This window comes from Aristolochia californica, unplaced genomic scaffold (assembly GCF_029961685.1).
Source record: "Aristolochia californica isolate CCGP_79_NKW_82.1479 unplaced genomic scaffold, dmAriCali1.0.hap1 SCAF_6, whole genome shotgun sequence".
Classification (NCBI taxonomy): Eukaryota; Viridiplantae; Streptophyta; class Magnoliopsida; order Piperales; family Aristolochiaceae; genus Aristolochia; species Aristolochia californica.
In genome coordinates, this window is record NW_027182257.1 from 31,651,229 (window position 1) to 31,723,317 (window position 72,089).

Consider the following 72,089-nt stretch of genomic DNA (forward strand, 5'->3'; position numbering starts at 1 on the left):
AACCTTCTTTTTGCCTATCCTTTAATATCAGAGATACTTTTTGGAATTATCTTTCTTAGCATTTGTGCGTTTCCATTTTAAATGTTCAATTTTTTTTAAAATCCTAACTTGTCCCCCTTTTCTCGTAAACAAAACGATCTCAACAAAATGAAATTTTTAGAGTTCTTGTATGCAAAAAATATGAAAACTAAAATAAATGTAAGTGAAGAAAATTCTTTCACACACTAAAAAATGAACTCAAAAGTTTTGTTATCCATGTTTGGGAAATTCCACTAATACAACCCCTAATAGCTTGGTGGAATTTTATAAGAAAAATTGATCCTAACATGTTTTAAATGCGGTGGTTATGCATGCACGAAACATGTTGAAGATGCAAATGTCCTAATGATCCAAACATTCCAAGGTGTAGAAAAAATGAAATTCTCAAGTTAACATGTGGTTGGATATTTACCAGAGCCAAACAAAACACTGTATGCCTATCCTTCAAAATCAGAGATACTTTTTGGAATTATCTCTCTCAGCATTTGTGTGTTTCCATATTGGATGTTCAATTTTTTTCAAATCCAAACTTGTCCCACTTTTCTCGTAAACAAAATGTTCGCAACAAAATGAAAATTTTAGATTTCATGTTCGCAATAAAATTTGAAAATTATAATTAATGTATGAGAAGAAAATTATTTCACGCACTAAAAAATGAACTCCAAAGTTTTTTTATCCATGTTTGGGAAATTCCACTACTCCAACCTGTAATAACTTGGTGGAATTTTATAAGAATGAGGCTTCTAATTGATCCTAACTTGTTTTAAATGCGGCGGGTATGTATGCTAGAAACATGTTGAACATGCAAATGGCCTAAAGATAAAAAAAAATTGAAGAAGTAGAAAAAATTAAATTCTCAAGTTAACGTGTGGTTGGATATTTTCCAGAGCCAAACAACCATATTTTTTCCTTTCCTTCAAAATCAGAGATACTTTTAATAATTATCTCTCTTAGCATTTGTGCGTTTCCATTTTGAATGTTCAATTTTTTTTCAAATCAAAACTTGTCCCACGTTTCTCGTAAACAAAACAATCACAACAAAATGAAAATTTTAGAGTTCATGTTCGCAAAAAAATTTGAAAACTTTAATTAAATTAAGTGGAGAAAATTATTTCATGCACAAAAAATGAACTCCAAAATTTTGTTATCCATGTTTGGGAAATTCCACTAGTGCAACCCCTAGTAGGTTGGTGGAATTTTTTAAGAAAGAGATTTCTAATTGATCCTAACATGTTTTAAATGTTGTGGGTATGCATGCCAGAAACATGTTGAAGTAGCAAAAGACCTAATGATCCAAAAATTTCAAGGAGTAGAAAAAACTAAATTCTCAAGTTTACGTGTGGTAGCATATTTACTAGAGCCCAACAACCCACTTTTTGCCTATTCTTCAAAATCAGAGATAATTTTTGGAATTATCTCTCTCAGCATTTGTGCGTTTCCATTTTGGATGTTCAATTTTTTTCAAATCCAAACTTGTACCACTTTTCTTGTAAAGAAAACGATCACAATAAAATGAAAATTTAAGAGTTCATGTATGCAAAAAAATTTGAAAACTATAATAAATGTATGTGAAGAAAATTATTTCACGTACTAAAAATGAACTCCAATGTTTTGTTATCCATGTTTGGGAAATTCCACTAGTACTACCCCTAAAAACTTAGTGGAATTTTATAAGAAAGATATTTCTAATTGAACCTAATACGTTTTAAATGTGGTGGGTATGCATGTCAGTAACATGTTTAAGATGCAAATGACCTAATGATCAAAAAATTTCAAGGATTCGAAAAAATTAAATTCTCAAGTTAACATGAGGTTGGATATTTACGAGAGCCAAACAACCCACTTTTTGCCTATCCTCCAAAATCAGGGATACTTTTTGGAATTATCTCTCTCAACATTTGGGCGCTTCAATTTTGGATGTTCAATTTTTTTTCAAATCCAAACTTATCCCACTTTTCTCGTCATCAAAATTATCACAACAAAATGAAAATATTGGAGTTCATGTGCGCAAAAAAAAAATTGAAAACTATAAATAATGTAAGTGAAGAAAATTATTTCACGTACTAAGAAATGAACTCGAAATTTTTTTTATCCATGTTTGGGAAATTTCACTACTACAACCCCAAATAGCTTGGTGGAATTTTATAAGAAATAGATTTCTAATTGATCCTAACTCGTTAAAAATGTGGCAGGTATGCATGCCTGAAACATGTTGAAGATGCAAATGACCTAATGATCCAAAAATTTCATAGAGTAGAAAAAATTATATTCTCAAGTTAAGGTGTGGTTGGATGTTTACCAGAGGAAAACAATACACTTTTTGCCTATCCTTCTAAATAAGAGATACTTTTTGGAATTATCTCTCTCAGTATTTCTGCGTTTCCATTTTGAATGTACAATTTTTTTTCAAATCCAAACTTGTCCCACGTTTCTCGTAAATAAAACGATCTCAACAAAATGAAAATTTCAGAGTTCATGTATGCAAAAAAAATTGAAAACTATAATAAATGTGAGTCAAGAAAATTATTTCACGCACTAAAAAATGAACTCCGAAGTTTTGGTATCCATGTTGGGGAAATTCCACTTGTACAACCCCTAATAGGATGGTGGAATTTTATAAGGAAGAGATTTCTAATTGATCCTAACTTGTTTTAAATGTGGTGGGTATGCATGCCAGAAACATGTTGAAGATGCAAATAACCTAATGATCCAAAAATTTCAAGGAGTAGAAAAAATTAAATTCTCAAGTTAGTGTGTGGTTGGATATATACCGGAGCCAAAAAACCCACTTTTTACCTATCCTTCAAAATCAGTGGTAATTTTTGGAATTGTCTCTCTCTGCATTTGTTCGTATCCATTTTGGATTTTCAATTTTTTTTCAAATCCAAACTTGTCCCACTTTTCTTGTAAACAAAACGATCACAAAAAAATGAAAATTTTAGAGTTCATGTTCACAAAACAATTTGAAAACTGTATTAAATGTTAGTGTAGAAAATTATTTCACGCAATAATAAGTGAACTCTAAAGTTTTGTTATCCATGTTTTGGAAATTCTATTACTACAACCCCTAATAGCTTGGTGGAATTTTATAAGAAAGAGATTTCTAATTGATCCTAAGATGTTTTAAATGTGGTTGGTATGCATGCCAGAGACATGTTGAAGATGCAAATGACCTAATGATCCAAAAATTTCAAGGAGTACAAAGAAATTAAATTCTCAAGTTAACGTGTGGTTGGATATTTACTAGAGCCTAACAACCCACTTTTTGCCTATCCTTCAAAATCGGAGATACTTTTTAGAATTATCTCTCTCAGCATTTGTGCGTTTCCATTTTGGAAGTTCAATTTTTTTTCAAAACCAAACTTGTCCCACTTTTTTCGTAAAAAAACGATTACAACAAAATGAAAATTTTAGAGTTCATGTACGCAAAAAATTTGAAAATTATAATTAATGTAAGTGAAGAAAATTTTATCACGCTCAAAAAAATGAACTCCAAAGTTTTGTTATCCATGTTTGGGAAATTCCACTAGTACAACCCCTAACAGCATGGTGGAATTTTATAAGAAAGAAATTTCTAATTGGTCCTAACATGTTTTAAATGTGGTGGGTATGCATCCAGAAACACGTTGAAGAAGCAAATGACCTAATGAACCAAAAATTTCAAAGAGTAGAAACAATTAAATTCTCAACTTAACGTGTGGTTGGATATTTACGAGAGCCAAAAAACCTTCTTTTTGCCTATCCTTTAATATCAGAGATACTTTTTGGAATTATCTTTCTTAGCATTTGTGCGTTTCCATTTTAAATGTTCAATTTTTTTTAAAATCCTAACTTGTCCCCCTTTTCTCGTAAACAAAACGATCTCAACAAAATGAAATTTTTAGAGTTCTTGTATGCAAAAAATATGAAAACTAAAATAAATGTAAGTGAAGAAAATTCTTTCACACACTAAAAAATGAACTCAAAAGTTTTGTTATCCATGTTTGGGAAATTCCACTAATACAACCCCTAATAGCTTGGTGGAATTTTATAAGAAAAATTGATCCTAACATGTTTTAAATGCGGTGGTTATGCATGCACGAAACATGTTGAAGATGCAAATGTCCTAATGATCCAAACATTCCAAGGTGTAGAAAAAATGAAATTCTCAAGTTAACATGTGGTTGGATATTTACCAGAGCCAAACAAAACACTGTATGCCTATCCTTCAAAATCAGAGATACTTTTTGGAATTATCTCTCTCAGCATTTGTGTGTTTCCATATTGGATGTTCAATTTTTTTCAAATCCAAACTTGTCCCACTTTTCTCGTAAACAAAATGTTCGCAACAAAATGAAAATTTTAGATTTCATGTTCGCAATAAAATTTGAAAATTATAATTAATGTATGAGAAGAAAATTATTTCACGCACTAAAAAATGAACTCCAAAGTTTTTTTATCCATGTTTGGGAAATTCCACTACTCCAACCTGTAATAACTTGGTGGAATTTTATAAGAATGAGGCTTCTAATTGATCCTAACTTGTTTTAAATGCGGCGGGTATGTATGCTAGAAACATGTTGAACATGCAAATGGCCTAAAGATAAAAAAAAATTGAAGAAGTAGAAAAAATTAAATTCTCAAGTTAACGTGTGGTTGGATATTTTCCAGAGCCAAACAACCATATTTTTTCCTTTCCTTCAAAATCAGAGATACTTTTAATAATTATCTCTCTTAGCATTTGTGCGTTTCCATTTTGAATGTTCAATTTTTTTTCAAATCAAAACTTGTCCCACGTTTCTCGTAAACAAAACAATCACAACAAAATGAAAATTTTAGAGTTCATGTTCGCAAAAAAATTTGAAAACTTTAATTAAATTAAGTGGAGAAAATTATTTCATGCACAAAAAATGAACTCCAAAATTTTGTTATCCATGTTTGGGAAATTCCACTAGTGCAACCCCTAGTAGGTTGGTGGAATTTTTTAAGAAAGAGATTTCTAATTGATCCTAACATGTTTTAAATGTTGTGGGTATGCATGCCAGAAACATGTTGAAGTAGCAAAAGACCTAATGATCCAAAAATTTCAAGGAGTAGAAAAAACTAAATTCTCAAGTTTACGTGTGGTAGCATATTTACTAGAGCCCAACAACCCACTTTTTGCCTATTCTTCAAAATCAGAGATAATTTTTGGAATTATCTCTCTCAGCATTTGTGCGTTTCCATTTTGGATGTTCAATTTTTTTCAAATCCAAACTTGTACCACTTTTCTTGTAAAGAAAACGATCACAATAAAATGAAAATTTAAGAGTTCATGTATGCAAAAAAATTTGAAAACTATAATAAATGTATGTGAAGAAAATTATTTCACGTACTAAAAATGAACTCCAATGTTTTGTTATCCATGTTTGGGAAATTCCACTAGTACTACCCCTAAAAACTTAGTGGAATTTTATAAGAAAGATATTTCTAATTGAACCTAATACGTTTTAAATGTGGTGGGTATGCATGTCAGTAACATGTTTAAGATGCAAATGACCTAATGATCAAAAAATTTCAAGGATTCGAAAAAATTAAATTCTCAAGTTAACATGAGGTTGGATATTTACGAGAGCCAAACAACCCACTTTTTGCCTATCCTCCAAAATCAGGGATACTTTTTGGAATTATCTCTCTCAACATTTGGGCGCTTCAATTTTGGATGTTCAATTTTTTTTCAAATCCAAACTTATCCCACTTTTCTCGTCATCAAAATTATCACAACAAAATGAAAATATTGGAGTTCATGTGCGCAAAAAAAAAATTGAAAACTATAAATAATGTAAGTGAAGAAAATTATTTCACGTACTAAGAAATGAACTCGAAATTTTTTTTATCCATGTTTGGGAAATTTCACTACTACAACCCCAAATAGCTTGGTGGAATTTTATAAGAAATAGATTTCTAATTGATCCTAACTCGTTAAAAATGTGGCAGGTATGCATGCCTGAAACATGTTGAAGATGCAAATGACCTAATGATCCAAAAATTTCATAGAGTAGAAAAAATTATATTCTCAAGTTAAGGTGTGGTTGGATGTTTACCAGAGGAAAACAATCCACTTTTTGCCTATCCTTCTAAATAAGAGATACTTTTTGGAATTATCTCTCTCAGTATTTCTGCGTTTCCATTTTGAATGTACAATTTTTTTTCAAATCCAAACTTGTCCCACGTTTCTCGTAAATAAAACGATCTCAACAAAATGAAAATTTCAGAGTTCATGTATGCAAAAAAAATTGAAAACTATAATAAATGTGAGTCAAGAAAATTATTTCACGCACTAAAAAATGAACTCCGAAGTTTTGGTATCCATGTTGGGGAAATTCCACTTGTACAACCCCTAATAGGATGGTGGAATTTTATAAGGAAGAGATTTCTAATTGATCCTAACTTGTTTTAAATGTGGTGGGTATGCATGCCAGAAACATGTTGAAGATGCAAATAACCTAATGATCCAAAAATTTCAAGGAGTAGAAAAAATTAAATTCTCAAGTTAGTGTGTGGTTGGATATATACCGGAGCCAAAAAACCCACTTTTTACCTATCCTTCAAAATCAGTGGTAATTTTTGGAATTGTCTCTCTCTGCATTTGTTCGTATCCATTTTGGATTTTCAATTTTTTTTCAAATCCAAACTTGTCCCACTTTTCTTGTAAACAAAACGATCACAAAAAAATGAAAATTTTAGAGTTCATGTTCACAAAACAATTTGAAAACTGTATTAAATGTTAGTGTAGAAAATTATTTCACGCAATAATAAGTGAACTCTAAAGTTTTGTTATCCATGTTTTGGAAATTCTATTACTACAACCCCTAATAGCTTGGTGGAATTTTATAAGAAAGAGATTTCTAATTGATCCTAAGATGTTTTAAATGTGGTTGGTATGCATGCCAGAGACATGTTGAAGATGCAAATGACCTAATGATCCAAAAATTTCAAGGAGTACAAAGAAATTAAATTCTCAAGTTAACGTGTGGTTGGATATTTACTAGAGCCTAACAACCCACTTTTTGCCTATCCTTCAAAATCGGAGATACTTTTTAGAATTATCTCTCTCAGCATTTGTGCGTTTCCATTTTGGAAGTTCAATTTTTTTTCAAAACCAAACTTGTCCCACTTTTTTCGTAAAAAAACGATTACAACAAAATGAAAATTTTAGAGTTCATGTACGCAAAAAATTTGAAAATTATAATTAATGTAAGTGAAGAAAATTTTATCACGCTCAAAAAAATGAACTCCAAAGTTTTGTTATCCATGTTTGGGAAATTCCACTAGTACAACCCCTAACAGCATGGTGGAATTTTATAAGAAAGAAATTTCTAATTGGTCCTAACATGTTTTAAATGTGGTGGGTATGCATCCAGAAACACGTTGAAGAAGCAAATGACCTAATGAACCAAAAATTTCAAAGAGTAGAAACAATTAAATTCTCAACTTAACGTGTGGTTGGATATTTACGAGAGCCAAAAAACCTTCTTTTTGCCTATCCTTTAATATCAGAGATACTTTTTGGAATTATCTTTCTTAGCATTTGTGCGTTTCCATTTTAAATGTTCAATTTTTTTTAAAATCCTAACTTGTCCCCCTTTTCTCGTAAACAAAACGATCTCAACAAAATGAAATTTTTAGAGTTCTTGTATGCAAAAAATATGAAAACTAAAATAAATGTAAGTGAAGAAAATTCTTTCACACACTAAAAAATGAACTCAAAAGTTTTGTTATCCATGTTTGGGAAATTCCACTAATACAACCCCTAATAGCTTGGTGGAATTTTATAAGAAAAATTGATCCTAACATGTTTTAAATGCGGTGGTTATGCATGCACGAAACATGTTGAAGATGCAAATGTCCTAATGATCCAAACATTCCAAGGTGTAGAAAAAATGAAATTCTCAAGTTAACATGTGGTTGGATATTTACCAGAGCCAAACAAAACACTGTATGCCTATCCTTCAAAATCAGAGATACTTTTTGGAATTATCTCTCTCAGCATTTGTGTGTTTCCATATTGGATGTTCAATTTTTTTCAAATCCAAACTTGTCCCACTTTTCTCGTAAACAAAATGTTCGCAACAAAATGAAAATTTTAGATTTCATGTTCGCAATAAAATTTGAAAATTATAATTAATGTATGAGAAGAAAATTATTTCACGCACTAAAAAATGAACTCCAAAGTTTTTTTATCCATGTTTGGGAAATTCCACTACTCCAACCTGTAATAACTTGGTGGAATTTTATAAGAATGAGGCTTCTAATTGATCCTAACTTGTTTTAAATGCGGCGGGTATGTATGCTAGAAACATGTTGAACATGCAAATGGCCTAAAGATAAAAAAAAATTGAAGAAGTAGAAAAAATTAAATTCTCAAGTTAACGTGTGGTTGGATATTTTCCAGAGCCAAACAACCATATTTTTTCCTTTCCTTCAAAATCAGAGATACTTTTAATAATTATCTCTCTTAGCATTTGTGCGTTTCCATTTTGAATGTTCAATTTTTTTTCAAATCAAAACTTGTCCCACGTTTCTCGTAAACAAAACAATCACAACAAAATGAAAATTTTAGAGTTCATGTTCGCAAAAAAATTTGAAAACTTTAATTAAATTAAGTGGAGAAAATTATTTCATGCACAAAAAATGAACTCCAAAATTTTGTTATCCATGTTTGGGAAATTCCACTAGTGCAACCCCTAGTAGGTTGGTGGAATTTTTTAAGAAAGAGATTTCTAATTGATCCTAACATGTTTTAAATGTTGTGGGTATGCATGCCAGAAACATGTTGAAGTAGCAAAAGACCTAATGATCCAAAAATTTCAAGGAGTAGAAAAAACTAAATTCTCAAGTTTACGTGTGGTAGCATATTTACTAGAGCCCAACAACCCACTTTTTGCCTATTCTTCAAAATCAGAGATAATTTTTGGAATTATCTCTCTCAGCATTTGTGCGTTTCCATTTTGGATGTTCAATTTTTTTCAAATCCAAACTTGTACCACTTTTCTTGTAAAGAAAACGATCACAATAAAATGAAAATTTAAGAGTTCATGTATGCAAAAAAATTTGAAAACTATAATAAATGTATGTGAAGAAAATTATTTCACGTACTAAAAATGAACTCCAATGTTTTGTTATCCATGTTTGGGAAATTCCACTAGTACTACCCCTAAAAACTTAGTGGAATTTTATAAGAAAGATATTTCTAATTGAACCTAATACGTTTTAAATGTGGTGGGTATGCATGTCAGTAACATGTTTAAGATGCAAATGACCTAATGATCAAAAAATTTCAAGGATTCGAAAAAATTAAATTCTCAAGTTAACATGAGGTTGGATATTTACGAGAGCCAAACAACCCACTTTTTGCCTATCCTCCAAAATCAGGGATACTTTTTGGAATTATCTCTCTCAACATTTGGGCGCTTCAATTTTGGATGTTCAATTTTTTTTCAAATCCAAACTTATCCCACTTTTCTCGTCATCAAAATTATCACAACAAAATGAAAATATTGGAGTTCATGTGCGCAAAAAAAAAATTGAAAACTATAAATAATGTAAGTGAAGAAAATTATTTCACGTACTAAGAAATGAACTCGAAATTTTTTTTATCCATGTTTGGGAAATTTCACTACTACAACCCCAAATAGCTTGGTGGAATTTTATAAGAAATAGATTTCTAATTGATCCTAACTCGTTAAAAATGTGGCAGGTATGCATGCCTGAAACATGTTGAAGATGCAAATGACCTAATGATCCAAAAATTTCATAGAGTAGAAAAAATTATATTCTCAAGTTAAGGTGTGGTTGGATGTTTACCAGAGGAAAACAATCCACTTTTTGCCTATCCTTCTAAATAAGAGATACTTTTTGGAATTATCTCTCTCAGTATTTCTGCGTTTCCATTTTGAATGTACAATTTTTTTTCAAATCCAAACTTGTCCCACGTTTCTCGTAAATAAAACGATCTCAACAAAATGAAAATTTCAGAGTTCATGTATGCAAAAAAAATTGAAAACTATAATAAATGTGAGTCAAGAAAATTATTTCACGCACTAAAAAATGAACTCCGAAGTTTTGGTATCCATGTTGGGGAAATTCCACTTGTACAACCCCTAATAGGATGGTGGAATTTTATAAGGAAGAGATTTCTAATTGATCCTAACTTGTTTTAAATGTGGTGGGTATGCATGCCAGAAACATGTTGAAGATGCAAATAACCTAATGATCCAAAAATTTCAAGGAGTAGAAAAAATTAAATTCTCAAGTTAGTGTGTGGTTGGATATATACCGGAGCCAAAAAACCCACTTTTTACCTATCCTTCAAAATCAGTGGTAATTTTTGGAATTGTCTCTCTCTGCATTTGTTCGTATCCATTTTGGATTTTCAATTTTTTTTCAAATCCAAACTTGTCCCACTTTTCTTGTAAACAAAACGATCACAAAAAAATGAAAATTTTAGAGTTCATGTTCACAAAACAATTTGAAAACTGTATTAAATGTTAGTGTAGAAAATTATTTCACGCAATAATAAGTGAACTCTAAAGTTTTGTTATCCATGTTTTGGAAATTCTATTACTACAACCCCTAATAGCTTGGTGGAATTTTATAAGAAAGAGATTTCTAATTGATCCTAAGATGTTTTAAATGTGGTTGGTATGCATGCCAGAGACATGTTGAAGATGCAAATGACCTAATGATCCAAAAATTTCAAGGAGTACAAAGAAATTAAATTCTCAAGTTAACGTGTGGTTGGATATTTACTAGAGCCTAACAACCCACTTTTTGCCTATCCTTCAAAATCGGAGATACTTTTTAGAATTATCTCTCTCAGCATTTGTGCGTTTCCATTTTGGAAGTTCAATTTTTTTTCAAAACCAAACTTGTCCCACTTTTTTCGTAAAAAAACGATTACAACAAAATGAAAATTTTAGAGTTCATGTACGCAAAAAATTTGAAAATTATAATTAATGTAAGTGAAGAAAATTTTATCACGCTCAAAAAAATGAACTCCAAAGTTTTGTTATCCATGTTTGGGAAATTCCACTAGTACAACCCCTAACAGCATGGTGGAATTTTATAAGAAAGAAATTTCTAATTGGTCCTAACATGTTTTAAATGTGGTGGGTATGCATCCAGAAACACGTTGAAGAAGCAAATGACCTAATGAACCAAAAATTTCAAAGAGTAGAAACAATTAAATTCTCAACTTAACGTGTGGTTGGATATTTACGAGAGCCAAAAAACCTTCTTTTTGCCTATCCTTTAATATCAGAGATACTTTTTGGAATTATCTTTCTTAGCATTTGTGCGTTTCCATTTTAAATGTTCAATTTTTTTTAAAATCCTAACTTGTCCCCCTTTTCTCGTAAACAAAACGATCTCAACAAAATGAAATTTTTAGAGTTCTTGTATGCAAAAAATATGAAAACTAAAATAAATGTAAGTGAAGAAAATTCTTTCACACACTAAAAAATGAACTCAAAAGTTTTGTTATCCATGTTTGGGAAATTCCACTAATACAACCCCTAATAGCTTGGTGGAATTTTATAAGAAAAATTGATCCTAACATGTTTTAAATGCGGTGGTTATGCATGCACGAAACATGTTGAAGATGCAAATGTCCTAATGATCCAAACATTCCAAGGTGTAGAAAAAATGAAATTCTCAAGTTAACATGTGGTTGGATATTTACCAGAGCCAAACAAAACACTGTATGCCTATCCTTCAAAATCAGAGATACTTTTTGGAATTATCTCTCTCAGCATTTGTGTGTTTCCATATTGGATGTTCAATTTTTTTCAAATCCAAACTTGTCCCACTTTTCTCGTAAACAAAATGTTCGCAACAAAATGAAAATTTTAGATTTCATGTTCGCAATAAAATTTGAAAATTATAATTAATGTATGAGAAGAAAATTATTTCACGCACTAAAAAATGAACTCCAAAGTTTTTTTATCCATGTTTGGGAAATTCCACTACTCCAACCTGTAATAACTAGGTGGAATTTTATAAGAATGAGGCTTCTAATTGATCCTAACTTGTTTTAAATGCGGCGGGTATGTATGCTAGAAACATGTTGAACATGCAAATGGCCTAAAGATAAAAAAAAATTGAAGAAGTAGAAAAAATTAAATTCTCAAGTTAACGTGTGGTTGGATATTTTCCAGAGCCAAACAACCATATTTTTTCCTTTCCTTCAAAATCAGAGATACTTTTAATAATTATCTCTCTTAGCATTTGTGCGTTTCCATTTTGAATGTTCAATTTTTTTTCAAATCCAAACTTGTGCCACTTTTCACGTAAACAAAACGATATCAACAAATTGAAAATTTTAGAGTTCATGTAGGCAAAAAAATATGAAAATTATAATAAATGTAAGGGAAGAAAATTATTTCACGCACTTAAAAATGAACTCCAAAGTTTTGTTATCCAAACAACCATCTTTTTGCCTATCCTTCAAAATCAGAGATACTTTTTGGAATTATCTCTCTCTGCATTTGTACGTTTCCATTTTGAATGTCCAATTTTTTTCAAATCCAAACTTGTCCCACTTTTCTCGTAAACAAAACGATCACAACAAAATGAAAATTTTAAAGTTCATTTATGCAAAAAATTTGGAAAACTGTATTAAATGTAAGTGTAGAAAATTATTTAACGCACTAATAAGTGAACTCAAAAGTTTTGCTATCCATGTTTGGCAAATTCCACTAGTACAACCCTTAATAGTTTGGTGGAATTTTATAAGAAAGAGATTTCTAATTGATCCTAACATGTTTTAAATAGAGTGGGTATGCAACGCAGAAATATGTTGAAGTTGCAAATGACCTAATGATAAAAAAAATTCAAGGAATAGAAAAAATTAAATTCTCATGTTAACGTGTTGTTGGATATTTACCAGAGCCAAACGACCCAATTTTTCCCTATCATTCGAAATCAGAGATACTTTTTGGAATTATCTTTCTCAGCATTTGTGCGTTTCCATTTTAGATGATCAATTTTTTTTCAAATCCAAACATTTGCCACTTTTCTTGTAAACAAAAGGATCGCAAAATAATGTAAATTTTCGAGTTCATGTATGCAAAAAAAATTGAAAACTATAATAAATGTAAGTAAAGAAAATTTTTCACGCACTAGAAAATGAACTCCAAAGTTTTGTTATCCATGTTTGGGAAATTCCACTTGTACAACCCCTAATAGCTTGGTGTAATTTTATAAGAAAGAGATTTCTAATTGATCCTAATATGTTTTGAATGTGGTGGATATGCGTGGCAGAAACATGTTGAAGATGGAAATGACCAAATGATCCAAAAATTTCAAGGAGTAGAAAAAATTAAATTATCAAGTTAACGTGTGGTTGGAAAGATACCAGAGCCAAAAAACCCACATTTTGCCTATCCTTAAATATCAGAGATAATTTTTGGAATTATCTCTCTTAGCATTTGTGCGTTTCAATTTTGGATTTTCAATTTTTTTTCAAATCCAAACTTATCCCACTTTTCTCGTAAACAAAATGATCACAACAAAATGAAAATTTTAGAGTACATGTAGGCAAAAAAATTTGAAAACTATAATTAATGTAAGTGCAGAAAATTATTTCACGCATTAAAAAATGAACTCCATAGTTTTGTTATCCATGTTTGGGAAATTCCAGTAGTACAACCCCGTTTGGCTTGGTGGAATTTTATAAGAAAGAGATTTCTATTTGATCCTAACTTGTTTTAAATGTGGTTGGTATGCATGCCAGAAACATGTTGAAGATGCAAATGACCTAATGATCAAAAAATTTAAAGGAGTAGAAAAACTTACATCCTCAAGTTAACGTGTGGTTGGATATTTACCAGAGCCAAACAACCCACTTTTTGCCTATCCTACAAAATCAAAGATACTTTTTGGAATTATCTCTCTCAACATTTTCGCATTTAAATTTTGGATATTCAATTTTTTTCAAATCCAAACTACTTCCACTTTTCTCGTAAACAAAACGATCAGAACAAAATGAAAATTTTGGAGTTCATGTACGCAAAAAAAATTAGAAAACTATAAATAATGTAAGTAAAGAAAATTATTTCATGCACTAAAAACGAACTCAAAATATTTGTTATCCATGTTTGGGAAATTTCACTAGCACAACCCCTAATAGTTTTTTGGAATTTTATAAGAAAGCAATTTCTAATTGAACCTAACTTGTTTTAAATGTGGTGGGTATGCATGCCAGAAACATGTTAAAGATGCAAATGACCTAATGATCCAAAAATTTCGAGTAGAAAAATAAAATTCTCAAGTTAACGTGTGGTTGGTTGCTTACTAGAGCCAAACAACCCACTTTTTGCCTATCCTTCTAAATCAGAGATACTTTTCGGAATTATCTCTCTCAACGTTTGAACGTTTTCATTTTGGATGTTCAATTTTTTGTCAAATCCAAAGTTGTTCAACTTTTCTCTTTAACAAAACGACCACAACAAAATAAAAATTTTACAGTTCATGTATTCAAAAAAATTTAAAACTATATTAAAAGTAAGTGAAGAAAATTATTTCACGCACTAAAAAATGAATTCCAAAGTTTTGCTCTCCTTGTTTGGGAAATTCCACTAGTACAACCCCTAATAGCTTGGTGGAATTTTATAACAAAGAGATTTCTAATTGATCCTAACATGTTTTAAATGTGGTGGGTAAACATCCAAAAAACATGTAGAAGATACAAATGCCCTAATGATCCAAAAATTTCTAGGAGTAGAAAAAATTAAATTCTCAAGTTAACTTGTGGTTGGATATTTACCAGAGCCAAACAACCCACTTTTTGCCTATCCTTCAAAATCGGAGATACTTTTTGGAATTATCTCTCTCAACATTTGTGCATTTCAATTTTGGATGTTCAATTTTTTTTCAAATCCAAACTTGTCCCACTTTTCTCATAAACAAAATGACCACAACAAAATAAAAATTTTATAGTTCATGTACGCAAAAAAAATTGAAAACTATAATTAATGTAAGTGCAGAAAATTATTTCACGCACTAAAAAATGAACTCAAAAGTTTTATTATCCATGTTTGGGAAATTCCACTAGTACAACCCCGATTAGCTTGGTGGAATTTTATAAGAAATTTTTTTTTAATTGTTCCTAACTTGTTTTAAATGTGGTGGGTATGCATTACAGAAACATGTTGAAGATGCAAATGACCTAATGATCCAAACATTTCAAGGAGTAGAAAAATAAAATTCTCAAGTTAACGAGTGGTTGGATGTTTACTAGAGCCAAACAACCCACTTTTTGCCTATCCTTCTAAATCAGAGATACTTTTTGGAATTATGACTCTCAGCATTTGTGCGTTTCCATTTTGAATGTTCAATTTTTTTTCAAATCCAAACTTGTCAAACTTTTCTCGTAAACAAAACGTTCTCAGCAAAATGAAAATTTTAGAGTTTATGTATGCAAAAAAATTTGAAAACTATAATAAATTTAAGTGAAGAAAATTATTCCACGCACTAAAAAACTAACTCCAAAGTTTTGTTATCCATATTTGGGAAATTCCACTAGTACAACCCCAAATAGCTTGGTGGAATTTTATAAGAAAGAGTTGTCTAATTGATCCTAACTTGTTTTAAATCTGGCGGGTATGGATCCCTGAAACTAGTTGAAGATGCAAATGACCTAATGATCAAAAATTTCTAGGAATAGAAAAAAATAAATTCTCAAGTTAACGTGTGGTGTGATATTTAGCAGAGCCAAACAACCTTTTTTTTGCCAATCCTTCAAAATCAGAGATACTTTTTGAAATTATCTTTCTCAGCATTTGTGCGTTTCCATTTTGGATGTTCAATTTATTTTCAAATCCAAACTTGTCCCACGTTTCTAGTATTCTAAATGATCACAAAAAATTTAAATTTAAGAGTTTATGTTCGCAAAAAAAATTTGAAAACTTTAATTAATGTAAGTGGAGAAAATTATTTCACGCACAAAAAATGAACTCCAACGTTTTGTTATCCAAGTTTGGGAAATTCCACTAGTACAAACCCTAATAGCTTGGTGGAATTTAATAAGAAAGAGATTTCTAATTGATCCTAAATTCTTTTAAATGTGGTGGGCATGCATGCCTGGAACAAGTTGAAGATGCAAATGACCTAATGATCAAAAATTTCAAGGAGTAGAAAAAAATAAATTCTCAAGTTAACGTATGATGTGATGTTAAGGAGAGCCAAACAACCCACTTTTTGCCTATCCTTTAAAATCAAAGATAGTTTTTGGAATTATTTTTATTAGCATTTGTGCGTTTCCAGTTTGGATTGTCAATTTTTTTTCAAATCCAAACTTGTCCGAATTGTCTGATAAACAAAACGATCACAAAAAAAAGAAAATTTTAGAGTTCATGTATGCAAAAAAAAATTGAATACTATAATAAATGTAAGTGAAGAAAATTACCAAGCACTAAAAAATGAACTCCAAAGTTTTGTTATCCATGTTTGGGAAATTCCACTAGTACAACCCCTAATAGCTTGGTGGAATTTTATAAGAAAGAGATTTCTAATTGATCCTAACATGTTTTAAATGTGGTGGGTATGCGTGCCAGAAACATGTTGAAGATGCAAAAGACCTAATGATCCAAAAATTCGAAGGAGTAGAAAAAAATTAAATTCACATGTTAACGTGTGGTTTGATATTTACCAAAGCCAAACAACCCATTTTTTGCCTATCCTTCAAAATCAGAGATACTGTTTGGAATTATCTCTCTCAGCATTTGTTCATTTCCATTTTGGATGTTCAATTTTTTTTTCAAATCCAAACTTGTCCCACTTTTCTCTTAAACAAAAAGATCACAACAAAATGAAAATTTAAGAGTTCATGTTCTCAAAAAAATTTGAAAACTATAATTAATGTAAGTGAAGAAAATTTTTTCACGCACTAAAAAATGAACTCCAAGTTTTTTTATCTATGTTTGGGATATTCCACAAGTACAACCCCTAATATCTTGGTGGAATTTTATAACAAAGAGATTTCTAATATATCCTAACATGTTTTAAATGTGGTGGGTACACATACAAAAAGCATGTTGAAGATACAAATGACCTAATGATCCAAAAACTTCTAGGAGTAGAAAAAATTAAAATCTCAAGTTAACGTGTGGTTGGATATTTACCAGAGCCAAACAACCCCCTTTTTACCATTCTTTCAAAATCGGAGATACTTTTTGGAATTATCTCTGTCAGCATTTGTTCGTTTCAATTTTGGATGTTCAAATTTTTTTTGAAATTCAAACTTGTCTCACTTTCCTCATAAACAAAACGATCACAAAAAAAATGAAAATTTTAGAGTTCATGTATGCAAAAAATTTTGAATACTACAATAAATGTAAGTGAAGAAAATTATTTCATGCTCTAAAAAATGAACTCCAAAGTTTTGTTATCCATGTTTGGGAAATTCCACTAGTACAACCCCTAATAGCTTAGTGGAATTTTATAAGAAAGAAATTTCTAATTGATCCTAACATGTTTTAAATGTTGTGGCTAAGCAGCATGGAAACATATTGAAGATGCAAATGACCTAATGATCCAAAAATTTCTAGGAGTAGAAAAAACTAAATTCTCAAGTTTGGTGTGTGGTTGGATATTTAAAAGAGCCAAACAACCAACTTTATGCCTATCCTACAAAATTAGAGATACTTTTTGGAATTATCTCTCTCAGCATTTGTATGTTTCCATTTTGGATGTTCAATTTTTTTTCAAATCCAAACTAGTCCCACTTTTCTTGTAAACAAAATGATCATAACAAAATGAAAATTTTAGAGTTCATCTATGCAAAAAAAATTGAAAACTATATTAAATGTAAGTGAACAAAATTATTTCACGCACTAATAAATGATCTCCAAAGTTTTGTTATCCATGTTTGGATAATCCCACTAGTTCAACCCCAAATAGCTTGGTGGAATTTTATAAGAAAGAGATTTCTTATTGATCCTAACATGTTTTAAATGTGGTTGGTATGCATGCCAGAAACATGTTGAAGATGCGAATGACCTAATCATCTAAAAATTTCAAGAAGTAGAAAAAATTAAATTCTCAAGTAAACGTGTAGTTATTTACTAGTGCCAAACAACCCACTTTTTTCCTATCCTTCAAAATCAGAGATACTTTTTGGAATTATCTCTCTCAGCACTTGTGCGTTTCCATTTTCAATATTCAATTTTTTTCCAAATCCAAACTTGTCCCATTTTTCTCGTAAACAAAACGATCACAACAAAAAGAAAATTTTAGAGTTCATGTATGCAAAAAAAATTGAAAACTATAATAAATGTAAGTGAAGAAAATTATTTCACGCACTAATAAATTAACTCCATAGTTTTGTTATCCATGTTTGGGAAATTCCACTAGTACAACCCCTAATAGCTTGGTGGAATTTTAGAAGAAATATATTTCTAATTGATTCTAACATGTTTTAAATGTGGTGAGTATGCAATTCAGAAACATGTTGAAGATGCAAATGACCTAATGATGAAAAAATTTCGAGTAGAAAAAATTAAATTCTCAAGTTAACGTGTGGTTGGATATTTACCAAAGCCAAACAACCCACTTTTTGCCTATCTTTCAAAATTAGAGATACTTTTAGGAATTATCTTTCTTAACATTTTTGCCTTTCCATTTTGGATGTTCAATTTTTTTGCAAATCCAAACTTGTCCCACTTTTCTCGTAAACAAAATGAAAATTTTAGAGTTCATGTTCGCAAAAATGTTTGAAAACTGTAATTAATGTAAGTGATGAAAATTATTTCACGCACTAAAAAATGAAATTTAAAGTTTTGTTATCCATGTTTGGGAAATTCCACAAGTACAACCCCTAATTGCTTCGTGTAATTTTATAAGAAAGAGATTTCTAATTGATCGTAACATGTTTTAAATGTGGTGGGTTTGCATGCCAGAAAAATGTTGAAGATGCAAATGACCTAATGAACAAAAAATTTCAAGAAGTAGAAAAAATTAAATACTCAAGTTAACGTGTAGTCGAATATTTACCAAACAACCCACTTTTTGCCCATCCTTCAAAATCAGAGATACTTTTTTGTAATAATCTCTCTCAGCATTTGTGCGTTTCCATTTTGGAAGTTCGATTTTTTTTCAAATCCAAACTTGTCCTACTTTTCTCCTCAACAAAACGATCACAACAAAATGAAAATTTTAGAGTTCATGTATGCAAAAAAATTTAAAAACTATATTTAATGTAAATGAAGAAAATTATTTGATGCACTAAAAAAATGAACTCCAAAGTTCTGTTATCCTTGTTTGGGAAATTCCACCAGTACAACCCTGAATAGCTTGGTGGAATTTTATCAGAAAGAGATTTCTAATTGATCCTAATTTGTTTTAAATGTGGCAGGTATGCATGCTAGAAACATGTTGAATATGCAAATGACCTAATGATCCAAAAATTTCTAGCAGAAGAAAAAATCAAAATTCTCCAGTTAACGTGTGGTTATTTACGAGTGCCAAACAACCCACTTTTTACCTATCCTTCAAAATCAGAGATACTTTTTGGAATTATCTCTCTCACATTTGTGCATTTCCATTTTCGATGTTCAATTTTTTTGAAATCCGAACTTGTCACACTTTTCACATAAACAAAACGATCACAACAAAAGAAAATTTTAGAGTTCATGTATGAAAAAAATTGAAAACTATAATAAATGTAAGTGAAGAAAATTATTTCATGCTCTAAAAAATGAAATCCAAAGTTTTGTTATCCATGTTTGGGAAATTCCACTAGTACAACCCCTAATAGCTTGGTGGAATTTTATAAGAAAGAGATTTCTAATTGATCATAACATGTTTTAAATGTGGTGGGTATGCATGCCAGAAACATGTTGAAGATGCAAATGACCTAATGATCAAAAAATTTGAAGGAGTATAAAAAATTAAATTCTCAAGTTAACAAGTGGTTGGATATTTAGCAGAGCAAAAGAACCCACCTTTGCCTATCCTTCAATATCAGAGATACTTTTTGGAATTATCTCTCTCAGCATTTGTGGGTTTCAATTTTGGATGTTCAATTTTTTTTCAAATCCAAACTTGTTCCACTTTTATCGTAAACAAAACGATCACAACAAGCTGAAAATTTTAGACTACATGTACGTAAAAAAATATGTAAACTACAAATAATGTAAGTGAAGAAAATTATTTCACGCACTAAAACATGAGCTCCAAAGTTTTGTTATCCAAGTTTTGGAAATTCCACTAGTACAATGCCTAATAGCTTGGTGGAATTTTTTAAGAAAGAGATTTCTAATTGATACTAACTTGTTTTGAATGTGGCAGGTATGCAGGGCAGAAAGATGTTGATGATGCAAATGACCTAATGATCCAAAAATTTCAAGGAGTAGAAAAAATTAAATTCTCAAGTTAACGTGTGGTTGGATGTTTACCAGAGCCAAACAACCCACTTTATGCCTATCCATCTAAATCAGAGATACTTTTTGGAATTATTTCTCTCAGCTTTTGTGCGGTTTCATTTTGAATGTTCAATTTTTTTTTAAATCCAAACTTGTCCCACGTTTCTTGTAAGCAAAATGATCTCAAAAAATTGAAAATTTTAGAGTACATGTATGCAAAAAAATTTCAAAACTATAATAAATGTAAGTGAAAAAAATTATTACACACACTAAAAAATGAAGTCCAAAGTTTGGTTATCAATGTTTGGGAAATTTCATTTGTACAACCCCTAATAGCTTGGTGGAATTTTAAAAGAAAGGGATTTCTAATTGATCCTAACTTGTTTTAAATGTGGTGGATATGCATGCCAGATACATGTTGAAGATGCAAATGCCCTAATGATCCAAAAATTTCAAGGAGTTGAAAAAATTAAATTCTCAAGTTAAAGTGTGGTTGGATATTTACCAGAGCCAAAAAACCCACTTTTTTCCTTTCCTTCAAAATCAGAGATTCTTTTTGGAATTTATCTCTCTCAGCTTTTGTGCGTTTCCATTTTGGATCTTAATTTTTTTTTTCAAATCCAAACTTGTCCCACATTTCTCGTACGCAAAATGAAAATTTTAGAGTTCATGTTCGAACAAAAAGTTTGAAAACTATAATTAATGTAAGAGTAGAAAATTATTTCACACACTAAAAAATGAACTCCAACGTTTTGTTAACCAAGTTTTGGAAATTCCACGAGTACAACCCCAAATGGCTTGGTGAAATTTTATTAGAAAGAGATTTCTAATTGATCCTAACTTGTTTTAAATGTGGCGGGTATGCATGCCTGAAACAGGTTGAAGATGCAAATGACCTAATGATCGAAAATATTCAAGGAGTAGAAAAAAAAATTCTCAAGTTAACGTTTGGTTGGATATTTACTAGAGCCAAACAACCCACTTTTTTCCTATCCTTCAAAATCAAAGATACTTTTGGAATTATCTTTCTCAGCATTTGTGCGTGTCCATTTTGGATGTTCATTTTTTTCTCAAATTCAAACTTGCCCACTTTTCTCGTTCGCAAAACGATCATAACAAAATGAAAATTTTAGAGTTCATGTTCACAAAAAAATTTGAAAACAATAATTAATGTATGTGAAGTGCACTAAAAAATGAACTCCAAAGTTTTGTTATCCAAGTTTGGGAAATTCCACTAGTACAACCCCTATTAGCTTGGTGGAATTTTATAAGAAAGAGATTTCTAATTGTTCCTAACTTGGTTTAAATGTGGCGGGTATGCATGCGAAAAACATGTTGAAGATGCAAATGACCTAATGGTTGAAAATTTTCAAGGAGTACAAAAAATTAAATTCTCAAGTTAACGTGTGGTTGGATATTTACCAGAGCCAAACAACCCACTTTTTGCCTATCCTTCAAAATCATAGATACTTTTAGGAATTATCTCTCTTAGCATTTGTGCATTTCCATTTTGGATGTTCAATTATTTTTCAAATAAAAACTTGTCCCACTTTTTCTTAAACAAAACGATCTCAACAAAATGAAAATTTTATTGTTCATGTATGCAAAAAAATTGAAAACTATAATAAATGTATGTGAAGAAATTTTTTTCACTCACTAAAAAATGAACTCCAAAGTTTTGTTATCCATGTTAGGGAAATTCCACTAGTACAACCCCTAATATCTTGGTGGAATTTTATAATAAAGAGATTTCTAATTGATCCTAACATGTTTTAAATATGGTGGGTATGCATGTCTGAAACATGTTGAAGATGCAAATGACCTAATGATCCAAAAATTTCGAGTAGAAAAATTTAAATTCTCAAGTTAACGTGTGGTTGGATATTTACCAGAGCCAAACAACCAACTTTTCACCTATCCTTCAAAATCAGAGATACTTTTTGGAATTATCTCTCGCAGCATTTGTGCATTTCCATTTTGGATGTTCAATTTTTTTTCAAATCCTAACTCATCCCTCTTTTCTCGTAAACAAAACGATCACAACAAAATGAAAAATTTAGAGTTCATGTATGCAAAAAAAATTGAAAACTAAAATAAAAATAAGTGAAGAAAAATATTTCAAGGACTAAAAAATGAACTCCAAAATTTCGTTCTCCATGTTTGGGAATTTCCACTAGTACAACCCCTAATAGCTTGGTGGAATTTTATAAGAAAGAGATTTGTAATTGATCCTAACATGTTTTATATGTTGTGGGTATGCATGCCAGAAACATGTTGAAGATTCAAATGACCTAATGATAAAAAAATTTCAAGAAGAAGAAAAAATTAAATTCTCAAGTTAACGTTTGGTTGGAAATTTACTAGAGCCAAACAGCCCACTTTTTGCCTATCCTTCAAAATCAAAGAAACTTTTGGAATTATCTTTCTCAGCATTTGTGCATGTCCATTTTGGATGTTCATTTTTTTCTCAAATCCAAACTTGCCCACTTTTCTCGTTCGCAAAACGATCATAACAAAATGAAAATTTTAGAGTTCATGTTCACAAAAAAATTTGAAAACTATAATTAATGTATGTGAAGTGCACTAAAAAATGAATTCCAAAGTTTTGTTATCCAAGTTTGGGAAATTCCACTAGTACAACCCCTATTAGCTTGGTGGAATTTTATAAGAAAAAGATTTCTAATTGTTCCTAACTTGGTTTAAATGAGGCGGGTATGCATGCGAGAAACATGTTGAAGATGCAAATGACCTAATGGTTGAAAATTTTCAAGGAGTACAAAAAATTAAATTCTCAAGTTAACGTGTGGTTGGATATTTACCAGAGCCAAACAACCCACTTTTTGCCTATCCTTCAAAATCATAGATACTTTTTGGAATTATCTCTCTTAGCATTTGTGCATTTCCATTTTGGATGTTCAATTCTTTTTCAAATAAAAACTTGTCCCACTTTTTCTTAAACAAAACGATCTCAACAAAATGAAAATTTTAGTGTTCATGTATGGAAAAAAAATTGAAAACTATAATAAATGTAAGTGAAGAAATTTTTTTCACTCACTAAAAAATGAACTCCAAAGTTTTGTTATCCATGTTTGGGAAATTCCACTAGTACAGCCCCTAATATCTTTGTGGAATTTTATAATAAAGAGATTTCTAATTGATCCTAACATGTTTTAAATATGGTGGGTATGCATGTCTGAAACATGTTGAAGATGCAAATGACATAATGATCCAAAAATTTCGAGTAGAAAAATTTAAATTCTCAAGTTAACGTGTGGTTGGATATTTACCGGAGCCAAACAACCAACTTTTCACCTATCCTTCAAAATCAGAGATACTTTTTGGAATTATCTCTCGCAGCATTTGTGCATTTCCATTTTGGATGTTCAATTTTTTTCCAAATCCTAACTCATCCCTCTTTTCTCGTAAACAAAACGATCACAACAAAATGAAAAATTTAGAGTTCATGTATGCAAAAAAAATTGAAAACTAAAATAAAAATAAGTGAAGAAAAATATTTCAAGGACTAAAAAATGAACTCCAAAATTTCGTTCTCCATGTTTGGGAATTTCCACTAGTACAACCCCTAATAGCTTGGTGGAATTTTATAAGAAAGAGATTTGTAATTGATACTAACATGTTTTATATGTGATGCGTATGCATGCCAGAAACATGTTGAAGATTCAAATGACCTAATGATAAAAAAATTTCAAGAAGAAGAAAAAATTAAATTCTCAAGTTAACGTGTGGTCGGATATTTACTAGTGCCAAACAACCCACGTTTTGCCTATCCTTCAAAATCAGAGATAGTTTTTGGAATTATCTCTCTCAGCATTTGTGCGTTTCCATTTTGGATGTTCAATTATTTTTCAAATCCAAACTTGTCCAACTTTTCTCGTAAACAAAACAATCACAACAAAATGAAAAATTTAGAGTTCAAGTTCACAAAAAAAATTGAAAAATTTAATTAATTTAATTGGAGAAAATTATTTTACATACAAAAAGTGAATTCCAAAGTTTTGTTATCCAAGTTTGGGAAATTCCAATAGTGCAACCCCTAGTAGCTTGGTGGAATTTTATAAGAAAGAGTTTTCTAATTGATCCTAACATGTTTTAAATGTTGTGGGTATCCATGCCAGAAACATGTTGAAGTTGCAAAAGAGTTAATGATCCAAAATTTTCAAGGGGTAGAAAAAATTAAATTCTCAAGTTAACGTGTGGTTGGATATTTACTAGAGCCAAAGAACCCACTTTTGCCTATCCTTCAAAACCAGAGATACTTTTTGGAATTATCTCTCTCAGCATGTGTGTTTCCTTTTTGGATGTTCAATTTTTTCCAATCGAAACTTGACCCGCTATTCTTGTAAACAAAACTATTCAACAAAATGAAAATTTTAGACTTCATTTATGCAGAAAAATTTGAAAAATATAATAAAGGTATAAGAAGAAAATTACTTCACGTATTTAAAAATGAACTCTAATGTTTTTTTAACCATGTTTGGGAAATTCCACTAGTACAACCCCAAATAGTTTGGTGGAATTTTATAAGAAAGACATTTCTAATTGATTGTAACTAGTTTTAAATTTGGCGGGTATGCATGCCAGAAACATGTTGATGATGCAAACGACTTAACGATCCAAAAATTTCATGGAGTAGAAAAAATTATATTCTCAAGTTAACGTGTGGTTGGATGTTTACGTGAGCCAAACAACCCACTTTTTGCATATCCTTCTAAATCAGAGATACTTTTTGGAATTATCTCTCTCCGCATTTGTGCATTTCCATTTTGAATGTTCAATTTTTTTTCAAATCCAAACTTATCCCACTTTTCTCGTAAACAGTAACGTCTCAACAAAATGAAAATTTTAGAGTTCATGTACGCAAAAAAAATTTGAAAACTATAAATAATGTAAGTGAAGAAAATTATTTCACGCACTAAAAAATGAACTCCAAATTTTGTTACCCATGTTTGGGAAATTTCACCACTAACCCCCAAATAGCTTGGTGGAATTTTATATGAAAGAGATTTCTAATTGATCCTAACTTGTTTTAAATGTGGCGGGTATGCATGCCAGAAACATGTTGATGATGCAAATGACCTAATGATCCAAATAATTCTAGGAGTTGAAAAAATTATATTCTCAAGTTAACTTGTTGTTGGATGTTTACCAGAGCAAAACAACCACTTTTTGGAATTATCACTCTCAGCATTTGTGCGTTTCCATTTTGAATGTTCAATTTTTTTTCAAATCCAAACTTGCCCCACGTTTCTCATAAACAAAACGATCTCAACAAAATGATAATTTTAGAGTTCGTGTATGGATAAAAATTTGAAAACTATAAAAAATGTAAGTGAAGAAAATTATTTCACGCATTAAAAAATAAACTCCAATGTTTAGTTACCCGTGTTTTCGAAATTCCACTAGTACAACCCCTAATAGCTTGGTGGAATTTTATAAGAAAGAGATTTCTAATTGATCCTAACATGTTTTAAATGTGGTTGGTATGCATGCCTGAAACATGTTGAAGATGCAAATGACTTAAAGATCATAAAATTTTAAGGAGTAGAAAAAAATTAAATTCTCAAGTTAAGATGTGGTTGGATATTTACTAGAGCCAAACAACCCACTTTTTGCCGATCCTAAAAAATCGGAGATACTTTTTGGAATTATATCTCTCGGCATTTGTGCGTTTCCATTTTGGATGTTCAATTTCTTTCCAAATCCAAACTTGTCCCAGTTTTTCTTTAAACAAAATGATCACAACAAAATGAAAATTTCAGAGTTCATGTAAGCGAAAAATTTGAAAACTAAAATTAATGTTAGTGAACAAAATTTTTTCACGCACTAAAAAATGAACTCCAATGTTTTGTTATCCAGTTTTGGGAAATTCCACTAGTACAACCCCTAATAGCTTGGTGGAATTTTATAAGAAAGAAATTTCCAATTGTTGTTTTAAATGTGGCAGGTATGCATGCCAGAAACATGTTGAAGATGCAAATGACTTAAAGATCATAAAATTTTGAGTAGAAAAATTAAATTCTCAAGTTAACATGTGGTTGGATATTCACTAGACCCAAACAACCCTCTTTTTGCCTATCCATCAAAATCAAAGATACTTTTTGGAATCATCTCTCTAAGGATTTGTGCGTTTCCACTTTGAATGTTCTATTTTTTTTCAAATCCAAATTTGTGCAACTTTTCTCATAAACAAAACGATCTCAAAAAAATAACAAAACTAAAATAAATGTAAGTGAAGAAAATTATTTCACGGACTTAAAAATGAACTCCAAAGTTTTGTTATCCATGTTCTTGAAATTCCACTAGTACAACCCCTAATATCTAGGTGGAATTTTATAAGAAAGGGATTTTCAATTGATCGTAACATGTTTTAAATGTGCTGGGTATGTATGCCAGAAACACGTTGAAGATGCAAATGACCTAATGATCCTAAAATTTCAAGGAGTAAAAAAAATTAAATTCTCAAGTTAACGTGTGGTTGGATATTTACAAGAGCTAAACAACCAACTTTTTGCCTATCCTTCAAAATCAGAGATACTTTTTGGAATTATCTCTCTCAGCGTTCGTACGTTTCCATTTTGAATGTTCTATATTTTTTCAAATCATAACTTGTGCCACTTTTCACGTAAACAAAACGATCTCAACAAATAGAAATTTTTAGAGTTCATGTATGCAAAAAAATATGTAAAGAAAAATATTTCACGCACTTAAAAATGAACTCCAAAGTTTGTTATCCATGTTTTGGAAATTCTACATGTACAACCCCTAATATATTAATAAAATTTTATAATAAACATATTTCTAATTGATCCTAACATGTTTTAAATGTGATGGGTATGCATACCAGAAACATGTTGAAAATGCAAATGATCTAATGATCCAAAAATTTTGAGGAGTAAAAAAAATTAAATTCTCAAGTTAATGTGTGGTTGCATATTCACCAGAGGCAAACAACCCACTTTTTGCCTTTCCGACAAAATCAGAGATACTTTTTGGAATTATCTCTCTCAGCATTTTTACGTTTCCATTTTGGATGTTCAATTTGTTTCAAATCCAAACTAGTCCAACTTTTCTCGTAAACAAAACGATCACAACAAAATGAAAATTTTAGAGTTCATGTATGCAAAAAAATTTTAAAACTGTATTAAATGTAAGTGTAGAAAATTATTTCACGCACTAATAAGTGAACTCCAAAGTTTTGTTCTCTATGTTTGGGAAATTATACTAGTACAACCCCTAATAGTTTGGTGGAATTTTATAAGAAAGAGATTTCTAATAGATCCTAACATGTTTTAAATGTAGTGGGTATGGACTACAGAAACATGTTGAAGATGCAAATGACCTAATGATCAAAAAATTTCACGGAGTAGAAAAAATTAAATTCTCAAGTTAATGTGTGGTTGGATATTTACCAGAGCCAAACAACCCATTTTTTGCCTATCCTTCAAAATCAGTGATACTTTTTGGAATTCTCTTTCTCAGCATTTGTGAGTGTCCATTTTGGATGTTCAATTTTTTTTCAAATCCAAACATTTCCCACTTTTCTCGTAAACAAAATGATCTCAACAAAATGAAAATTTAAGAGTTCATGTATGCAAAAAAAATTGAAAATTATAATAAATGTTAGTGAACAAAATTTTTCATGCACTAAAAAATGAACTCCAAAGTTTTGTTATCCATGATTGGGAAATTCCACTTGTACAACCCCTAGTAGCTTGGTGTAGTTTTATCAGAAAGAAATTTCTAATTGATCCTAACATGTTTTAAATGTGGTGGGTATGCATGCCAAAAACATGTTGAAGATTCAAATGACCTAATGATGCAAAAATTTCGAGTAGAAAATATTAAATTCTCAAGTTAACATGTGGTTGGATATTTACAAGAGCCAAACAACCCACTTTTTGCCTATCCTTCAAAATCAGAGACACTTTTTGGAATTATCTCACTCAGCATTTGTGCGTTTCCATTTTGGATGATCAATTTTTTTTCAAATCCAAAGTTGTCCAACTTTTCTCGTTAACAAAACGACCACAACAAAATTAATATTTTATAGTTCATGTATGCAAAAAAATATGAAAACTATAATAAATGTAAGTGAAGAAAATTATTTCACGCACTAAAAAATGAACTCTGAAGTTTTGTTATCTATGTTTGGGAAATTCGACTAGTACAACCCGTAATAGCTTGTGGATTTTTATAAGAAAGAGATTTCTATTTGATCCTAACATTTTTTAAATGTGGTGGGTATGCGTGCCAAAAATATGTTGAAGATGTAAAAGTCCTAATTATCCAAAAATTTGGAGTAGAAAAAATTAAATTCTCAAGTTAACGTGTGGTTGGATAATTACCAGAGCCAAACAACCCACTTTTTACCTATCCTTCAAAATCAGAGATACTTTTTGGAATTATCTCTCTCAGCATTTGTGCGTTTCCATTTTGAATGTTCAATTTCTTTTCAAATCCAAACCCTTTCCACTTTTCTCGTAAAAAAAATGATCACAACAAATTGAAAATTTTAGAGTTCATGTATGCAAAAAAAATTGAAGACTATACTAAATGTAAGTGAAGAAAATTATATCACACACTAAAAAATGAACTCCAAAGTGTTTTGATCCATGTTTCGGAAATTCCACTTGTACAACCCCTAATAGCTTGGTGGAATTTTAAAAGAAAGAGATTTCTAATTGATCCTAACATGTTTTAAATGTGGTGGGTATGCATGCAAAAAACATGTTGTAGATTCAAATGACCTAATGATCAAAACATTTCAAGGGGTCGAAAAAATTAAATTCCCAAGTTAACATGTGGTTGGATATTTACCGGAGCCAAACAACCCACTTTTTTCCTATCCTTCAAAAGCAGAGATACTTTTTGGAATAATCTCTCTCAACATTTGTGTGTTTCAATTTTGGATGTTCAATTTTTTTTTCAAATCCAAACTTGTCCCACTTTTCTCGTCAACAAAACGATCACAACAAAATAAAAATTTTAGAATTCATGCACGCAAAAAAATTTGAAAACTATAAATAATGTAAGTCAAGAGAATTATTTCACGCACTAAAAAATGAACTCCAAATTTTTGTTATACATGTTTGGAAAATTTCACTAGTACAACCCCAAATAGCTTGGGGGAATTTTATAAGAAAGAGATTTCTAATTGATCCTAACTTGTTTTAAATGAGGCGGGTACGCATGCCAGAAACTTGTTGAAGATGCAGATGACCTAAAGATCCAAAAATTTCAAGGAGTAGAAAAACTTAAATTTTCAAGTTGCTGTGTGGTTGGATATTTACCGGAGCCAAACAACCCACTTTTTGCCTATTCTTCAAAATCAGAGATAGTATTTGGAATTATTTCTCTCAGCATTTGTGCATTTCCATTTTGGATGTTCAATATTTTTTCAAATCCAAACTTGACCAACTTTTCTTGTAAACAAAACGATCTCAACAAAATGAAAATTTTAGAGTTCATGTATCCAAAAAAATTTGAAAACTATAATAAATGTAAGTGAAGAAAATTATTTCACTCACTAAAAAATGAACTCCAAAGTTTTGTTATCCATATTTCAAAAATTCCACTTGTATAACCCCAAATAGCTTGGTGGAATTTTATAAGAAAGATATTTTTAATTGAGCCTAACATGTTTTAATTGTAGTGGATATGCATGCCAGAAACATGTTGAAGATGCAAAACACCTAATGATAAAAAAATTTCAAGGAGTAGAAAAAATTAAATTCTCAAGTTAACGTGTGGTTGGATATTTACCAGAGCCAAACAACCCACTTTTTGCCTATCCTTCAAAATCAGAGATACTATTTGGAATTATCTCTCTAAGAATTTGTGTGTTTCCATTTTGGATTTTCGATTTTTTTTCAAATCGAAATTTGTCCCATTTTTCTCGTAAACAAAACGATCACAACAAAATGAAAATTTTAGAGTTCATGTATGCAAAAAATTTTGAAAACTATGCCAATTGTAAGTGAAGAAAATTATATCACACGCTAAAAAATGAACTCCAAAGTTTTTTTATCCATGTTTGGGAAATTCCACTAGTACAACCCCTAATAGCTTCATGGAATTTTATAAGGCCGAGATTTCTAATTGATACTAACATGTTTTAAATGTGGTGAGTTTGCATGTCAGAAACATGTTGAAGATGCAAATGACGTAATGATCAAAAAATTTCAAGGAGTAGAAAAAATTAAATTCTCAAGTTAACGTGTCGTTGGATATTTACGAGAGCCAAACAACCCACTTTTTGCCAATCCTTCAAAATCAGAGATACTTTTTGGAATTATCTTTGTGAATATTTGTTCATTTCAATTTTGGATGTTCAATTTTTTTTCAAATCGAAATTTGTCCCACTTTTCTCGCAAACAAAATGATCAGAACAAAGTGAAAATTTAAGTGTTCGTGTACGCAAAAAAATTAGAAAAGTATAAATAATGTAAGTTAATAAAATTATTTCACGCACTAAAAAATGAACTCAAAATTTTTGTTATCCATATTTAGGAAATTCCACTAGTACAACTCCTAATAGCTTGGTGGAATTTTATAAGAAAGTGATTTCTAATTGATCCGAACTTGTTTTAAATGTGCCCGAAATGCATGCCAGAAACATGTTGAAGATGCAAACGACCTAATGATCCAAGAATTTCAAGGAGTAGAAAATAAAATTCCCAAATTAACGTGTGGTTGGATGTTTACTAGAGCCAAACAACCCACTTTTTTCTTATCCTTCTAAATCAGAGATACTTTTTGGAATTATCTCTCTCAGCATTTGTGCGTTTCCATTTTGAATGTTCAATTTTTTTTCAAATCCAAACTTGTCCAACGTTTCTCGTAAACATTACGTTCTCTACAAAATGAAAATTTTAGAGTTCATGTATGCAAAAAAATTTGAAAACTATAATAAATGTAGGTGAAGAAAATTATTTCACGCACTAAAAACCTAACTCCAAAGTTTTGTTATCCATGTTTGGGAAATTCCAATTGTACAACCCCTAATATGTTGGTGGAATTTTATAAGAAAGAGATTTCTAATTGATCCTAACTTGTTTTAAATGTGGTGGGTATTCATGCCAGAAACATGTTGAAGATGCAAATGACCTAATGATCAAAAAATTTCAAGGAGTAGAAAAAATTAAATTCTGAAGTTAACATGTGGTTGGATATTTACTAGAGCCAAACATCCCACTTTTAGCCTATCCTACAAAATCAGAGATACTTTTTGGAATTATCTCTGTCAACATTTGTTCGTTTCAATTTTGGATATTCAATTTTGTTTCAAATCCAAACTTGTCCCACTTTTCTTGTAAACAAAACGATCAAAACAAAATGAAAATTTATGAGTTCATGTACGCAAAAAAATTAGGAAACTATAAATAATGTAAGTAAATAAAATTATTTCATGCACTAAAAAATGAACTCAAAATTTTTGTTATCCATGTTTGGGAAATTCCACTAGTACAACTCCTAATAGCTTGGTGGAATTTTATAAGAAAGTGATATCTAATTGATCCGAACTTGTTTTAAATGTGCCCGAAATGCATGCCAGAAACATGTTGAAGATGCAAACGACCTAATAATCCAAGAATTTCAAGGAGTAGAAAATAAAATTCTCAAGTTAACGTGTGGTTGGATGTTTACTAGAGCCAAACAACCCACTTTTTTCTTATCCTTCTAAATCAGAGATACTTTTTGGAATCATCTCTCTCAGCATTTGTTCGTTTCCATTTTGAATGTTCAATTTTTTTTCAAATCCAAACTTGTCCAACTTTTCTCGTTAACATAACGTTCTCAACAAAATGAAAATTTTAGAGTTCATGTATGCAAAAAAAATTGAAAACTATAATAAAAGTAGGTGAAGAAAATTATTTCACGCACTAAAAAACTAACTCCAAAGTTTTGTTATCCATGTTTGGGAAATTCCAATTGTACAACCCCTAATATGTTGGTGGAATTTTATCAGAAAGAGATTTCTAATTGATCCTAACTTGTTTTAATTGTGGTGGGTATGCATGCCAAAAACATGTTGAAGATGCAAATGACCCAATGATCAAAAAATTTCAAGGTGTAGAAAAATAAAATTCTCAAGTTAACGTATGGTTGGATGTTTACTAGAGCCAAACAACCCACTTTTTGCCTATCCTTCTAAATCAGAGATACTTTTTGGAATTATCTCTCTCAGCATTTGTGCGTATCCATTTTGAATGTTCAATTTTTATTCAAATCCAAACTTGTCCAACTTTTCTCGTAAACATAACGTTCTCAACTAAATGAAAATTTTAGAGTTCATGTATGCAAAAAAAAACTATAATAAATGTAAGTGAAGAAAATTATTTCACGCACTAAAAAACTAACTCCAAAGTTTTGTTATCCATGTTTGGGAAATTCAAATTGTACAAACCCTAATATCTTGGTGGAATTTTATAAGAAAGAGATTTCTAACTGATCCTAACTTGTTTTAAATGTGGTGGGTATGCATGCTAGAAACATGTTGAAGTTGCAAATGACCTAATGATCCAAAAATTTCAAGGAGTAGAAAAATAAAATTCTCAAGTTAACGTGTGGTTGGATGTTGACCAGAGCCGAACAACCCACTTTTTGCCTATCCTTCTAAATCAGAGATATTTTTTGGAATTATCTCTCTCAGTATTTGTGCGTTTCCATTTTGAATGTTCAATTTTTTTTCAAATCCAAAACCTTCCCATTGTTCTCATAAACAAAGCGATAAAAAAAAATGAAAATTTTAGAGTTCTTGTATGCAGAAAATTTGAATACTATAATAAATGTAAGTGAAGAAAATTATTTCACGCACTAAAAAAAGAACTCCAAAGTTTTGTTATCCATGTTTGGGAAATTCCACTAGTACAACCCCTAATAGCTTGGTAGAATTTATAAGAAAGAGGTTTCTAATTGATCCTAACATGTTTTAAATATGGAGGCTAAGCATGCTGGAAACATATTGAAGATGCAAATGACGAATTGGTCCAAAAATTTGAAGGAGTAGAAAAAATTAAATTCTCAAGTTTACGTGTGGTTGGATATTTCAGGAGCCAAACAACCCACTTTTTGCGTATCCTTCTAAATCGGAGTTACTTTTTGGAATTATCTCTCTCAACATTTGTGCGTTTCTATTTCGGATGTTCAATTTTTTTTCAAATCCAAAGTTGTCCCACTTTCTCTTAAAGAAAACAATCTCAACAAAATGAAGATTTTAGAGTTCATATATGCAAAAAAATATGAAAACTATAATAAATGTAAGTGCAAAAAATTATTTCACGCACTTAAAAATGAACTCCAAAGTTTTGTTATTCATGTTCTGGAAATTCCACTAGTAAAACCCCTAATATCTTGGTGGAATTTTATAATAAAGAGATTTCTAGTTGATCCTAACATGTTTTAAATGTGGTGGGTGTGCATGCCTGAAATATGTTGAAGATGGAAATGACCAAATGATCCAAAAATTTCAAGGAGTAAAAAAAATTAAATTCTCAATTTAACGTGTTGTTGGATATTTACCAGAGCCAAACAACCCAATTTTTGCCCATCCTACAAAATCAGAGATACTTTTTGGAATTATCTCTCTCAGCATTTGTACATTTTCATTTTGGATGTTCAATTTTTTTTTAAATCCAAACTAGTCCAACTTTTCTTGTAAACAAAAAGATCACAACAAAATGAAAATTTTAGAGTTCATGTATGCAAGAAAATTGGAAACTATATTAAATGTAAGTGTACAAAAATATTTCACGTACTAAAAAATGAACTCCAAAGTTTTGTTATCCATATTTGGATAATTCCACTAGCACAACCCCTAATAGATTGGTGGAATTTTTTAAGAAAGATATTTCTAATTGATCCTAACTTGTTTTAAATGTGGAGGGTATGCATGCAAGAAAGATGTTGAAGATGAAAATGACCTAATGATCCAAAAATTTCAAGGAGTAGAAAAATTATATTCTCAAGTTAACGTGTGGTTGGATGTTTACCAGAGCCAAACAAACCACTTTATGCCTATCCATCTTAATCAGCGATACTTTTTGGAATTATCTCTCTCAGCATTTGTGCGTTTCCATTTTGAATGTTCAATTTTTTTTAAAATCCAAACTTGTCCCACTTTTCTCGTAAACAAAACGATCTCAACAAATCGAAAATTTGTGAGTTCATGTATGCAATACATTTTCAAAACTATAATAAATGTACGTGAAAAAAATTATTACACACACAAAAAAATGAAATCCAAAGTTTTGTTATCCATGTTTCGGAAATTCCACTTGTACAACCCCTAATAGCTTGCTGGAATTTTAAAAGAAAGGGATTTCTAATTGATCCTAACTTCTTTTAAATGTGGTGGATATGCATGCCAGAAACATGTTGAAGATGCAAATCACCTAATGATCCAAAAATTTCAAGGAGTTGAAAAAATTAAACTCTCAAGTTAATGTGTGGTTGGATATTTACCAGAGCCAAACAACCCACTTTTTGCCTATCCTTCAAAATCAGAGATACTTTTTGAAATTTATCTCTCTCAGCATTTGTGCATTTCCATTTTGGATGTTCAATTTTTTTCAAATCCAAACTTGTCCCACTTTTCTAGTAAACAAAACGATCACAACAAAATGAAAATTTTAGAGTTCATGTTCGCACAAAAAATTTGAAAACTATAATTAATGTTAGTGTAGAAAATTTTTTTCCACACTAAAAAATGAACTCCTAAGTTTTGTTATCCAAGTTAGGGAAAATCCACTAGTACAACCCCAAATAGCTTGGTGGAATTTTATAAGAAAGATATTTCTAATTGATCCTAACTTGTTTTAAATGTGGTGGGTATGGATGCCTGAAACTGGTTGAAGATGCAAATGACCTAATGATTAAAAAATTTCAAGGAGTAGAAAAAATAAATTCTCAAGTTAACGTGTGGTTGGATATTTACCAGAGCCAAACAACCCCCTTTTTGCCTATCCTTCACAATCAGAGATATTTTTTGGAAATATCTTTCTCAGCATTTGTGCGTTTCCATTTTGGATGTTCAATTTTTTTTCAAATTCAAACTTGTCCCAGTTTTCTCGTAAGCAAAATGATCACAACAAAATGAAAATTTTAGAGTTCATGTTCACAAAAAAAATTTGAAAACTATAATTAATGTAAGTGAAGCGCACTTAAAAATGAACTCCAAAGGTTTTTTATCCAAGTTTGGGAAATTCCACTAGTACAACCCCTAAAAGCTTGGTGGAATTTTATAAGAAAGAGATTTCAAATTGTTCCTAACATGTTTTAAATGTGGCGGGTATGCATGCGAGAAACATGTTGAAGATGTAAATGACCTAATGATCAAAAAATTTCGAGTACAAAAACTTAAATTCTCAAGTTAACTTGTGGTTGGATATTTTACCAGAGCCAAACAACCCATTTTTTGCCTATCCTTCAAAATCAAAGATACTTTTTGGAATTATCTCTCTCAGCATTTGTGCATTTCCATTTTGGATTTTCAATTTTTTTTCAAATCCAAACTTGTCCCACTTTTCTAGTAAACAAAACGATCACAACAAAATTGAAAGTTTAGAGTTCATGTTCGCACAAAAAATTTGAGAACTATAATTATTGTAAATGTAAAAAATTGTTTCTTGCACTAAAAAATGAACTCCAAAGTTTTGTTATTCAAGTAAGGCTAATTCCACAGTACAACCCCAAATAGCTTGGTGGAATTTTATAAGAAAGATATTTCTAATTGATCCTAACTTCTTTTAAATGTGGCGGGGATGCATGCCTGAAACAGTTTGAAGATGCAAATGACCTAATGATCCAAAAATTTCAAGGAGTAAAAAAAAAAAATTCTCAAGTTAACGTGTGGTTGGATATTTACCAGAGCCAAACAACCCACTTTTTGCCTATCCTTCAAAATCAGAGATAATTTTTGGAAATATCTTTCTCAGAATTTGTGCGTTCCCATTTTGGATGCTCAATTTTTTTTCAAATTCAAACTTGTCCCACTTTTATCGTAAACAAAATGATCACAACAAAATGAAAATTTTAGAGTTCAAGTTCACAAAAAAAATTGAAAACTATAATTAATGTAAGTGAAGCGCACTTAAAAATGAACTCCAAAGTTTTGTTATCCAAGTTTGGGAAATTCCACTAGTACAACCCCTAATAGCTTGGTGGAATTTTATAAGAAAGAGATTTCTAATTGTTCCTCACTTGTTTCAAATGTGGCGGGTATGCATGCGAGAAACATGCTGCAGATGCAAATGACCTAATGATCGAATAATTTCAAGGAGTACAAAAAATTAAATTCTCAAGTTAACGTGTGGTTTGATATTTACCAGAGCTAAACAACCCACTTTTTGCCTATCCTTCAAAATCAGAGATAATTTTTGGAATTATCTCACACAGCATTTGTGGGTTTCGATTTTGGAGGTTCAATTTTTTTTCAAATCCAAACTTGTCCCACTTTTCTCGGACAGAAAACAATCACAACAAGATGAAAATTTTAGAGTTCGAGTACTCAAAAAAATAAGAAAACTAGAAATAATGTAAGTGAAGAAAATTATTTCACGCACTAAAACATGAACTCCAAAGTTTTGTTATCCAAGTTTTGGATATTCCACTAGTACAACCCCTAATAGCTTGGTGGAATTTTATAAGAAAGAGATTTCTAATTGATCCTAACTTGTTTTAAATGTCGCGGGTATGCATGCCAGAAACATTTTGAAGATGCAAATAACCTAATGATCCAAAAATTTCAAGGAATAGAAAAAATTAAATTCTCATGTTAATGTGTGGTTAGATGTATACTAGAGCCAAACAACCCACTCTATGCCTATCCATCTAATTCAGAGATACTTTTTGGAATTATCTCTCTCAGCATTTGTGCGTTTCCATTTTGAATGTGCAATTTTTTTTAAAATCCTAACTTGTCCCACTTTTCTCGTATACAAAACGATCTCAACAAATTGAAAATTTTAGAGTTCATGTATTCAAAACAATTCGGAAACCATAATAAATGTAAGTGAAAAAAATTATTTCACACACTAAAAAATGAACTCCAAAGTTTTGTTATCCATGTTTGGGAAATTCCACTTGTACAACCCCTAATAGCTTGGTAGATTTTTAAAAGAAAGGGAATTCTAATTGATCCTAACTTCTTTTAAATGTGGTGGATCTGCTTGCAAGAAACATGTTGAAGATGCAAACGACCTACAGATCCAAAAATTTCGAGTAGAAAAAAATAAATTCTCAAGTTAATGTGTGGTTGGAAATTTACCAGAGCTAAACAACCCACATTTTGCCTATCCTTCAAAATCAGAGATACTCTTTGGGATTTATCTCTCTCACAATACGTGCGTTTCCATTTTGGATGTTCAATTTTTTTTCAAATCCAAACTTGTCCCACTTTTCTTGTAAACAATACGATCACAACAAAATGAAAAATTTAGATTTCATGTTCACAAAAAAATTTGAAAACTATAATTGATGTAAGTGTAGAAAATTATTCCACGCACTAAAAAATGACCCAAGTTTGGGAAATTCCACTACTACAACCCCAAATAGCTTGGTGGAATTTTATGAAAAAGAGATTTCTAATTGATCCTAATTTGTTTTAAATGTAGCAGGTATGCATGCCTGAAACAGGTTGAAGAGAGGCAAATGACCTAATGATCCAAAAATTTCAAGGAGTAAAAAAAAAAAAAATTCTCATGTTAACGTGTGGTTGGATATTTACTAGAGCCAAACAACCCACTTTTTGCCTATCCTTCAAAATCAGAGACACTTTTTGGATTTATCTTCCTCAGCATTTGTGTGTTTCCATTTTGGATGTTCAATTTTTTTCCAAATCCAAACTAGTCCCAATTTTCTCGTAAACAAAACGATCACAACAAAATGAAAATTTTAGAGTTCATGTTTACAAAAAAAATTGAAAACAATAATTAATGTGCGTGAAGAAAATTATTTCACACACTAAAAAAGGAACTCCAAAGTTTTGTTATCCTAGTTTGGGAAATTCCACTAGTACAACCCCTAATAACTTGGTGGAATTTTATAAGGAAGAGATTTCTAATTGTTCCTAACTTGTTTTAACTATGGGGGGAATGCATGTGAGAAACCTGTTGAAGCTGAAAACGACCTAATGATCCAAAAATTTCATGGAGTACAAAAAATTAAATTCTCAAGTAAATGTGTGGTTGGATATTTACTAGAGCCAAACAACCCACTTTTTGCCTATCCTTCAAAATCAGAGATACTTTTTGGAATTATCACTCTCAACATTTGTGCTTTTCCATTTTGGATGTTCAATTTTTTTTTCAAATCCAAACTTGTCCCACTTTATCTTAAACAAAACGATCACAACAAAATGAAAATTTTAGAGTTCATGTATGCAAAAACAATTGAAAACTATAATAAATGTAAGTAAAGAAAAAAATTTCACACACTAAAAAATGAACTCCAAAGTTTTGTTATCCATGTTTGGGAAGTTCCACTAGTAGAACATCTAATATTTTGGCGGAATTTTTTAAGAAAGAGATTTCTAATTGATCCTAACATGTTTTAAATGTGGTGGGTATGCATGCTAGAAACATGTTGAAGATGCAAATGACCTAATGAGCCAAAAATTTCAAGGAGTAGAAAAAATTAAATTCTCAAGTTAATGTGTGGTTGGATATTTACATGAGCCAAACAACAAACTTTTTACCTATCCTTCAAAATCAGAGATACTTTTTGGAATTCTCTATCAGCATTTGTGCGTTTCCATTTTGGATGTTCAATTTTTTTTCAAATCCAAACCTCTCCACTTTTCTTGTAAAGAAAACGAACACAGCAAAATGAAAATTTTAGAGTTCATGTACGCAAAAAAATGTGAAAACTATAATAAAAATAAGTAAAGAAAAATATTTCATGCACTAAAAAATGAACTCCAAAGTTTTGTTATCCATGTTTGGGAAACTCCACTAGTACAACCCCTAATAGCTTGGTGGAATTTTATAAGAAAGCGATTTCTGATTGATCCTAACTTGTTTTAAATGTGGCGGGTGTGCATGCTAGAAACATGTTGAAGATGCAAATGACCTAATGATCCAAAATTTTCTAGAAGTAGAAAAAATTAAATTCTCAAGTTAACGTGTGGTCGGATATTTACTGGTGCCAAACAAACAAATTTTTGCCTATCCTTCAAAATCAGAGATACTTTTTGAAATCATCTCTCTCAGCATTTCTGCGTTTCCATTTTCGATGTTCAATTTTTTTTCAACTCCAAACATGTCCTACTTTTCTCGAAAACAAAATGATCACAACAAAATGAAAATTTCAGAGATCATATTCGCAAAGAAATTTCAAAACTTTAATTAATGTAAGTGTAGAAAATTATTTCATGCACAAAAAATGAGCTCTAAAGTTTTGTTATCCAAGTTTGGGAAATTCCACTAGTGCAACCCCTAATAGCTTGGTGGAATTTTATAAGAAAGAGATTTCTAAATGATCCTAACATGTTTTAAATGTTGTGGGTAAGTATTCCAGAAACATGTTGATGTTGCAAAAGACCTAATGATCCAAATATTTCAAGGAGTAGAAAAAATTAAATTCTCAACTTAACGTGTGGTTGAATACTTACCAGAGCCAAACAACCCACTTTTTGCCTATCCTTCAAAACCAGAGATACTTTTTGGAATTATCCCTCACAAAATTTTTGTTTTTCCATTTTGAATGTTCAATTTTTTTCAAATCCAAAATTGTCCCACTTTTCTTGTAAACAAAATGATCACAACAAGGTGAAAATTTTGGAGTTCATGTATGCAAAAAAATTTGAAAACTATAATAAAAGTATGTGAAGAAAATTATTTCACGTACTAAAAATTGAACTCCAATATTTTGTTATCCATGTTGGGTAAATTCCACTAGTACAACCCCTAAAAACTTGGTGGATGTTTATAAGAAAGTGATTTCTAATTGATCCTAATATGTTTTAAATGTGGTGGGTATGCATGCCAGTAACATGTTGAAGATGGAAATGACCTAATGATAATAAAATTTCAAGGTGTCAAAAAAATTAAATTCTCAAGTTAACGTGTGGTTGGATATTTACCAGAGCCAAACAACCCACTTTTTCCCTATCCTTTAAAATCAGAGATACTTTTTGGAATTATCTCTCTCAACATTAGTGCATTTTAATTTTGGAAGTTCAATTTTTTTTCAAATCCAAACTTGTCCCACTTTCTCGTACACAAAACGATCTTAACAAATAGAAAATTTTAGAGTTCATGAATGCAAAAAAATTTGAAAACTACAATAAATGTAAGTGAAGAAAATTATTTCACGCACTAAAAAATGAACTCCAAAGTTTTGTTATCCATGTTTTGGAAATTTCACTTGTACAACCCCTAATAGCTTGGTGAAATTTTATAAGAAAGCGATTTCTAATTGATCCTAACTTCTTTTAAATGTGGTGGATCTGCTTGCAAGAAACATGTTGAAGATGCAAACGACCTAAAGATCCAAAAATTTCAAGGAGTAGAAAAAAATAAATTCTCAAGTTAATGTGTGGTTGGAAATTTACCAGAGCTAAACAACCCACATTTTGCCTATCCTTCAAAATCAGAGATACTCTTTGGGATTTATCTCTCTCACAATACGTGCGTTTCCATTTTGGATGTTCAATTTTTTTTCATATCCAAACTTGTCCCACTTTTCTCGTAAACAAAACGATCACAACAAAATGAAAATTTAAGAGTTCTTGTAGGCCAAAAAATTTGAAAACTATAATAAATATAAGTAAAGAAACTTTTTTCACGCACTAAAAATGAACTCTAAAGTTTTGTTATCCATGTTTGGGAAATTCCACAAGTACAACCCATAATATCTTGGTGGAATTTTATAAGAAAGAGATTTGTAATAGATCCTAATGTGTTTTAAATGTGGGTATGCATGCCAGAAACATGTGTAAGATGCAAATGACCTAATGATTCAAAATTTCAAAGAGTAGAAAAAATTAAATTCTCAAGTTAACGTGTGGTTGGATATTTACCATAGCGAAACAACCCACTTTTTGCCTATCCTTAATTTCAGAGATACTTTTTGGAATTATCTCTCTCAGCATTTGTGGGTTTCAATTTTGGATGTTCAATTTTTTTTCTATTCAAAACTAGTCCTTTTCTCGTAAACAAAACGATCACGACAAGATGAAAATTTTAGAGTTCGTGTACGCAAAAAAATTTGAAAACTATAAATAATGCAAGTGAAGAAAATTATTTCACGCACTGAAACATGAACTCCAAAGTTTTGTTATCCAAGTTTTGGAAATTCCACTAGTATAACCCCTAATAACTTGGAGGAATTTTATAAGAAAGAGATTTCAAATTGATCCTAACTTGTTTTAAATGTGGCGGGTATGCATGCCAGAAACATGTTGAAGATGCAAATGACCTAATGATCCAAAAATTTCAAGGAGTAGAAAAAATTAAATTCTCAAGTTAACGTGTGGTTGGATGTTTAGCCAAACAACCCACTTTATGCGCGTATCCATCTAAATCCGAGATACGTTTTGGAATTATCTCTCTCAGCATTTGTGCGTTTCCATTTTGAATGTTCAATTTTTTTTTAAAATCCAAACTTGTCCCACTTTTCTCGTAAACAAGGTGATCTCAACAAATTTAAAATTTTAGAGTTCACGTATGCAAAACATTTTGAAAACTATAATAAGTGTAACTGAAAAAAATTATTTCACACAGTAAAAAATGAACTCCACAGTTTTGTTATCCATGTTTGGGAAATTCCACTTGTACAACCCCAAATAGCTTGATGGAATTTAAAAAGAAAAGGATTTCTAATTGATCCTAACTTGTTTTAAATGTGGTGGGTATGCATGCCAAAAACATGTTGAAGATGCAAATGACCTAATGATCCAAAATTTTGAAGGAGTAGAAAAAATTAAATTCTCAAGTTATTATGTGGTTGGATATTTACCAGAGCCAAACAACCCACTTTTGCCTATCCTTCAAAATCAGAGGTACTTTTTGGAATTATTATCTCTCAGCATTTGTGCATTTCCATTTTGGATGTTCAATTTTTGTTCAAATCCAAACTTGTCCCACTTTTCTAGTCAACAAAATGATCACAAAAAAATGAAAATTTATGAGTTCATGTTCGCAAAAAAATTTGAAAACTATAGTGAATGTAAGTGTAGAAAATTATTTCACGCACTAAAAAATGAACTCCAAAGTTTTTTTATCCAAGTTTGGGAAATTCCACTAGTACAACCCTAAATAGCTTGGTGGAATTTTATTAGAACGAGATTTCTAATTGATTCTAACTTGTTTAAAATGTGGTGGGTATGCTTGCCAGAAACATGTTGAAGATGCAAAGTACCTAATAATCAAAAAATTTCAAGGAGTAGAAAAAATTAAATTCTCAAGTTAACATGTGATTGGATATTTACCAGAGCGAAACAACCCACTTTTTTCCTATCCTTCAAAATCAGAGATACTTTTTGGAATTATCGCTCTCAGCATTTGTGGGTTTCAATTTTGGAAGTTTAAATTCTTTTCAAATCCAAACTTGTACCACTTTTCTTGTAAACCAAACGATCACAACAAGATGAAAATTTAAGAGTTCGTGTATGAAAAAAAATATGAAAACAAATAGCTTGGTGGAATTTTATAAGAAAATGATTTCTAATTGATCCTAACTTGTTTTAAATGTGGTGGTTATGCATGCTAGAAACATGTTGAAGATGCAAATGACCTAAGGATCCAAAAATTTCAAGGAGTAGAAAAAGTTAAATTCTCAAGTTAATGTGTGGTTGGATATTTACCAGAGCCAAACAACCCACTTTTTGCCTATCCTTCAAAATCAGAGATACTTTTTGGAATTATCTTTCCCAGCATTTGTGCGTTTCCAATTTGGATGGTCAATTTTTTTTCATATCCAAACTTGTCCCACTTTTCTTGTATACAAAACGATCACAACAAAATGAAAACTTTTGAGTTCATGGTCACAAAAAAATTTGAAAACTATAATTAATGTAAGTGAAGAAAATTATTCCACGCACTAAAAAATGAACTCCTAAATTTTGTTATCCAAGTTTGGGAAATTCCACTATTACAACCCCAAAGAGTTTGGCGGAATTTTATAAGAAACAGATTTCTAATTGTTCCTAACTTGTTTTAAATGTTCTCGGTATGCATGCCAGAATCATGTTGAAGTTGCAAAAGACCTAATGATCCAAAAATTTCAAGGAGTAGATAAAATTAAATTCTCAAGTTAACATGTGGTTGCATATTTACCAGAGCCAAACAACCCACTTTTTGCCTATCCTTCAAAACCAGAGATACTTTTAAGAATTATCTCTCTCAGCATTTGTGCGTTTCCTTTTTGGATGTTCAATTTTTTTCAAATCCAAACTTGTCCCACTTTTCTTGTAAACAAAATAATCACAAAAAAATGAAAATTTTAGAGTTCATGTATGGAAAAAACTTTGAAAACTATAATAAATGTTTGTGAAGAAAATTATTTCACGTACAAAAAAAATGAACTTCAATGTTTTGTTATCCATGTTTGGGAAATTCCACTTCTACAACCCTAAAAACTTGGTGGAATTTTATTAAAAAGAGATTTCTAATTGATCCTAATATTTTTTTAAATGTGGCGGGTGTGCATGCTAGTAACATATTGAAGATGCAAATGACCTAATGATCAAAAAATTTCGAGTCGAAAAAATTAAATTCTCAAGTTAAAAAGTGGTTGGATATTTACCAGAGCCAAACAACCCACTTTTTGCCTATCCTTCAAAATCAGAGATACTTTTTGGAATTATCTCTCTCAACTTTTATGCGCTTCATTTTTAGATGTTCAATTTTTTTTCAAATCCAAACTTGTCCCACTTTTCTCGTCAACAAAACGATCACAACAAAATGAAAATTTTCGAGTTCATGTACGCAAAAAAATTTGAAAACTATAAATAAAGTAAGTAAGTAAAATTATTTCACGCACTAAAAAATGAACTCCAAGTTTTTGTTATCCATGTTTGGGAAATTTCACTAGTACAACCCCAAATAGCTTGGTGGAATCTTATAAGAAAGAGATTTGTAATTGATCCTAACTTGTTTTAAATGTGGCGGGTATGGATGTAAGAAACATGTTGATGTGCAAATGACCTAATGATCTAAAAATTTCATGGAGTAGAAAAAATTATATTCTCAAGTTAACCTGTGGTTGGATGTTTGCCATAACCAAACCACCCACTTTTTGACTAGCCTTCTAAATCAGAGATACTTTTTGGAATTATCTCTCTCAGCTTTTGTGCGTTTCCATTTTGAATGTTCTTTTTTTTTTCAAATCCCAACTTGTCCCACTTTTCTCCTAAACAAAACGATCTCAACAAAATGAAAATTTTAGAGTTCATGTATACAAAACAATTTGAAAACTAAAATAAATGTAAGTGAAGAAAATTATTTCGCGCACTAAAAAATGAACTCCAAAGTTTTGTCATCCATGTTTGGGAAATTCCACTTGTACAACCCCTAATACCTTGGTGGAATTTTATAAGAAAAAGATTTCTAATTGATCCTAACTTGTTTTAAATGTGGTGGGTGTGCATGCCAGAAACATGTTGAAGATGCAAATCACCTAATGATCCAAAAATTTCAAGGAGTAGAAAAAATTAAATTCTCAAGTTAATGTGTGGTTGGATATTTACTGGAGCCAAACAACCCACTTTTTACCTATCCTTCAAAATTAGAGATACTTTTCGGAATTATCTCTCTCAGCATTTGTGCGTTTCCATTTTGGATGTTTAATTTTTTTTCAAATCCAAACTTGTCCCACTTTTCTAGTAAACAAAACGATCACAACAAAATGAAAATTTAAGAGTTCATGTTCGCAAAAAAATTTGAAAAATATAATAAATGCAAGTGAAGAAAATTATTTCATCCACAAAAAATGAACTCCAAAGTTTTGTTATCCAAGTTTGGGAAATTCCAGTAGTACAAGCCCTAATAGCTTGGTGGAATTTTAAAAGAAAGAGATTTCTAATTGATCCTTGTTTTAAATGTCGCGGGTATGCATGCCGGAAATAGGTTGAAGATGCAAATGACCTAATCATCGAAAAATTTAAAGGAGTTGAAAAACAAAATTCTCAAGTTAATGTGTGGTTGGATATTTACTAGAGCCAAACAACCAACTTTTTGCCTATCCTTCAAAATCAGAGTTTCTTTTTGGATTTATCTCTCTCAGCATTTGTGCATTTCCATATTGGATGCTCAATTTTTTTTCAAATCCAAACTTGTCCTTCTTTTGTCGTCAACAAACGATCACAACAAAATGAAAATTTTAGAGTTCATGTTAGCAAAAAAGTTTGAAAACTATAATTAATGTAAGTGAAGAAAATTATTTCATGCACTAAAAAATGAACTCTAAAGTTTTGTTATCCATGTTTGGGAAATTCCACAAGAACAACCCCTAATTGCTTGGTGGAATTTTATAAGAAAAAGATTTCTAATTGATCGTAACATGTTTTAAATGTGGTGGGTATGCATAACAGAAACATGTTGAAGATGCAAATGACCAAATGATCCAAAAATTTCAATAAGTAGAAAAAGTTAATTTCTCAATTTAATGTGTGTTCGAATATTTACTAGTGCCAAACAACCCACTTTTTGCCAATCCCTGAAAATCAGAGATACTTTTTGTAATTATCTCTCTCAACATTTGTGCGTTTCCATTTTGGATGTTCAATTTTTTTTCAAATCCAAACTTGTCCCACTTTTCTCGTAAACAAAATGAAATATTTTGAGTTCGAGTACCCAAAAAAATTTGAAAACTATAATTAATGTAAATGAAGAAAATTATTTCATGCACTAAAAAATGAACTCCAACGGTTAGTTTTCCATGTTTGGGAAATTCTACTAGTACAACCCCGAATAGCTTGGTGGAATTTTATAAGAAAGAGATTTCAAATTGATCCTAACTTGTTTTAAATGTGGCAGGTATGTGTTATGCATGCCAGAAACATGTTGAAGATGCAAATGACCTAATGATCTAGAAATTCCAAAGAGTAGAAAAAATTAAATTCTCAAGTTAAGGTGTCGTTGGATATTTACCAGAGCCAAACAACCCACTTTATGCCTGTCCTTCAAAACAAGAGATACTTTTTGGAATTCTCTCTCTCAGCATTTGTGCGTTTCCATTTTGGATGTTCAATTTTTTTTTCAAATGCAAAATTGTCCCACTTATCTTGTAAACAAAACGATCACAACAAAATGAAAATTTTAGAGTTCATGCAAAAAACTTTGTAAACTATAATAAATGTAAGTGAAGAAAATTATTTCACGCACTAAAAAATGAACTCCAAAGTTTTGTTATCCATGTTTGGGAAATTCTACTAGTACAACCCCTAATAGCTTGGTGGAATTTTATAAGAAAGTGATTTATATTAGATCCTAATATGTTTTAAATGTGGTGGGTATGCATGCCAAAAACACGCTGAAGATGGAAATGACCTAATGATAAAAAAATTTCAAGGAGTAGAAAAAATTAAATTCTCAAGCTAACATGTGGTTGGATATTTACTAGAGAAAAACAACTTCCTTTTTGCCTATCCTTCAATATCAGAGATACTTTTTGGAATTATCTCTCTCAGCATTTGTGGGTTTCAATTTTGGATGTTCAATTTTTTTTCAAATCCAAACTTGTACCTCTTTTTTCGTAAACAAAACGATCACAACAAGATGAAAATTTTAGAGTTCGTGTATGCTAAAAAATATGAAAACTATAAATAATGTAAGTGAAGAAAATTATTTCATGCACTAAAACATATACTCCAAATTTTGTTACCCAAGTTTTGGAAATTCCACTAGTACAACCCCTAATAGCTTGGTGGAATTTTAAAAGAAAGATATTTCGAATTGATCCTAACTTGTTTTAAATATGGCGGGTATGCATGCTAGAAACATGTTGAAGAAACAAATGACTTAATGATCCAAAAATTTCAAGGAGAAAAAAAAATTGAATTCTCAAGTTAACGTGTGGTTGGATATTTTCCAGTGCCAAACAACCAACTTTTTACCTATCCTTCGAAATCAGAGATACTTTTTGGAATTATCTCTCTCAGCTTTTGTGCGTTTCCATTTTGGATGTTCAATTTTTTTCAAATCCAAACTTGTCCCACTTTTCTTGTGTACAAATCGATCACAAAAAAATGAAAATTTTAGAGCTCATGTATGCAAAAAAATTTGAAAAATATAATAAATGTATGTGAAAAAAATTATTTCACGCACTAAAAAATGAACTCCAAAGTTTTTTTATCCATGTTCCACTAGCACAACCCCTAATAGCTTGGTGGAATTTTATAAGAAAGCAATTTTTATTTGATCCTAACTTGTTTTAAATATGGTGGGTATGCATGCCAGAAACAGGTTGAAGATGAAAATGACCTTATGATCCAAATATTTTAAGCAGTGGAAAAATAAAATTGTCAAGTTAACGTGTGGTTGGATGTTTACCAGAGCCAAACAACCCACTTTTTGCCTATTGTTCTAAATCAGAGATACTTTTTGTAATTATCTCTCTTAGCATTTGTGCGTTTCCATTTTGAATCTTCAATTTTTTTTCAAATCCAAATTTGGCCAACTTTTCTCGTAAACAAAACGTTCTCAACAAAATGAAAATTTTAGAGTTCAGGTATGCAAAAAAATTTGAAAACTATAATAAATGTAAGTGAAGAAAATTATTTCATAGAGTAAAAAACTAACTCCAAAGTTTTGTTATCCATATTTGGGAAATTCCAATTGTACAACCCCTAATATCTTGGTGGAATTTTATAAGAAAGAGATTTCTAATTGATCCTAACTTGTTTTAGATGTGCTTGCTATGCATGCCAGGAACATGTTGAAGAGGCAAATGACCTAATTATCCAAAAATTTCAAGGAGTAGAAAAAATTAAATTCTCAAGTTAATGTGTTGTTGGATTTTTATCAGAGCCAAACAACCCACTTTTTGCCAATCGTTCAAAATCAGAGATACTTTTTGGAATTATCTCTCTCAGCATTTGTGTGTTTCCATTTTGGATGTTCAATTTATTTTCAAATCCAAACTTCTCCCATTTTTCTAGTAAACAAAACGATCACAAAAAAATGAAAATTTTAGAGTACATGTTTGCAAAAACTTTTGAAAAATATAATTAATGTAAGTAAAGAAAATTATTTCACGCACAAAAAATGAACACCAAAGCTTTGTTATCTATGTTTTGGAAATTCCACTAGTACAACCCCTAATAGCTTAGTGGAACTTTATAAGAAAGAGATTTCTATTTGATCCTAATTTGTTTTAAATGTGGTGGGTTTGCATGCCGAAAACAGGTTGAAGATGCAAAAGGCCTAATCATAAAAAATTTAAAGGAGTTGAAAAAAAATTCTCAAGTTAACGTGTGGTTGGATATTTATCAGAGCCAAACAACCCACTTTTTGCGTATCCTTCAAAATCAGAGTTACTTTTTGGAATTATCTCTCTTAGCATATGTGCGTTTCCATTTGGGATGTTCAATTTGTTTTCAAATCCGAACTTGTCCCACTTTCCTCTTAAACAAAACGATCACAACAAAATGAAACTTTTAGAGTACATGTATGAAAAAAAATGTGAAAACTATAATAAATGTAAGTGAAGAAAATTATTCACGGAATAAAAAATGAATTGTAAATTTTTTTTATCCATGTTTTGGAAATTCCACTAGTACAACCACCACTAGCTTGGTGGAATTTTATAAGAAAGAGATTTCTAATTGATCCCAACATGTTTTAAATGTGGTGGGTATGCATGCCAGAAACATGTTGAAGTTACAAAAGACCTAATGATCCAAAAAATTCAAGGAGAAGAAAAAATTAAATTCTCAAGTTAACGTGTGTTTGGATATTTACCAGAGCCAAACAACCCACTTTTTTCCTATCCTTCAAAATCAGAGATAGTTTTTGGAATTATCTTGCTTAGCATTTGTGCGTTTCCATTTTGAATGTTCAATATTTTTTCAAATCCAAACTTGTCCCACTTTTTTCGTAAACAAAAGAATCTCAACAAAATGAAAATTTTAGAGTACATATATGCAAAAAAATATGAAAACTATAATAAATGTAAGTGAAGAAAATTCTTTCTCGCACTAAAAAATGAACACCAAAGGTTTGTTATCCATATTTGGGAAAGTCCACTAACACAACCCCTAATAGCTTGGTGGAATTTTATAAGAAAGAGATTTCTAATTGATCCTAAGATGTTTTAAATGTGGTGGGTATGAAGGCTAGAAAGATGTTGAAGATGCAAATGACCTAATGATCCAAAAATTTCAAGGAGTAGAAAAAATTAAATTCGCATGTTAACGCGTGGATGGATATTTTCCAGAGCCAAACAACCCACTTTTTGCCTATTCTTCAAAATCAGAGATACTTTTTGGAATTATCTCTCTTAGCATTTGTTTATTTCCATTTTGGATGTTCAATTTTTTTTTTCAAATCCAAACTTGTCCCACTTTTCTCGTAAACAAAACGATCACAACAAAATGAAAATTTAAGAGTACATGTTTGCAAAAAAATTTGAAAACTATAATTAATGTAAGTGAAGAAAATTACTTCTCGCACTAAAAAATGAACTCCAAGTTTTGTTATCTATGTTTGGGATATTCCACTAGTACAACCCCTAATAGCTTTGTAGAATTTTATAACAAAGATATTTCTAATTGAGCCTAACATGTTTTAAATGTGGTGGGTATACAAGCAAAAAACATTTTGAAGATACAAATGACCTAATGATCCAAAAATTTCGAGTAGAAAAAATTAAATTCTCAAGTTAACGTGTGGTGTATATTTACCAGAGCCAAACTACCCACTTTTTGCCTATCCTTCAAAATCGGAGATACTTTTTGGAATTATCTCTCTCCGCATTTGTGAGTTTCAATTTCGGAGGTTCAATTTTTTTTCAAATTCAAACTTATCCCACTTTTCTCGTAAAAAAAATGATCACAACAAAATGAAAATTTTAGAGTTCATGTACGCAAAAAAATTTGAAAACTACAATTATTGCAAGTGCAAAAAAAATTTCATGCACTAAAAAATGAACTACAAAGTTTTGTTATCCATGTTTGGGAAATTCCACTAGCACAACCCCTAATAGCTTGGTGGAATTTTATAAGAAAGTGATTTCTAATTGACCTAACTTGTTTTAAATGTGGCGGGTTTGCATGCCAGAAACAGGTTGAAGATGCAAATGACCTAATGATGCAAATGACCTAATGATCCAAAAATTTTAACGAGTAGAAAAATAAAATTGTCTAGTGAACGTGTTGTTGGATATTTACCAGAGCCAAAGAACCCACTTTATGCCTATCCTTCAAAACCAGAGATACGTTTTGGAATTATCTCTCTCAGCATTTGTGCGTTTCCATTTTGGATGTTCAATTTTTTTTCAAATCCAAAATTGTCCCACATTTCTCGTAAACAAAACGATCGCAACAAAATGAAAATTTTAGAGTTCATGTATGCAAAAAAAAATTGTAAACTAAGATAAATGTAAGTGAAGAAAATTATTTCAAGCACTAAAAAATAAACTCCAAAGTTTTGTTATCCAAGTTTGGGAAATTCCACTAGTTCAACCCCTAATAGCTTGGTGGAATTTTATAAGAAAGAGATTTCTAATTGATCCTAACATGTTTTAAATGTGGAGGGTATGCATGCCAAAAACATGTTGAAGATGCAAATGACCTAATGATCAAATATTTTTAAGAAGTAGAAAAAATTAAATTTTCAAGTTGACATGTGGTCGGATATTTACTAGTGCCAAACAACCCACTTTTTGCCTATCTTCAAAATCAAAGATACTTTTTCGAATTATCATTCTCAGCATTTGTACATTTCCATTTTGGATGTTCAATTTTTTTTCAAATCAAAACTTGTCCCACGTTTCTCGTAAACAAAACAATCACAACAAAATGAAAATTTTAGAGTTCATGTTCGCAAAAAAATTTGAAAACTTTAATTAAATTAAGTGGAGAAAATTATTTCATGCACAAAAAATGAACTCCAAAGTTTTGTTATCCATGTTTGGGAAATTCCACTAGTGCAACCCCTAGTAGCTTGGTGGAATTTTTTAAGAAAGAGATTTCTAATTGATCCTAACATGTTTTAAATGTTGTGGGTATGCATGCCAGAAACATTTTGAAGTAGCAAAAGACCTAATGATCCAAAAATTTCAAGGAGTAGAAAAAACTAAATTCTCAAGTTTACGTGTGGTAGCATATTTTCTAGAGCCCAACAACCCACTTTTTGCCTATTCTTCAAAATCAGAGATAATTTTTGGAATTATCTCTCTTAGCATTTGTGCGTTTCCATTTTGGATGTTCAATTTTTTTCAAATCCAAACTTGTACCACTTTTCTTGTAAAGAAAACGATCACAATAAAATGAAAATTTAAGAGTTCATGTATGCAAAAAAATTTGAAAACTATAATAAATGTATGTGAAGAAAATTATTTCACGTACTAAAAATGAACTCCAATGTTTTGTTATCCATGTTTGGGAAATTCCACTAGTACTACCCCTAAAAACTTGGTGGAATTTTATAAGAAAGATATTTCTAATTGATCCTAATACGTTTTAAATGTGGTGGGTATGCATGCCAGTAACATGTTTAAGATGCAAATGACCTAATGATCAAAAAATTTCAAGGATTCAAAAAAATTAAATTCTCAAGTTAACATGAGGTTGGATATTTACGAGAGCCAAACAACCCACTTTTTCAGCATTTGTACGTTTCCATTTTGGATGTTCAATTTTTTTTCAAACCCTTGTCCCACTTTTCTAGTAAACAAAACGATCACAACAAAATGAAAATCTTAGAGTTCATGTTCGCACAAAAAATTTGAAAACTATAATTAATGTAAGTGTAGAAAATTATTTCACGCACTAAAAAATGAACTCCAAAGTTTTGTTATCCAAGTTTGGGAAATTCCGCTACTACAACCCCAAATAGCTTGTTGGAATTTTATAAGAAAGAGATTTCTAATTGATCCTAACTTGTTTTAAATGTGGCGGGTATGCATGCCTGAAACAGGTTGAAGATGCAAATGACCTAATGATCAAAAAATTTCATGGAGTGGAAAAAAATAAATTCTCAAGTTAACGTGTGGTTGGATATTTACCAGAGCCAAACAACCCACTTTTTGCCTATCCTTCAAAATGTGAGATACTTTTTTGAATTATCTTTCTCAGCATTTGTGCGTTTCCATTTTGGATGTTCAATTTTTTTAAATCCAAACTTGTCCCACTTTTCTCCTAAACAAAACGATCAGAACGAAATGAAAATTTTATAATTTATGTTCACTAAAAAATTTGAAAACTATAATTAATGTAAGTGAAGCGCACAAAAAAATGAACTCCAAAGTTTGTTATCCAAGTTTGGGAAATTCCACTAGTATAATAGCTGGGTGGAATTTAATAAGAATGAGATTTCTAATTGTTGCTAACTTGTTTTAAATCTGGCGGGTATGCATGCGAGAAACATGTTGAAGATGCAAATGACCTAATGATCGAAAAATTTCAAGCAGTACAAAAAACTAAATTCTCAAGTTGACTTGTGGTTGGATATTTACCAGAGCCAAACAACCCACTTTTTGCCTATCCTTCAAAATCAGAGATACTTTTTGGAATTATCTCTCTCAGCATTTTTGCATTTCCATTTTGGATGTTCAATTTTTTTTCAAATCCAAACTTGTCCCACTTTCTCATAAACAAAACGATCTCAACAAAATGAAAATTTTAGTGTTCATTTATGCTAAAAAAAATTGAAAACTATAGTAAATGTAAGTGAATTTTTTTTTTCACGCACTTAAAAATGAACTCCAAAGTTTTGTTATCAATGTTTGGGAAATTCCACTAGTAGAACCCCTAATATCTTGGTGGAATTTTATAAGAAAAAGATTTCTAATTGATGCTAACATGTTTGAAATGTGGTGGGAATGCATGCCAGAAACATGTTGAAGATGCAAATGACCTAATGATCCAAAAATTTCAAGGAGTAGAAAAAATTAAATTCTCAAGTTAACGTGTGGTTGGATATTTACCAGAGCCAAACACCCAACTTTTTACCTATCCTTCAAAATCAGAGATAATTTTTGGAATTATCTCTCTCAGCATATGTGCGTTTGCATTTTGGATGTTTATTTTTTTTCCAAATCCAAAATCATCCCTCTTTTCTCGTAAACAAAACGATCACAGCAAAATGAAAATTTCAGAGTTCATGTATGCAAAAAAATGTGAAAAAAATAATTAAAATAAGTGAAGAAAAATATTTCACACACTAAGAAATGAACTCCAAAATTTTTTTATCCTTGTTTGGGAAATTCCACTAGTACATCCCCTAATAGCTTGGAGGAATTTCCTAAGAAAGAGATTTCTAATTGATCCTAACATGTTTTAAATGTGGTGGGTATGCATGCAAAAAACATGTTGAAGATGCAAATGACCTAATGATCAAATATTTTTAAGAAGTAGAAAAAATTAAATTCTCAAGTTGACATGTGGTCGGATATTTACTAGTGCCAAACAACCCACTTTTTGCCTATCTTCAAAATCAAAGATACTTTTTCGAATTATCATTTTCAGCATCTGTGCATTTCCATTTTGGTTGTTCAATTTTTTTTCAAATCAAAACTTGTCCCACGTTTCTCGTAAACAAAACAATCACAACAAAATGAAAATTTTAGAGTTCATGTCCGCAAAAAAATTTGAAAACTTTAATTAAATTAAGTGGAGAAAATTATTTCATGCACAAAAAATGAACTCCAAAGTTTTGTTATCCATGTTTGGGAAATTCCACTAGTGCAACCCCTAGTAGCTTGGTGGAATTTTCTAAGAAAGATATTTCTAATTGATCCTAATACGTTTTAAATGTGGTGGGTATGCACGCCAGTAACATGTTTAAGATGCAAATGACCTAATGATCAAAAAATTTCAAGGATTCGAAAAAATTAAATTCTCAAGTTAACATGAGGTTGGATATTTACGAGAGCCAAACAACCCACTGTTTGCCTATCCTCCAAAATCAGGGATACTTTTTGGAATTATCTCTCTCAACATTTGGGCGCTTCAATTTTGGATGTTCAATTTTTTTTCAAATCCAAACTTATCCCACTTTTCTCGTCATCAAAATTATCACAACAAAATGAAAACTATAAATAATGTAAGTGAAGAAAATTATTTCACGTACTAAGAAATGAACTCGAAATTTTTTTTATCCATGTTTGGGAAATTTCACTACTACAACCCCAAATAGCTTGGTGGAATTTTATAAGAAAGAGATTTCTAATTGATCCTAACTCGTTAAAAATGTGGCAGGTATGCATGCCTGAAACATGTTGAAGATGCAAATGACCTAATGATCCAAAAATTTCATAGAGTAGAAAAAATTATATTCTCAAGTTAAGGTGTGGTTGGATGTTTACCAGAGGAAAACAATCCACTTTTTGCCTATCCTTCTAAATAAGAGATACTTTTTGGAATTATCTCTCTCAGTATTTCTGCGTTTCCATTTTGAATGTACAATTTTTTTTCAAATCCAAACTTGTCCCACGTTTCTCGTAAATAAAACGATCTCAACAAAATGAAAATTTCAGAGTTCATGTATGCAAAAAAATTTGAAAACTATAATAAATGTGAGTCAAGAAAATTATTTCACGCACTAAAAAATGAACTCCGAAGTTTTGGTATCCATGTTGGGGAAATTCCACTTGTACAACCCCTAATAGGATGGTGGAATTTTATAAGGAAGAGATTTCTAATTGATCCTAACTTGTTTTAAATGTGGTGGGTATGCATGCCAGAAACATGTTGAAGATGCAAATAACCTAATGATTCAAAAATTTCAAGGAGTAGAAAAAATTAAATTCTAAAGTTAGTGTGTGGTTGGATATATACCGGAGCCAAAAAACCCACTTTTTACCTATCCTTCAAAATCAGTGGTAATTTTTGGAATTGTCTCTCTCTGCATTAGTGCGTATCCATTTTGGATTTTCAATTTTTTTTCAAATCCAAACTTGTCCCACTTTTCTTGTAAACAAAACGATCACAAAAAAATGAAAATTTTAGAGTTCATGTTCACAAAACAATTTGAAAATTGTATTAAATGTTAGTGTAGAAAATTATTTCACGCAATAATAAGTGAACTCTAAAGTTTTGTTATCCATGTTTTGGAAATTCCACTAGTACAACCCCTAATAGCTTGGTGGAATTTTATAAGAAAGAGATTTCTAATTGATCCTAAGATGTTTTAAATGTGGTTGGTATGCATGCCAGAGACATGTTGAAGATGCAAATGACCTAATGATCCAAAAATTTCAAGGAGTACAAAGAAATTAAATTCTCAAGTTAACGTGTGGTTGGATATTTACTAGAGCCTAACAACCCACTTTTTGCCTATCCTTCAAAATCGGAGATACTTTTTAGAATTATCTCTCTCAGCATTTGTGCGTTTCCATTTTGGAAGTTCAATTTTTTTTCAAAACCAAACTTGTCCCACTTTTTTCGTAAAAAAAAGATTACAACAAAATGAAAATTTTAGAGTTCATGTACGCAAAAAATTTGAAAATTATAATTAATGTAAGTGAAGAAAATTTTATCACGCTCAAAAAAATGAACTCCAAAGTTTTGTTATCCATGTTTGGGAAATTCCACTAGTACAACCCCTAACAGCTTGGTGGAATTTTATAAGAAAGAAATTTCTAATTGATCCTAACATGTTTTAAATGTGGTGGGTATGCATCCAGAAACACGTTGAAGAAGCAAATGACCTAATGAACCAAAAATTTCAAAGAGTAGAAAAAATTAAATTCTCAACTTAACGTGTGGTTGGATATTTACGAGAGCCAAAAAACCTTCTTTTTGCCTATCCTTTAATATCAGAGATACTTTTTGGAATTATCTTTCTTAGCATTTGTGCGTTTCCATTTTAAATGTTCAAATTTTTTTAAAATCCTAACTTGTCCCCCTTTTCTCGTAAACAAAACGATCTCAACAAAATGAAATTTTTAGAGTTCATGTATGCAAAAAATATGAAAACTAAAATAAATGTAAGTGAAGAAAATTCTTTCACACACTAAAAAATGAACTCAAAAGTTTTGTCATCCATGTTTGGGAAATTCCACTAGTACAACCCCTAATAGCTCTGAGGAATTTTATAAGAAAGAGATTTCTAATTGATCCTAAGAAGTTTTAAATGTGGTGGCTAAGCAGGCCAGAAACATGTGGAAGATGCAAATGACCTAATGATCTAAAAATTTCAAGGAGTAGAAAAAATTTATTTCTCATGTTTACGTGTGGTTGGATATTTACAGGAGATAAACAACCAACTTTTTGCCTATCCTTCAAAATCAATGTTACTTTTGGAATTATCTCTCTCAGCATTTGTACATTTCCATTTTGGATGTTCAATTTTTTTCCAAATCCAAACATGTCCCTTTTTTCTCGTAAACAAAAGGATCACAACAAAAAGAAAATTTTAGAGTTCATGTATGCAACAAAAATTGAAAATTATAATAAATATAAGTGAAGAAAATTATTTGACGCACTAATAAATTAACTTCATAGTTTTGTTATACATGTTTGGGAAATTCCACTGGTACAACCCCTAATAGCTTGGTGGAATTTTATAAGAAAGAGATTTCTAATTGATCCTAACTTGTTTTAAATGTGCCGGGTATGCATGCCTGAAACAGGTTGAAGATGCAAATGACCTAATGTTAAAAAAATTCAAGGAGTAGAAAAAAATAAATTATCAAGTTAACGTGTGGTGTGATATTTAGCAGAGCCAAAACACCAACTTTTTGCCTATCCTTCAAAAAAAGAGAAACTTTTTGGAATTATCTTTCTCAGCATTTGTGCGTTTCCATTTTAGATGGTCAATTTTTTTTCAAATCCAAACTTGTCCCTCTTTTCTCATAAACAAAACAATCACAAAAAAATGAAAATTTTAGAGTTCATGTATGAAAAAAAATTTGATTACTATAATAAATGTAAGTGAAGAAAATTATTGCACGCACTAAAAAAAGAGCTCCAAAGTTTTTCTATCCATGTTTTGGAAATTGCACTAGTACAACCCCAAATAGCAAGGTGGAATTTTATAAGAAAGAGATTTCTAATTATTCGTAACATTTTTTAAATGTGGTGGGTATGCATGCCAGAATCATGTTGAAAATGCAAATGACCTAATGATCCAAAAATTTAAAGAGGTAGAAAAAATTAAATTCCCAAGTTAACATGTGGTCGGATATTTACTAGTGCCAAACAACCCACTTTTTGCCTATCCTTCAAAATCAGAGATACTTTTTTGAATTATCTCTCTCAGCATTTGTGCATTTCCATTTTGGATGTTCAATTTTTTTCAAATCCAAACTTGTCCAGCTTTTCTTGTAAACAAAACGATCACAACAAAATGAAAATTTTAGAGTTCATGTACGCAAATAAATTTGAAAACTATAATTAATGTAAATGAAGAATATTATTTCACGCACTAAAAAATGAACTCCAAAGTTTTGTCATCCATGTTTGGGAAATTCCACTAGTACAACCCCTAATAGCTTTGTGGAATTTTATAAGAAAGAGATTTATAATAGATCCTAATATGTTTCAAATGTGGTGGGTATGCATGCCAAAAACATGTTGAAGATGCAAATGACCTAAAGATCAAAAAATTTCAAGGAGTAGAAAAAATAAAAGTTAACATGTGGTTGGATATTTACCAGAGTGAAACAACCCACCTTTTGCCTATCCTTCAAAACAAGACATACGTTTTGGAATTATCTCTCTCAACATTTGTGCATTTCCATTTTAGATGTTCAATTTTTATTCAAAACCAAACTTGTCCCACTTTTCTCGTAAATAAAACGATCACAACAAAATGAAAATTTTAGAGTTCATGTATGCAAAAAAATTTTAAAACTATAATAAATGTAAGTGAAGAAAATTATTTCACGCACTAAACAATGAACTCCAAAGTTTTGTTATCCATGTTTGGGAAATTCCACTAGTACAACCCCGAATAGCTTTGTGGAATTTTATAAGAAAGAGATTTATAATAGATCCTAATATGTTTCAAATGTGGTGGGTATGCATGCCAGGAACATGTTGAAGATGCAAATGACCTAAAGATCAAAAAATTTCAAGGAGTAGAAAAAATTACATTCTCAAGTTAACAAGTGGTTGGATATTTACCATAGCGAAACAACCCACTTTTTGCCTGTCCTTCAATATCAGAGATACTTTTTGGAATTATCTCTCTCAGCATTTCATTTTTTATGTTCAATTTTTTTTTTAAATCTAAACTTGTCCGACTTTCCTCGTAAACAAAACGATCACAAAGAAATATGAAAACTATAAATAATAAAAGTGAAGAAAATTATTTTATGCACTAAAACATGAACTCCAAAGTTTTGTTATCCATGTTTAGGAAATTCCACTAGTACAACCCCTAATAGCTTGGTGGAATGTTATAAGAAAGTGATTTCTAATTGATCCTAACATTTTTTAAATGTGGCGGGTATGCATGCCCGAAACAGTTTGAAGATGCAAATGACCTAATGATCCAAGAATTTCAAGGAGTAGAAAAAGTTAAATTCTCAAGTTAACGTGTGGTTGGTTGTTTACCAGAGCCAAACAACCCACTTTATGCCTTTCCATCTAAAGCAGAGGTACTTTTTGGAATTATCTCTCTTAGCATTTGTGCGTTTCCATTTTGAATGTTCAATTTTTTTTTAAATCCAAATTTGTCCCACTTTTCTCGTAAACAAAACGATCTCAAAAAATTGAAAATTTTAGAGTTCATGTATGCAAAACAATTTGAAAAGTATAATAAATGTAAGTGAAAAAAAATTGCTTCACAAACTAAAAAATGAACTCCAAAGTTTGGTTATCCATGTTTGGGAAATTCCACTTGTACAACCCCTAATAGCTTGGTGGAATTTTAAAAGAAAGGGATTTCTAATTGATCCTAACTTGTTTTAAATGTGGTCGATATGCATGCCAGAAACATGTAGAAGATGCATATGACCTAATGATCTAAAAATTTCAAGGAGTAGAAAAAATTAAATTCTCAAGTTAATGTGTGGTTGGATATTTACCAGAGCCATTGTGTATCCTTCAAAATCGGAGATATTTTTTGGAATTTCTCTCTCGCAACATTTGTGCGTTTCCATTTTGGATGTTCAATTTTTTTCAAATCCAAACTTGTCCCACTTTTCTACTAAACAAAATGATCACAACAAAATGAAAATTTTAGAGTCCATGTTCGCAAAAAAATTTGAAAACTGTAATTAATGTAAGTGTAGAAAATAATTTCACGCACAAAAAATGAAAACTATTTGAAATGTAAGTTAAGAAAATTATTTCATGCAATAAAAAATGAACTGTAAAGTTTTGTTATCCATTTTTTGGAAATTCCACTAGTACAACCACTAATAGCTTGGTGGAATTTTATAAGAAAGAGATTTCAAACTGATCCTAACATGTTTTAAATGTGGTGGGTATGCATGCCAGAAACATGTTGAAGTTGCAAAAGACCTAATGATCCAAAAACTTCAAGGAGTAGTAAAAATTAAATTCTCAAGTTAACGTGTGGTAGGATATTTACCTGAGCCAAACAACCCACATTTTGCCTATCCTTCAAAACCACAGATACTTTTTGGAATTATCACTCTCATCATTTGTGCGTTTCCATTTTGAATGTTCAATTTTTTTTCAAATCCAAACTTGTTCAACTTTTCTAGTAAACAAAACGTTCTCAACAAAATTAAAATTTTAGAGTTCATGTATGCAAAAAAATTTGAAAACTATAATAAATGTAAGTGAAGAAAATTATTTCATGCACAAAAAAACTAACTCCAAAGTTTTGATCTCCATGTTTGGGAAATTCCAATTGTACAACCCCTAATATCATGGAGGAATTTTATAAGAAAGAGATTTCTAATTGATCCTAACATGTTTTAAATGTGGTGGGTATGCATGCTGAAAACATGTTGAAGTTGCAAAAGACCTAATGATCCAAAAAATTTCAAGGAGTAGAACAAATTAAATTCTCAAGTTAACGTGTGGTTGGGTATTTACTAGAGCCAAACAACCCACTTTTTGCCTATCATTCAAAACCAGAGATACTTTTTGCAATTATCTCTATCAGCATTTGTGAATTTCCATTTTGGATGTTCAATTTTTTTCGAATCCTAACTTGTCCCACTTTTCTTGTAAACAAAACGATCACAACAAAATGAAAATTTTAGAGTTAATGTATGAAAAAAATTGAAAACAATAATAAATGTAAGTGAAGAAAAAATTTTCACGCACTAAAAAATGAACTCCAAACTTTTGTTATCCACGTTTTGGAAATTCCAATAGTACAACCCTCATTAGCTTGGTGGAATTTTATAAGGCAGAGATTTGTAATTGATCCAAACATGTTTTAAATGTGGTGGGGGTTTCTATTCCAGAAACATGTTGAAGATGAAAATAACCTAATGATCCAAAAATTTCAAAGAGAAGAAAAAATTAAATTCTCAACTTAACGTGTGGTTGGATATTTACCAGAGCCAAACAACCCACTTTTTTCCTATCCTTCAAAATATGAGATACTTTTTGGAATTATCTCGCTAAGCATTTGTGCGTTTCCATTTTGAATGTTCAATATTTTTTCAAATCCAAACTTGTCCCACTTTTTCATAAACAAAACGATCTCAACAAAATGAAAATTTTAGAGTTCATGTATGCAAAAAAATATGAAAATTATAATAAATTTAAGTGAAGAAAATTCTTTCACGCACTAAAAAATGAACTCCAATGTTTTGTTATCCATGTTTTGGAAATTCCACTAATACAACCCCAAATAGCTTGGTGGAATTTTATAAAAAAGTGATTTCTAATTGAACCTAACATGTTTTAAAAGTGATTCCTAATTGATCCTAATTGGCAGAAAGATGTTGAAGATGCAAATGACCTAATGATCCAAAAATTTAGAGTAAAAAAAAATTAAATTCTCATGTTAACGTGTGGTTGAATATTTACCAGAGCCAAACAACCCACTTTTTGCCTATCCTTCAAAATCACAGATACTTTTTGGAATTATCTCTCTCAGCATTTGTGCATTTCCATTTTGGATGTTCAATTTTTTTTTCAAATCCAAACTTCTCCCACATTTCTCGTAAACAAAACGATCACAACAAAATGAAAATTTAAGAGTACATGTTCAAAAAAAAAATTGAAAACTATGATTAATGTAAGTGAAGAAAATTATTTCATGCACTAAAAAATGAACTCCAAGTTTTGTTATCTATGTTTGGGATATTCCACTAGTACCACCCCTAATAGCTTGGTGGAATTTTATAACAAAGAGATTTCTAATTGATCCTAACATGTTTTAAATGTGGTGGGTATGCTTGCCAGAAACATGTTGAAGATGCAAATGACCTAATGATCCAAAAATTTCAAGGAGTAGAAAAAATTAAATTATCAAGTTAACGTGTGGTGAGATATTTACCAGAGCGAAACAACCAACTTTTTACCTATCCTTCAAAATCAGAGATACTTTTTGGAATTATCTCTCTCAGCATTTGTGTGTTTCAATTTTGGAAGTTCAATTTTATTTCAAATCCAAAATTGTCCCACTTTTCTCGTAAACAAAATGATCACGACAAAAATAAAATTTTAGAGTTCATGTACGCAAAAAAATTTGAAAACTACAATTAATGTAAGTTCAGAAAATTATTTCACGGAATAAAAAATGAACTCCAAAGTTTTGTTGTCCATGTTTGGGAAATGCCACTAGCACAACCCATAATATCTTGGTGGAATTTTATAAGAAGGCAATTTCTAATTGATCCTAACTTGTTTTAAATGTGGCAGGTATGCATGCCAGAAACATGTTGAAGATGCAAATAACCTGATGATCCAAAAATTTTAAGGAGTAGAAAAATAAAATTGTCAAGTTAACATGTGGTTGATTGTTTACCAGAGCCAAACAACCCACTTTTAGCCTATCCTTCTAAATCAGAGATACTTTTTGGAATTATCTCTCTCAGCATTTGTGCGTTTCAATTTTGAATGTTCAATTTTTTTTCAAATCCAAACTTGTCCAACTTTTCTCGTAAACAAAACATTCTCAACAAAATGAAAATTTTAGAGTTCGTGTATGGAAAAAAATTTGAAAACTATAATAAATGTAAGTGAAGAAAATTATTTCACGCACTAAAAAGCTAACTCGAAAGTTTTGTTATCCATGTTTGGGAAATTCCACTAGTACAACCTCGTATAGCATGGTGGAAATTTAGAAGAAAGAGATTTCTAATTGATCCTAACACTTTTTAAATGTGGCGGGTATGCATGCCAGAAACATGTGTAAGATGCAAATGACCAAATGATCCAAAAATTTCAAACAGTTGAAAAAATTAAATTCTCAAGTTAATGTGTGGTTGGATATTTACAAGAGCCAAACAACCCACTTTTTGCCTATCCTTCAAAACCTGAGATACTTTTTGGAATTATCTCTCTCAGCATTACTGCATTTCCATTTTTTATGTTCAATTTTTTTTTCAAATCCAAACTTTTCCCCTTTTCTCATAAACAAAATGATCACTAAATTTTAGAGTTCATGTATGCAAAAAATTTTGAAAACAATAATAAATGTAAGTGAAGAAAATTATATTACGCACTAAAAAATGAACTCCAAAGTTTTGTTATCCAAGTTTTGGAAATTCCACTAGTACTACCCCTAATAGCTTTGGGGAATTTTATAAGAAAGAGATTTATAATAGATCCTAATATGTTTTAAATGTGGTGGGTATGCATGCCAGAAACATGTTGAAGATGCAAATGACCTAATGATCCAAGAATTTCAAGGAGTAGAAAAAATTAAATTCTCAAGTTAACGTGTGGTTGGATATTTAACAGGGTTAAACAACCCACTTTTTGCCTATCCTTCTATATCAGAGATACTTTTTGGAATTATCTCCCTCAGCATTTGTGGGTTTCAATTTTGGATGTTCAATTTTTTTCAAATCCAAACTTCTCCCACTTTTCTCGTAAACAAAACGATCACAACAAGATGAAAATTTTAGATTTCGTGTACGCAAAAAAATAAGAAAACTATAAATAATGTAAGTGAAGAAAATTATTTCATGCACTAAAACATGAACTCCAAAGTTTTGTTATCCACGTTTTGGAAATTCCACTAGTACAACCCGTAATAGCTTGGTGGAATTTTATAAGAAAGAGATTTCTAATTGATCCTAACTTGTTTTAAATGTGGTGGGTAGGCATGCCAGAAACATGTTGAAGATCCAAATGACCTAATGATCCAAGAATTTCAAGGAGTAGAAAAAATAAAGTTCTCAAGTTAACGTGTGGTTGGATGTTTACCAGAGCCAAACAACCCACTTTATGACTATCATTTAAAGCAGAGATACTTTTTAGAATTATCTCTCTTAGAATTTGTACGTTTCCATTTTGTATGTTCAATTTTGTTTTAAATACAAACTTGTCTTGCTTTTCTTATAAACAAAACCATCTCAACAAATTGAAAATTTTAGAGTTCATGTATGCAAAACAATTTGAAAACTATAATAAATATAAGTGAAAAAAATTATTTCACACACTAAAAAATGAAATCCAAAGTTTTGTTATCCATGTTTGGGAAATTCCACTTGTACAACCCCTAATAACTTGGTGCAATTTTAAAAGAATGGGATTTCTAATTGATCCTAACTTTTTTAAATGTGGTTGATATGCATGCTAGAAACATGTAGAAGATGCAAATGACCTAATGATCCAAAAATTTCAAGGAGTAGAAAAAATTAAATTTTCAAGTTAATGTGTGGTTGGATATTTACCAGAGCCATTGCCTATCAATCAAAATCAGAGATTCGTTTTGGAATTTATCTCTCCCAGCATTTCTGCATTTCCATTTTGGATGTTTAATTTCTTTTCAAATCCAAACTTGTCCCACTTTTCTAGTAAAAAAAACGATTACAACAAAATAAAAATTTTAGAGTTCATGTTTGCAAAAAAATTTGAAATCTATAACTAATATATGTATAGAAAATTATTTCATGCACTAAAAAATGAACTCCAAAGTTTTGTTATCGAAGTTTGGGAAATTCCACTAGTACAACCCAAAATAGCTTAGTGGAAATTTATATGAAAAATATTTCTAATTGATTCTAACTTGTTTTAAATGTGGCAGGTATGCATGCCTTAAATAGGTTGAAGATGCAAATGACCTAATGATCAAAAAATTTCAAGGAGTAGAAAAAAAATTCTCAAGTTAACGTGTGATTGGATATTTACCAGAGCCAAACAACCCACTTTTTGCCTATCCTTCAAAATCAGAGATACTTTTTGGAATTATATTTCTCAGCATTTGTGCATTTCCATTTTGGATGTTCAATTTTTTTTCAAATCCAAACTTGTCCCACTTTTCTCGTAAACAAAACGATCACACCAAAATGAAAATTTTTGAGTTCATTTTCACAAAAAAACTTGAAAAGTATAATTAATGTAAGTGAAGAAAATTATTTCACACACTACAAAATGAACTCCAAAGTTTTTTTATCCAAGTTTGGGAAATTCCACTTGTACAACCCCTAATAGCTTGGGGGAATTTTATATGAAAGTGATTTCTAATTGTCACTAACTTGTTTTAAATGTGGTGGGTATGCATGCGAGAAACATGTTGAAGAAGCAAATGACCTAATGATCAAAAAATTTCAAGGAGTACAAAAAATTAAATTCTCTAGTTAACGTGTGGTTGGATATTTACCAGAGCCAAACAACCCACTTTTAGCCTATCCTTCAAAATCAGAGATAAATTTTGGAATTATCTCTCTCAGCATTTGTGCATTTCCATTTTGGATGTTCAATTTTTTTTTCAAATCCAAACACTTCCCACTTTCTCTTAAACAAAACGATCACAACAAAATGAAAATTTTAGAGTTCATGTATGAAAAAATAAATCTAAAACTATAATAAATGTAAGTGAAGAAAATTTTTTCACACACTAAAAAATGAATTCCAAAGTTTTGTTATCCATGCTTTTGAAATTCCACTAGTACAACCCCTAATATCTTGGTGGAATTTCGTAAGAAAGAGATTTCTAATTGATCCTAACATGTTTTAAATGGGGTAAGTATGCATGCTAGAAACATGTTGAAGATGCAAATGACCAAATGATCCAAAAATTTCAAGGAGTAGAAAAAATTAAATTCTCAAGTTAACGTGTGGTTGGATATTTAATAGAGCCAAACAACCAAATTCTTACCAATCCTTCAAAATCAGATATTTTTTTTGGAATTATCTCTCAGCATTTGTGTGTTTCCATTTTGGATGTTCAATTTTTTTTTCAAATCCAAACTCTTCCCTCTTTTCTCATAAACAAAACGATCACAACAAAATGAAAATTATAGAGTTCATGTATGCAAAAAAATGTGAAAAATATAATAAAAATAAGTGTAGAAAATTATTTCACGCACTAAAAAATGAACTCCAAAGTTTTGTTATCCATGTTTGGGAAAACCCACTAGCACAACCCCTAAAAGCTTGGTGGAATTTTATAAGAAAGGGATTTCTAACTGATCCTAACTTTTTTTAATTGTGGTGGGTATGCATGCCAAAAACATGTTGAAGATGCAAATGACCTAATGATCCAAAATTTTCAAGAAGTAGAAAAAATTAAATTCTCAAGTTAACGTGTGGTCGGATATTTACTAGTGCCAAACAACCCACTTTTTGCCTATCCTTCAAAATCAGAGATACTTTTTGGAATTATCTCTCTCAGCATTTGTGCAATTCCATTTTGGATGTTCAATTTCTTTTCAAATCCAAACTTGTCCCACTTTTCTCGTAAAAAAACGATCACAACAAAATGAAAATTTTAGAGTTCTTGTATGCAAATAAATTTGAAAACTATTCTAAATGTAAGTGAAGAAAATTATTTCATGCACTAAAAAATTGAACTCCAAAGTTTTGTTATCCATGTTTGGGAAAATCGACTAGTACAACCCCTAATAGCTTGGTGGAATTTTATGAGAAAGAGATTTCTAATTGATCCTAACATGTTTTCAATGTGGTTGGTATGCATGCCAGAAACATGTTGAAGATACAAATGACCTAATGATCCAAAAATTTGATGGAGTTGAAAAAATAAAATTCTCAAGTTAACGTGTGGTTGGATGTTTACCAGAGCCAAACAACTCACTTTTTGCCTAACTTCTAAATCAGAGATTCTTTTTGGAATTATCTCTCTCGGCATTTGTGCGTTTCCATTTTGAATGTTCAATTTTTTTTCAAATCCAAACTTGTCCAAATTTTCTCGACCGCCTCTTGATTGATTGAATTATCTTCAAAGCAAAGGGATGCTTTTAGTTCAAAAACTTATCGACCATCTATTTTTGACCATATTTTCACAGCTTCCTCCATCTATAATGACATTACATACCTTTAAGCCGGAGGTACACCGTGTTCTTCAGATGTTGGTTCGCAACCAATCATCATCGCCCGGCACGCGAGGGTGATCAGGGTTCGTCTGATCATCAAGCCAACGGTTACCTCACCAAGCAAACAAGCCATTACCTCTTCCTCTGTCCTCAAGCGGACTCTCCAACTATCGGGAGGTACAAAACGTTCTCAACAAAATGAAAATTTTAGAGTTCATGTATGCACAAAAATGTGAAAACTATAATAAATGTAAGTGAATAAAATTATTTCATGCACTAAAAAATGAACTCTAAAGTTTTGATATGCATGTTTTGAAAATTTCACTAGTACTACCCCTAATAGCTTGATGGAATTTTATAAGAAAGAGATTTCTAATTGATCCTAACTTGTTTTAAATGTGGTTGGTATCATGCCAGAAATATGTTGAAGATGCAAAAGTCCTAATGATCCATAAATTTCAAGGAGTAGAAAAAATTAAAATCTCAAGTTAACGTGTGGTTGGATATTTACCAGAGCCAAACAAACCACTTTTTGCCCATCCTTCAAAATCAAAGATACTTTTATGAATTATCTTTCTCAGCATTTGTGCGTTTCTATTTTGGATGTTCAATTTTTTTCCAAATCCAAACTTGTCCCACTATTCTCTTAAACAAAACGATCACAGCAAAATGAAAATTTTAGAGTACATGTATGTAAAAAAATATGAAAACTATAATAAAAGTAAGGAAATAAAATTATTTCACGCACTAAAAATGAACTCCAAAGTTTTGTTATCCATGTTTTGGAAATTCCACTAGTACAACCCCTAATAGCCTGGTGGAATTTTATAACAAAGATATTTCTAATTATTCCTATCATGTTTTAAATGTGGAGGGTATGCATGCCAGAAACATGTTGAAGATGCAAAAGGCCTATTGATAAAAAAATTTAATTACTAGAAAAAATTAAATTCTCAAGTTAACGTGTGGTTGGATATTTATCACTGCCAAACAACCCACTTTTTGCCTATCCTTCAAAATCAGAGATACTTTTTGGAATTCTCTCTCTCAGTATTTGTGTTTATCCATTTTGGATGTTCAATTTTTTTTCAAATCCAAACTTGTCCCACTTTTCTCGTAAAAAAACGATCACAACAAAATGCAAAATTTTAGAGTTCATGTATGCAAAAAAATTTGAAAAATTTAATAAATGTAAGTGTAGAAAATTATTTCACGCACTGAAAAATTAACTCCAATGTTTACTTATCCATGTTTGGGAAATTCCACTAGTACAACCCCTAATAGCGTGGTGGAATTTTATAAGAAAGAGATTTCTAATTATTCCTATCATGTTTTAATTGTGGTGGGTATGCATGCCAGAAACATGTTGAAGGTGCAAAAGACCTAATGATAAAAAAAATTTAATTAGTAGAAAAATTAAATTCTCAAGTTAACGTAATACAACCCCTAATAGCTTGGTGGAATTTTGTAAGAATGAGATTACTAATTCATCATAACATGTTTTAAATGTGGTGGGTATGCATGCCAGAAACATGCTCAAGATGCGACTGACCTAATGACCAAAAATTTTCAACAAGTAGAAAAAATTAAATTCGGAAGTTAACGTGTGGTCGGATTTTTACTAGTGCCAAACATACCACGTTTTGCCTATCCTTCAAAATCAGAGATACTTTTTGGAATTATCTCTCTCAGCATTTGTGTGTTTCCATTTTGAATGTTCAATTATTTTTCAAATCCAAACTTACCCCACTTTTCTCGTCAACAAAACGATCACAACAAAATGAAAATTTTAGAGTTCATGTATGAAAAAAAATTTGAAAAATATTCTAAATGTAAGTGAAGAAAATTATTTCACGCACTAAGAAATGAACTCCAAAGTTTTGTTATCCATGTTTGGGAAATTCAACTAGTACAACCCCTAATAGCTAGGTGGAATTTTTTAATTGTGGCAGGTATACATGACAGAAACATGTTGAAGATGCAAATGACCTAATAATCGAAAAGTTTCAAAGAGTAGAAAAAATTAAATTCTCAAGTTAAAATGTGGTTGGATATTTACTTGCGCCAAACAACCCACTTTTTGCCTATCATTCAAAATCAGAGATACTTTTTTGAATTATCACCCTCAGCATTTGAGCGTTTCCATTTTGGATGTTCAGTTTTTTTTCAAATCTAAACTTGTCCCCCTTTTCTCGCAAACAAAACAATCACAACAAAATGAAAATTTTAGAGTTCGTGTATGCAAAACAATTTGAAAACTCTTCTAAATGTAAGTGAAGAAAATTATTTCACGCACTAAAAAATGAACTCCAAAGTTTTGTTATCCATGTTTGGGAAATTCCATTAGTACAACCCCTAATAGCTTGGTGGAATTTTATAAGAAAGAGATTTCAAATTGATCCTAACATGTTTTAAATGTGGTGGGTATGCAATCCAAAAACTTGTTGAAGATGCAAATGACCTAATGATCCAAAATTTTCAAGGAGTAGAAAAAATTAAATTCTCAAGTTAACGTGTGGTTGGATGTTTACCTGAGCCAAATAACCCACATTTTGCCTATCCTTCAAAATCATAGATACTTTTTGGAATATCTCTCTTAGCATTTGTGCGTTTCCATTTTGGATGTTCATTTTTTTTCAAATCCAAACTTGTCCCATCTTTCTCTTATACAAACAATCACAACAAAATGCAAATTTTAGAGTTCATGAATGCAAAATAATTTGAAAATTATAATAAATGTATGTGAAGAAAATTATTTCATGCACTGAAAAATGAACTCCAATTTTTGTTATCTATGTTTTGGAAATTCCACTAGTACAACCCCAAATAGCTTGGTGGAATTTTATAAGAAAGAGATTTCTAATTGATCGTAACATGTTTTAAATGTGGGGGGTATGCATGCCAGAAACATGTTGAAGATGCAAATGAACTAATGATCCAAAAATTTCAAGAAGTAGAAAAAATTAAATTCATAAGTTAACGTGTGGTCGGATATTCACTAGTGCCTTACAACCCACTTTTTGCCTATCCTTCAAAATCAGGGATACTTTTTGGAATTATCTCTCTCAGCATTTGTGCGTTTCCATTTTGGATGTTCAATTTTTTTTCAAATCCAAACTTGTCCCATCTTTCTCTTATACAAAACGATCACAACAAAATTAAAATTTTAGAGTTCATGAATGCAAAATAATTTGAAAACTATAATAAATGTATGTGAAGAAAATTATTTCATGTACTAAAAAATGAACTCCAAAGTTTTGTTATGCATGATGGGGAAATTCCACTAGTACAACCCTTAATAGCTTGGTGAAATTCTCAAAGAAAGATATTTCTAATTGATCCTAACATGTTTTAAATGAGGTGGGTATGCTTGCCAAAAAGATGTTGAAGATACAAATGACCTAATGATCCAAAAATTTCGAGTAGAAAAATTACATTATCAAGTTAACATGTGGTTGGATATTTACCAGAGCCAAAAAACCCACTTTTTGCCTGTCCTTCAAAATCAGAGATACTTTTTGGAATTATCTCTATCAGCATTTGTGCGCTTCAATTTTGGATGTTCATTTCTTTTTTCAAATCCAAAATTGTCCCACTTATCTCGTAAACAAAACGATAAGAAAAAAGTTAAATTTTAGAGTTCATGTACGCAAAAAAATTTGAAAACTATATAATTACTGTAAGTGAAGAAAATTATATCATGCACTAAAAAATCAACTCCAAAGTTTTGTTATCCATGCATGAGAAATTCCACCAGTACAACCCTGAATAGCTTGGTGGAATTTTTTAAGAAAGAGATTTCCAATTATTCCTAACTTGTTTTAAATGTGGTGGGTATGCATGCTTGAAATATGTTGAAGATGCAAATGACCTAATGATCCAAAAATTTCAAGGAGTACAAAAAATTAAATTCTCAAGTTAACGTGTGGTTGGAAATTTACCAGAGCCAAACAATCCACTTTTTGCCTATCCTTCAAAATTTGAGATACTTTTTGGAATTATCTCCCTCAGCATTCGTGCGTTTCCATTTTGAATGTCCAATTTTGTTTCAAATCCAAACTGGTCCCACTTTTCGCGTAAACAAAACGATCTAAACAAAATAAAAGTTTTAGAGTTCATGTGTGCAAAAAAATTTGAAAACTAAAATAAATCTAAGTGAAGAAAATTATTTAACGCACTAAAAAATGAACTCCAATGTTTTGTTATCCAAGTTTGGGAAATTCCACTAGTACAACCCCTAATAGCTTGGTGGAATTTTATAAGAAAGAGATTTCTAATTGTGGCGGGTATACATGACAGAAACATCTTGAAGATGCAAATGACCTAATGATCCAAAAGTTTCAAGAAGTAGAAAAAATTAAATTCTCAAGTTAAAATGTAATTAGATATTTTCTAGCGCCAAACAACCCACTTTTTGCCTATCCTTCAAAATCAGAGATACTTTTTTGAATTATCGCTTTCAGAATTTGAGCGTTTCCATTTTGGATGTTCAGTTTTTTTTCAAATCCAAAAATGTCCCACTTTTCTCATAAACAAAACGATCACAACAAAAAGAAAATTTTTGAGTTCGTATATGCAAAAACATTTGAAAAATATTCTAAATGTAAGTGAAGAAAATTATTTCACGCACTAAAAAATGAACTCCAAAGTTTTGTTATCCATGTTTGGGAAATTCCACTAGTATAACCCCTAATAGCTTGGTGGAATTTTATAAGAAAGAGATTTCAAATTCATCCTCACATGTTTTAAATGTGGTGGGTATGCAATCCAGAAACATGTCGAAGATGCAAATGACCTAATGATCCAAAAATTTCTAGGAGTAGAAAAAATTAAATTCTCAAGTTAACGTGTTGTTGGATGTTTACCTGAGCCAAACAACCCACATTTTGCCTATCCTTCAAAATCAAAGATACTTTTTAGAATTATCTCTCTCTGCATTTGTGAGTTTCCATTTTGGATGTTCATTTTTTTTCAAATCCAAACTTGTCCCATCTTTCTCTTATACAAAACGATCACAAAAAAATGCAAATTTTGGAGTTCATGTATGCAAAATAATTTGAAAACTATAATAAATGTAAGTGAAGAAAATTATTTCATGCACTAAAAAATAAACTCCAAGTTTTGTTATCCATGTTTGGGAAATTCCACTAGTACAACCCGAAA